Source organism: Astyanax mexicanus, chromosome 15, assembly GCF_023375975.1.
Source record: "Astyanax mexicanus isolate ESR-SI-001 chromosome 15, AstMex3_surface, whole genome shotgun sequence".
NCBI classification, from domain to species: Eukaryota; Metazoa; Chordata; class Actinopteri; order Characiformes; family Acestrorhamphidae; genus Astyanax; species Astyanax mexicanus.
The window spans coordinates 25,854,721-25,926,809 of NC_064422.1; the positions used below are offsets into that span (position 1 = coordinate 25,854,721).

The following is a 72,089-nucleotide window of genomic DNA, read 5'->3' on the forward strand; positions in this document are numbered from 1 at the left end:
CTTAAGTTGACACAACTGCCGCTCGACTGCAACTCGACTCTAAAAAGACTATACAGATTTCATCCAGACTCTGGAAATGTGTCTGCTACAGTGAAATTGCTTGAAAATCGTTATGTGTAAGGGCTTTTTTAATCTTGTCCCCACACCTTAATAAGTTGTTGCCACGCATTTGTTTTCATGTGATGTCACTTTAGGGGCTCACACACACACACATACACACGCACAGGCCAGCCCACACTGTTAGAAGCAGCCCAGAAGCCCCATCCTCTTAAACCAATATGGCGCCAGCGTACAGCTGCTCCACTCTCTCTTCTCTCACTCGCAGGGCAGCGCTTCACTAAACCGCTGAAGTGAGGGGAAATTTCGCCTGCCTCCACCTCGCTGCTTCTCTCCTCGTTTACTTTTCCTTCTCCGAATTTAAGTTCCGTCTCTAGATATCTAAAAATATCTCAGTTTTTCTTGTGTAAACTGCAGAAACTCACCTGCTGATCCAGACTCTGCTCCCTCTGTTTACTGCGCTGCTGAGAGAGAGAGAGAGTGTGAGGGCGCTTCTCACAAAACTGAAGAAACTGAAGACCGAGCTTTCAGCTGGACATTATTAACTCTACTAACACCTTTAACACGGAGTTTTCCCTCAAACAACCCGCCGAGCCATGTGAAGGAGTGAGTTTACTGAGTTTACTGAGTTTGGGAACAGAAGAAGAGAAGAGGTCTTCTCCCTCACAGCCAGGAGGACATGCGTCTGAAGATGAGTGAGAACAACTATCAGCTTGAAGAGAGGGACAGAGACAGGCTTCCTCCCATCATAAACCATGTAAGACATTCTTGAATTCCTTTCCCTTCTTAAAACTGTGTTTATCTTTCACTTCAGATGTTGTTGTTACTCATTTCAGTGTGCTGCACTAGATATTAACCTGTACAGCTCTGGAAAAAAATTAAGAGGCCACTCTCTTCTCTAATTTTGCTATTTGTAGGTATATGTTTGAGTAAAGTGAACATTGTTGTTTTATTCTATAAACAACGGACAGCATTTCTCCCAAATTCCAAGTCATTTAGAGCATTTATTTGCAGAAATTGAGAAATGGTTGAAATAACAAAAAAAAATCAGAGCTTTCACACCTCAAATAACAGAAAAAATAGTTCATATTCATCTAGTTTTAAGAGTTCAGAAATCAATGTTTGGTGAAAAAACCCTGTTTTTTTAAATCACAGTTTTCATGCATCTTGGCATGTTCTCCACCAGTCTTACACACTGCTTTTGGATAACTTTTTAAGCAGTTCAGCCTGGTTTGGTGGCTTGTGATCATCCATCTTCCTATTAATTATATTCCAGAGGTTTTCAATTTGATAAAGTCTTATTTTTTTTTCCAAAGCTGTAATTCCGTCACTTCTGCACTCTACAATACAAATGTACCTTCATTTCTTGCTTCTCTTAATGTGTTTGAGAGCATCAGTTGTGGTGTAAAGAAATAGAGCTGGTATACAGTGAATAGCCCTATTTGAGTAATGTTTTAATCCATATTATGGCAAGAACTACTCATCTAATAGACAAATAAATACTTTAATAAATGAGGGTCAATGTATTCAAGATATTTCAAGAACTTTTAAGGCCTATAAATACCACAGTAGAACCTATTTTAGTGCATAGATATTTTTTAAAACTCAACTCAACTTCTTATATTAAACTTTATATTATTTTCAGACAATTGCTTCAGAAAAACCTGGTTTGGTATCTTTATTTCTGACTATGTGAAGTTGGTGGTCAGTAACATAAGATTTAAGCAGCAAAAGCAATAGTTGGATGGGTGATGTATTACAAACACTGCTCAAATAGTGAATTCAGAACATTTATAGATATTAGATCCAAAGAAAAATACATGTGTATGTACTGCTAAGCATCTTAACTACTAGCAACAATCAGTCAGTGCAGTACACTGCAACAGGTCTGCACTCCTAGAACAAATTGTTCCATATAGTACAGACAAAAATGACCTAATTATTTGACTATCCACAATACTGGACCTAGTGGTGGGGAATAGTTCTGGCCACTTAGACCTGGTTCTCCACATAAGCAGAAGCTAACTTAGAAGCTAACTTAGATTTGTTAGCTAATCTAGCAGTAAACAGCTCAATAATGTACAAAATGCCTTATTATTTATACATTTTCCACATTTTAAACCCAAATAGGCAAAATATCTTTATCTTTCTCTTTCTGTGTTTTTATTATTGTTACTTTCATTAGTGTACGTTTAGTATACTTATTTCGTACTATGTATAGTTGAATGTAGATGTAGACATTGATGGTGGATCTCCCACAGACTGGGTTCTTCTCTACATAAGCAGTAGCTATGTTTCTCAACTTAGCTAGAAACACATTTTGTTTAACGCACAAGAAATGGGTTTTCCATCGTTTAAACAGTTAAATTTTCTTTATTGTTCACCGGAGATATTGATGCTCATGTCAGTGTGGAAGCCCTATATGTCAGCACCATCTGTACTTTGCAATACAGAAATACCACAGAAGAACCTCTTTTAGCTCCTTGGAGACCCTGTCGATGGATAGGTATTTCCAAAAACTCTAAAAGCTAAACTGACACAACCATTGCTCCAGTGCACATTTATTTTGGTGCACTCTTTAATGAAATCTGCCAAAATTAATACAAATAGCTGAATTGTGAGAATTGTGGAACCCATTTTGATGCTATATGGATCAGATATTGTTGTCCTTGTCAGTGACCAATACAAAAAATAGAACAGAGTAACCTATTTTTGCTCCCTGAAGATCTTTCAGTGGATAGTTATTTCCAAAAAACATAAACCTCTCTGTTTAAAAGTTCTTCTATTTTATTGTTTTATTATATGATATTTAAGACATATTTATATTTATATTTGAGACACCCAGAAGTGCTTCTTTTCTACCGCTGGTTCAGGGAACCTGGTTTGATATTCTTATTACTGAAAAAGTAAAGTTGAATTTGGTGGCCCCTCTGACATGGTCCTTCATATAAGATGTTTAAATGTTAATTTCACCCTAAACTTAGTACCTGAAAGGATCAATTCAATTGGGTTGTAAGAATTGTGGAACCTATACCTGGACAGGGGGTAGACCTTTTTGCTGTTATAAAATTTGCAATGGTTTTATGTACAAACATAGCATTGTATGAATTTATAAGATCTACCTTTGGTTCTAAAAAAAAAAAGAACCTTTAAAAAGGAGATGTGTGATTATGAAAGGAAAATATTATTAAATAACTGTAAAGTGATCCTTAAATGGCATTGTGCAAAGAAACCCTTTGATACGTCAATATTTTAAAGATTTATGATCTTAAAAATGTTTTTTCAAGAGTTCTTTAGTAAAGAAAATTATTTTATATAGATGCCAAGAACCAGTTCATTGCTGAATGTGCCACTGCTGATGGATGTTTCTGAAATATTGTGACATAATTTAGTGTATATTGAATATTGTGTATAGCAAAAATATTGTTAGATATTATGATATAAAATGTTTACCATATCGTCCCTCCACTAGTTCCACTCTCTTGCCACAAGTCAAGTAATCGAGTAATTCATTTGTCAGTACTATATAGAACACTTTGTTCTAAGAGTGTAGACCTGTTGCAGTGTACTGCACTGACTCACTGATTGTTGCTTGTAATTAAGATGCTTAGCAGTACATATGCATGCATTTTGCTTTAGATCTAACATCTATAAATGTTCTAAATTCACTATTTATGCAGTGTTTGTGATACATCACCCATCCAACTGTTGTTTTTGCTGCTTAAACCTTATGTTACTGATTAAACCAAAGGGTGGGACCATCTGGCTAACTCTTGATTTATTCGGTTATGTAAGGCAGCATCCAGAATATCTGCTTCTGATGAGGGCAAACGAGAGCAAAAGGTTGGAGTTTTTTTTCTGTTCCACTGTGCTCACCTCAGGCATTGCTTTTGTTTATCAGCCTCCGTGGTGATGCTGAGATTAGAGGCCTTTGAATTGATTAAACCACTGCTGGTCACGCTCTACATCCTACTCACAGCGCTACACCGGTTGCAGACTTTGAGGTGGTCCTCTGTGCTGCTCTTTACAGAGTAAATTAGAGTTTTCCACTCAGTCACTGAGTTTAAAGTTTGAATTTAAACATGCAATTTACAGGATGAATTTATTTATATTTATATGTTTATATCGTTTTCTATATGTGTATGGACAAAAAAGGGTTTAAAGAAAGATTTTATCCTGCTTCTGTTGGAGTTTTCTTCTAAAAACCTTTTAAAGATTTTGGAGCATTGCTGTGAGAATTTGATTGCATTTAAGATCACAACCCCACTCTCCAGCCAATCATCGTTCCAGAGAACACAGTACCACTGCTCCACAGCTCAGTGCTGGGGCTTTATATCCCCTTAGCATATGCTTGGCGTTAGGTGTGTTACCAATGGGTTCATGTTTACCTGCTCTAGAGAGTCCTCTTCTATTGCCAGCACCTCCCAACAGGGATTAGACAACTGTGTGTGTGTGTGTGTGCGCATTTCCACATGTGTGTCAGCAATTACTGCAACTTGAAGTAGCCAAATGCATTCATTAGAAAGAGCGGTGGGCGATATCACAATATTACTGAATAAAAAATATTTAAAGAATACACTACTGCAACAAAATGAAAAATACATTTTATTATTGCACACGATATGATCTGGCACACCCCTAACTGAGATATTAAAAAAATAGAAGTTTTTTTTTTTTCAGATTTGTAATAGAAGTCAATGATCCAGAATATCATGATACTAATAATGCACTCCATATATCTACATATATCCAGGATTAAATAAAAAATAAATGATACTGGACAGATATAATTTCACCCCTAATTAGAAATAGACTGTATTTTGCTTGTTTGAATGTGTGTACAAAAAATAAGAGTTTCTTGGATTTTACCAAATTGAAAACCTCTGGAATATAATTAAGAGGAAGATGGATGATAACAAGCCATCAAACCAAACTGAACTGCTTGAATTTTTGCACCAGGAGTGACATAAAGGTATCCAAAAGCAGTGTGTAAGACTGGTGGAGCAAAACATGCCAACATGCACGAAAACTGTGATTTAAAAAACAGGGTTATTCCACCAAATATTGATTTCTGAACTCTTAAAACTTTATGAATATGAACTTGTTTTCTTTGCCAGGGCTCCAGACTGCGACTAAAATGGTCGCAAATGCGACCAAAAATATTTTTTTGCTATTTATAAAATTAATTAAGTCGCCAGTGGCGACAGGTGGCAAAGTAGGGTTTTTTGCGTTTATTTATTTATTTATTTTTTTGCTTTTTTTTGGTCGTGTTTATCGGCGTAACTATACTACGGCGCCCAATCATATGGACGTTTTTGCCTACATCAAAAAAAGCCTTGCTTTACCTAAAACCTAACTACCACAGCAGCGTAGCTAAGCTGAGCTTTTATCCATTGGCGCGCAGTTTGCACTGGAAAATGCAGACGAAGATGAACATCCAAAAAAAGTACAACCACAGACATTTCAAAACTTCTTGGCTGCAGGAGTTTGCGTGGCTCAGGTATGACAACATAAAGCAGACAATGTACTGCGAATTCAGTTCGAAAGTAAGCAAAGATATCGCTGGAAACACGGATTTTTAACCAGGAACGCATCGTTTAAAAAAAAGAAAAAACACGGAGAGAGTCGAAAGCATAAAAATGCATGCGACTGTTTTTTAGTGTGCTCCGACAAAACCTCCCTTAGCTCGCGCATGTGATAAAACTGAAAAATGAAATTTAATAGAGCCTACATGCACGTGAGAAACTACCCCGTCTTGTTAATAAGAAAAAAATGGACTGGATGTGTCGAAAACGTATGATAATGACTCAGCTTGTGCCGAGTTTGTAGGATGTAACGTTATAGCAGACAACGTCAAAGCGCAGATCGTGACAGAAGCCCAGAAAGCTAAGTATATCTCTGTAATCACTGACTGTGGGACTGATGTGCCCGGCAGTTTTACGTAATCGCTTATTGAAGACACGTTTCTGGTGGTCTACCGGTGTACCGGTGTTTTGTCAAGTTATGCTACCCATCAATACGTGCTTCCTAAAGGCACTGCGCAAGTGCAAACCTACACGTTTTGATAATTTCTCGTGTTTTTTTTATAATAAATCTATTTTTTTGTGCATAAAACAACCTGGACTCACTGTCATTGCACAAAAGTGTAAATACAAATTTATAATAATAATAATAAATACAATAATTTATTAATTATAATTTAAATACAAAAAAGCAAAAGCAGTTTGTAACGAACTCTCATTGCCTTAAATTTACCATGATACAGTGATTTATGTTATAAAAATATACTAACACTACATCTACTGGGGACTTCTACTGCAAACATGCTCTAACATTGAGCTTCTTTTGAGTTTTTATCGTTAAATATACACTAGGGTAGCACGGTTTGACAAGGTAGCACAACTCGACAGAACAAGGGGCACTCTTTAGAAGTGAGATAGGAAAACATATTCTCTCATTTCATTGTTTGCCTCAAAGACTGGAACTGGCAATCCTGAACACTCAAAAATCCCTTCCAATTAGCCCCAAAAGCAAGCCTAAGCTGAAAGCAATTGGTGTGGAGTTGGGGTGTACCATAAGCACATGTGCACCTTCTGCAGTAAAGACTTTATTGGCATTATTGTTTGGCACTTGGAAAAAAATATTGGTGCCCAAATTATTTATTGTAGGAGCCACTGGCTCCTTAAACATTATTTTGTCTGGAGCCCTGTTTGCATGTTTTGAGGTCTGAAAGCTCTGTACCTTTTTTGTTATTTCAGCCATTTCTCATTTTCTGCAAATAAATGCTCTAAATGACAATATTTTATTTGAAATTTGGGAGAAATGCTGTTCGTAGTTTATAGAATAAAACAACAATGTTCATTTTACTCAAACATATACCTATAAATAGCAAAATCAGAGAAACTGATTCAGAAACTGAAGTGGTCTGTTGATTTTTTTTTTTTTCCAGAGCTGTATCTTTTGCTTAAACATGGGTCTCGTTTCTCCTGACAGAGTTTGGACCGTGGACCAAAACTGCCCTTCTCCTCATACGGAAGCTTCATCTCAACCCTGAACCACAAGAGAGATTCAGGCAGTCACAGCTTCTCCACTCATCTCCTCTTACCTGCAGTCAGACAAGGTCAGTCCATAGAGTACGGTACCTGCTGCTACCGCTGTTCACGGGTAGATACAGGTTGCTGGCCAACGCAGGGTAATAGATCAAGAAGGGACTGAGAAAAGTGTTAAAGTTAAGGGTTTTTTTCTATTGTGATTGTAAGGTGTGTTTATGTGAATAAGCTTTGTTCTAATTGGCTGCCCTGCTTTTTGCTTTCAAGAAGTTCCTTATAATTCCTAAACTTCAACAGAAATGGGTGGAGCTAAACTGCTGCAGACTAATGTTTATGCCATGTGTATATAAATTAATGGTCAGGTCTATTATATGAAAGACCTGAATGACTGCACAGGGGCATCTAGTGGCTATGGGCACCAAAATGCTGCTCAGAAAAAGAATCTTTATTTTGCGTGCATTATCGTTTTTAATTGGCAGATACATTTATTTGGGTAAAACCAGATTGAGTAACTTGTCACCTGAAGTCAAAGTCAAATTTATTTGTCACATGCATAGTAATACACAGTATGACCTGCAGTGAAATGCTTGAAACAACAGTCTGCTCACACAATATTATTAAGCTAAATTTTAAACTTTTAAACTACACAATTTAAAGTGCAAAAATGTGACATTACTAATACTGGCAAAACTGCTGATGCTCTCTTGTTTACATGCCGATAAAAAGTTTGCATGTGCCAAAGAGCCAACATTAAATCTGTGTATGTATTATAGGAATTGATCAGGCAAATATGGAACAGTTTTTGCTGAACTAAATTCATTTTTTATATTGTTTTTATACTGATATCTTGATTCTCTTTGCATCAAATTTATTTACCAGTAATAAATGATGCGCCATGTGCATTATTTCTTGATATGTTCTTGGCTATACATGGCTTAATGACACATTGAACCTTACACATTGATGATCTTATAACTGCAAAAAAAAATGATATTGTTAGTGTGATCTAGGGCTGCAACTGATGATTAATTTGGTAGTTGACTTATCTGACAGTTATTTATTTTTCAGATTAGTTTATCAACTATTTTTTCTACCATGCTCCCTGTGCTTCCCGGCTCCTGTTTCTATCTTTCTCTATTGCTTCAAAATGAAAGAAACAGCTAAGAAAATGGAATTAAAGGCTCTTTAAATATTCAGAAGACATTTAAATATGGTATTTTATGATATTTAGCGAGAAAATGCGTAATCAATTGTGTCTGTCACCCTTGAAGCCCTTAAAGGAGAACTCTGGTGTAAAATGGACTTTTGGTGTATTAAAACGTGAAAAAAAGTACTTACCTTTGTTGAATAGCCCACCTCCGCTCTCAAACAGCTTTCTGAGATGCAGTTTCCAGTATTTTGTGCACTTTGCCCAAACAGGCTTTTAGAATAAATGATATGGGGCATATTTTTCCCCTGCTGATAAATAGCTTTTTTCACCGTTATCCAGGCTCAAAGTAGCTCCACACTTCATTGGTAGAATCCAGAGAGCCCTGACATTTTAAAATGAGGTTTTTAGAACGTTAAAACTGCACAAGGAGTTCAATTTAGGTCACAATAAGTCAACCGTCGAGCACGAACAGTAAAAGTTTTTGAGCAATGTTTATGTAATTTGTTTGTTGTTTGTTCTTTGCATTCTAATATCGACAGTAACCAGATATTTTTTTTAGCAACAGCTGGAATTCATACAATCTGCTCAACTATCCTACCTATTCGTTCATGCTTGACAGTTAACTTATTGTGACTTAAAAGACTGGCCTCCCGGCCTGTGTAGTAAAACCACTCCAGATGATCCAGAACGCAGCAGCACGTCTGGTCTTCAACCAGCCAAAACGGGCACATGTCACCTCACTGCTCATTGAGCTCCACTGGCTACTAGTTGCTGCTCGTATCAAATTTAAAACTCTTACAATCTCCTACAAGGTGATGACAGAACAGGCTCCTTCCTACCTGAACTCACTCCTGAAGGCTTACGCTACCTCACGGATGCTGCGCTCCTCTAATGAACGCCGCCTCGCTTTACCAAACACTCACACAAAGCAATCCAGATTGTTCTCATACAGTGCTACAGGGACGTGCTGCTGCTGCCGGATGCTACGCTAGCTACGCTGTTGCTGGTGGGACGTGCTGCTGCTGCCGGAGTGCTACCCTAGCTACGCTGTTGCTGGTGGGATGTGCTGCTGCTGCCGGTTTGGGAAACAGATTATTAGTCAGCCAATCAACATATTTCTATTTTGCAACCAGCCAATAATTTCACACAACACTGTGATGTAAACTTCCTGCCATGGCTGTTTGTAAACATGGACCCACTTTGGTTTAAGTCCCTTTATGACTCTCTAAGTTGTAACAGTGCTGATGACATATTCAAAGAGTGTATTATGTCATCATTGATGTTTATAATAAAAACATCTCATCACTATTCCCACCTTTAGCTGATCTGGTTGTATGCCTTGTCTTGTCTCTGTGGAAGGGTAGCACGTCTCACTGATTCTCTGCGTCATCACCTAAAGGTCACCTCCACCTTTTTTAAATATTACTCTCATGCAGTTTTAAAGGTAAAGTTCAATACGTTCACGGACAACAAAAAGAAAAATCCTAATTGCATTTCAAAGAGATCTCTTCAGCTGCTTTGAATTAATGAGCAATCACGTACTTCAGGCAGATGTGTTTCGCTTTCTTTGTCTCTGAGATCAAAGATGCTGGAAGAGACTTGAGGATCAATGCATCACGTAGACAAGCTAGAGGGCTAATCAGGTCTAGCCTGCTTCTTCATTACTGAGTGAGGAAAGCGGCAGTATATAAGATAACAATGAGGGAAAGACTGAACAGCTAGTCTCACATTTTCCCACTTTTCTTTATCTCCTAAAGATTGTGGGTGATACTGATAAAATTCACAATAATGCATTCATTTTATTCAGTCTTCTCTTAAATTAAAATAAAGTAAATGTTACACAGTGTATTAAGTATTAATCTGATAGAAACACCATTTTGAATTCACCTTTATTTTGTTCCTAATATTGAGTAAAAGTTTAACCTCAGTCCTAAACTTAGCACAAAGCCAAACCCTTCAGCAGGTCAATATGCCAATATATAAGTACATGTAGCAATACAAATAACTACTGTTTTATTAAGCTGTTCTAATTATACATTACTGGTAATTTTCCCTATTTATAGACTACATTTTCTTTTCAGTGGAAAATCTTCATTTAAAATTCTGTCTAATCCAGGGTTAGGCTTAATCCCTATGTGGGAAACTGCTGCTATATATTATGCGCTAGCAGAAAGTTTCATTAAACTGTACATTCCTGAAAGAGTGATTTTGAGATTTTGTTTCAGTAATCAACAGATTTTGATGATCAGAAATTTAATTGGTTGTAGCCCTTTTATTAATACACTTTCAGTATTTACTTTCTATATAAAAAGGTTACAAAAATGTATATTAAAATGTTTTATTGTGTATTCTATTTGTGAATACAAAGTGCCTTTTAAAACTCTTTCTTTTACTTAAAAAATCACAGATTTTTACCAGAAGGAAAAATGTACCTGTAAATGTACTATTCTTTATTGTATTATTTTAAAACCTTTTGTGCTTATTCTATTGACTGGCATTATCTACACACAGTTTCTGTCAGACTCGTCTGTGTATCTCTGTTGGCAAAAAAAATACCAAAGCAAACGAGAGCACTTCCATCATGTGTAATTTTGTGCTCTGCTTTAATGACAACATCTTAAGCTGACATTTATTGGTGGCTGCTCCTGAGTGAAAAGGGGGGTTATTAGGGTTGCTTGGAAACACTGGATGGGACCATATGTTTCCATTTCTGAAGATCCTACTTTAAAATCCACTGATTTAAGAAATTCTTAGTTGTTTTTATTAGTAATAAAGATATAAAGTTGTACCAGGGTTCCTAGTATTTCTGTAAGTTATATATGTATATTTGCATGGACAAAAGCATATATACATCTCAAACAAATTAAGAGACTCCAGTTCTCTGATTTTGCTATTTACAGGTTAAAGTTTTAGTTTTTATGTTTAAGTAAATTGAACATTTTTGTTTTATTCTATAAACTATGGACAACATTTCTTCCAAATTCCAAATAAAAATATTGAGCAATTATTTGTAGAAAATGAGAAATGGCTGAAATAACCAAAAAGGTTAATATTCATACATTTGTAAGAGTTCAGAAATCAATATTTTCAATAAAAGCAGTATTACACACTGCTTTTGGATAACTTTATGCCACTACTGGTGCAAAAACACAAGCAGTTCAGCTTGTTTCATCCATCTTCCTCTTGATTATATTCCAGAGGTTTTCAATTTAAGAAAGAAAATTAAATAAACTCATAATTTTTAAGATGTGTGTGTATATATATATATATATATATATATATATATATATATATATATATATAGCTTAAAAATTATGAGGGGTGGGCAATATTATATCGTATACAATATATTGTGACACAGAAATATCATGATATTAAAAATCCATATCGTGATAATAGGGCTGTTCTGTCTTAAAATGAGTATTATTTACTGTGAAGCTTTAGGTGTATTTATTGTATAATTGTTTTAGTTTGCAGTTTATATGCATGCAGTAAATAGTCTGCAGTATTATTTGCTGCATTATATTATTTTATTCTACCTTATTTATTTTGCCACATTATGATAATACTGTTATACTATTATACTATATTCCTGAAATAAATGGATTATTTTAGTTTTCCTATATCGCCAAGTATATCGTTATTGCAAAAATACCCTGAAATATCGTGACATTATTTTAGAACCCACCCCTAATATATATATATGCTTGCTAAGAACTAAAATCCACTTGACAGCTTGTGCTATTTCCTATTGTTTGTTCGCTCATCAAATGTATTGATTAAAGTAAGATAAATTGGTTAAAATGGCCAATGCAAGCTTGTTTGGATCATTGATACATGCATGCTGTCTGTCTCATTATTCCACAAATCCATATAATGCGTGACATTATATATTGGTAATTGAGAAAATCAGAACTGGAACTCAAGCACAGGGATTTACTGATTTGCTTTGTTGGATAATATTTTAAGAAAAAAAAACATGAACAAGTATTTAAATATTCATATTAAACCTGAATCTGATTCAACTGACAAAATTCTGTGTCTAATTAATGAAATACCTGAATCAACATTTGGATCAATTCTCTTCAGTGCTTAAGTTATTTCATGGCTATTACACTGATGGAGAACTCCATCTGCACCTGACGGTGTTTGTGAGTTACTGGACTGCATCTCTGTAACTGTTTAGAATCAGATGATGTCTTTTGGCCCCTGGGCTTTCTGAAGAACTGCGAGTGTGTAATTTTCCCCTCACAGCTGAGTGTGGAGGAGGAGGAGGATCGTAAGCTGAAGCTTGATGAGCTTCTTCTGAGGTAGAGAGAATGTTTCAGTGCAACTGGGAAAACACTTAACCATCACCAGGAGACCACGATACGTAAAGCTTCCTTATAGAGGAACACAGCAGGTCCTGTAAACGGCAAACCGTAGAGCCACTTTCTCTTCACCCATTTGTCTTAATTCTTAATCAGTCGTTAAAGATGACAGATTTTTGTGTGCGTTATATATATATATATACAGTTTTTGGATTTCTTTAATGTGTGGAAAGATGGGGGGTGTGAGTTGATGATGGCTGGGGTGATTATGATTTATTTAGCTTGTAGCTGTTGAAAAGGGCCAGATGAGATCTGTTCAATTTTTTCCCCAAATTCCATTTTCGTTTCCTCCAGATTTCTTTTGTTCCATTTTTTTTTTTGTGTTTTTCCTTTTAAAAAAAACTGCACTATAAACTGCAGTTATGCAAATGGTTGCAAAACAGCACTTGTATTAATTACTAAAATAGAACTTAATACATTTGGATTGATGATAAACTCTAGAACATTCACATCAATGTATGTAGACATATAATTCATTTTAGATTAATTTACAACAGGTTCAACGCATCACTCAGCTTTGGTGCGCACCATTTCAAAATGAGTCAAATAAACCCGATCCATCTTTACAGTGTTTCAGTCTGAAAGGACATATCTTATTCATTTGTTGTGGTGATTTAGCATACGATGAAACTGGTTGTGTGTTGAACAGGGTTCGAAACATAAAAATATCCAGAAAGTTTAGTAAAAGTCATGGAAATTTGGTCTACAAATCTTTGTGTTTCAGTAATTTAGCTCTACACAGTGGAGCTCTCAGGATCTGACACACATTTTATTATTAAAGTTGTTGATTGTGTGTAAACATTTTTAGAAGACTTATTTTAGACCTACTATTATCAGTTTTAATTATAGTTTTAGTTATTTTTTGTTTTTGTTGTCCATGTCTGCACTGATGTTTTAAAAAGTCATGGAAAGTTCATGATAAAAAAAAAAATGTGATGCTCAATGCACAAAGAGAAAAGGAGCAGGTTCTCATGTATAGTAAGCTCAGGTGCTAAAAGAATACATTTGGTTTTGGACAATACAAAATGTAATTGATTTTAATTTAGCACTTTTCTGTTTTTTTTCTATTGTTTTTTTTTTATCTGAAATCTGTTTTATGCCTCAGTTTTGCTTTTCTGTCTGTGTTCTCTGCATCACATTTGGCCAATGCCAAGTGCTTTCTGATTTTTGAGTTTTCTAAAATAATACAGATGTGTTTTTAGGTAAGATTTGTGACCAGAATCCAACCCTCCTCCTGGAGAGCTACCTTCCTGCAGATTTCAACTTTGACCCAAATCTAGCACACCCTGTTCAGTCAGGCACAGACTTTCTGTGAGGAGGTTGCTCTTCATGAGCAAGGTTGGAGATCACTGCTTTAGATTTGTACTGTATTAAAGATTTATGGTAAAAACTGATCGAGAATCTTGATGATTTGCCATCAGGCAGTTAAATTGCTGCAGTGGAGGGTCTCTGAGTGGCCCAGTGGGCTAAGCGCTGCCACTAAGATCAGGAGATCACTGGTTCGAATCCTGTTCATGTAGCTTGCCATCATCTGCCGGAGCCTTGAGAGAGCACAACTGGCCTTGCTCTCTCTGGGTGGGTAGATGGGGCACTCTCCCCACATCACTCCAAAGGGTGATGTTGATCAGCACAAAACCCACTGGAAACCCACTGTCTCTGTGAAACACAGTATTTAATTGTATTATGTACTTTTTTTAATGTGATAGAAAATACTTTCTGGGCATATTATGAATATTGAAAGTGCTTCAAGAGGTCAGTAACTCAACTGCGCTTTTCAAAAGAGTGGTATTAGTCCTGTTTAATTGGATGAATTTAGAATAAATTTGAAATAAAATCACACTGTTCAGTATAGCCATTAATATTTAAATATAATATAATATATTTTACTACTTATTATTAAAATGTTTCTTCACAAGAGGGCAGAATGTCACTCAGATTTCAAAATGAGTGAAATACACCCGATCCATCTTTAGTTTTATTATGAAACTATAATTTTCATTTAAGTAATCAAGTAGAAAATAAAATATCTTCAAGACAGCAGAAGTATCGTATCATTAAACTGTCTTTAAATAAATTATATAATATTTATACCATTGTTTTGTTAGAACTAGGTGTGTTTGTTTACAGTGAAAAATGACACAAATGTATTATAATCTTGATTTTGAAGACTGAAAAACATACTGGAAGCACAGTAGCTCCTGCGCGCTCGTGTTTCACGTGCATGCATATAGACAAACCCTTAAGTCCCTTACTTAAATACAATAGAAGGGGCTAATTTTCATACCTGAAGAGCACTGACCTTCTGCAGATTATAGTAATGAGAGGTTGAGCCCGGGAGTCGTTTTCAGAGTTTACAGAGATTGACTGTGTTCAGTTGAATGCAGTGTTATGCAGTAGAATACTGTACATGGCAGTTTTTCACGACTGGGTTCTCATAGGATTTTTAATAGCATTTTAATGTGTTACATTTGTAATGTGTCACAACTGGTGCACTGTGTCTGTTTCTACTTACTAAACCTTGGTAATATTAAATATTTTGCTAGATATTGTGAAAATGTCTTTTCTGTCATATTGCCCACCAACGTGGATGCATGTGTGTGTGCCTGTGTGCTGTACGCCAGAGTGTTTATCTTTTTTTTTTCTTTTTTTTTTTTACAGTCAGAGAACTTCCCCCGATCTGTCCAGATGTTCGACAGAAGCAGCGAATCTCCATTGACGTTTTGCCTCCGGAGGTTAAGGCTCGCTTTGCCTCAGATCCCATCATCCCCATCCGCACCAAAACCGCCAAAGAGTTTCAGTACGGACCTTTCTTTTAATTCTCATTCAATATAACAATCTTCTACTCAGAATAAACTCTTTTTAACTGTATTTGTTTGTCTGAAACCAGGGAAGATGTTGAAAAGGCAACTATCTCAGGTGATTGGAAGCAAGTCCATGATTTCTACTTGACCACATTCGACTCCTTCTTGGAACTCAATGCTGCCTTTAAGGTATGTTTGACCCCAATTAATATGTATTCAAAGGTTTTTGTCAACTTTAACCATCAGCTTGTTTGTCAACTTTTAACTGTAATGTTTTAAGGGCAGTTTGATATTTGTTTAAAAATGTTTAACAACAAAAAAAATAGGAGATCAGGAGATTGCCGGTTCGAATCCTGTTCATGTAGCTTGCAATCAGCTGCCAGAGCCCTGAAAGAGCACAATTGACCTCTCTCTCTCTCTCTACATCACTCCAAAGGGTGATGTCACTTAGCACAAGGCGTCTGTGAGCTGATGTATCGGAACAGAGTAGCTGCGTTTTCCTCCGAGCGCGCTGTGGTGGTACTCTGTAATGCTGCATCAGCAACGGTTTAAAAAGAGGCGGTGGCTGTCTTTACATGTATCGGAGGAGGCATGTGTTAGTCTTTACCCTCCTAGTGTGTTGGGGCATTACAAGTGATGGGGGGGAGTCCTAATGAGTCCTAATGGGTTGGAAATAAATTAGAAATACAAAATTATATTTAAAAAAAAATACAGAAATAAATAAAAAGAGGATGTATTTTTCCTTCATAAAGGTAATCATAACACATTCCAAAAAAGTTGATACAGGGCAGTTTAGGACTAGTAGTGGGGAGAAAAACAATGATGTGATTCGATGTTTTTGATGAACGAAGATGGGCCAAAGATCTCCAGTTTCTCACCAAGGACATGAGAAAAATATTAAAAGCTTGTATAGGCGTTTACAGAAAAAATGGGACAAAATAACTTAAACACTTCATTGCTTGGTATCCTCTGTGCTAAAATGTCTTGAGAAGGAATGACAGCATTACAACGTGGTAAATGCTACTTTTTTTTGGAATGTGTCTGAAATGCAGGAATTGGTATATTATCACTTTGATTGTTTTCCTCCATATTGTCCTTATTTTTCTGGTATGGAGTTAAACACATTTGTATTAACTCAAATTGTCAGTGTATTATTCAATATTAAAATGTCTCTTTAAGCATAAAGTATATGAAGCTTTACTAGAGAGTAAAGCATTAAGTCTTTAGAGTAGGTGCGATGCCTGCCCTTTGAATTGCACTAATGTTTTTTTAATGAGAGCTGCTGGAATTTGGGCCCATGTGAAACAGTAACAGTGAAAATTGGGAAAAGGGGAAAACCAAACGTTACTTTTTGGTCTGCTGATGAATGAATGAGCTCATTCAGAGAGCGGTTTCTACAAAAAAAAGAAAAAAAAGAAAAGAAAAACGTATGGGTTCCTCTTATGAGTGGAGAAGTACTTAGCATCCACTTCATCATTTATTACAGCATTCATAACAACTGAACAAAATGTCTTGCTAGTAATCATGGTGGTTTTGCTCAGAGAAAGATGTTTATACTTGCATGGCAGTGAGGTTTTGCAGGTTGCATTGGAGGCTGAAATAACTTGTTGAGACTGACTGTGATTTTTTTTTGTTTGTTTTTTGTTATCAGAAAGAAGCAAACGCTCCATTTAATACTATTGAAGACTCAGGAATAAACACCAAATTTGTAAATGCTGTTTATGACGCCTTACTTCACACGGTAGGTAACACCTACACAACCTATAGAAACAGACAGCCTGACTTTAACAGACACGTCTCTTGTTATTGAGACACACAATGGACTATTTGTTGTTATTGTTGTTGTTGCAGTTATTTAGTTCATTGCCTTCTCAAGAATGTGGATCTGGACAGAATCTCATAATTGTGTTCCGTTTACAGCCCCCAGACACCCAGAAATCAGTCCTGAAGGGAATCATTAATAGCTTATTAAGGGAATGGAAAGGGTGAGTGCTGTGTTTTCACTCACTAAACCTTTAAAAGATTATGTGAAAGTTGCAGAAAGCAGAGATTTAATGATAGATGTTTAAGCTCAGAGTTTATGTCTTTTAGGCCACGGACAAAAGACGACCTGAGGGCATATTTCATTCTAGTTCAGGTAATGTGCCTTTTTTTTTTTTTTTTTTTTTTTCCCCCCCCCATACATGTTATTTTCTGGTGTAGTTCTGCCTGTGTTAGCTTATAAACTGTTAAAAGTAAAAGTTAATTCAGGAACTTTTAGGGGTTCTTCAATTTAAAACTGTCTTTAAGGTGCTTTAAGGGAAACTTTTAACAAAAGATTTTTAAATGAAAATGTTAATTGAAGCACCTTAAGCTTTACTGAAGGTTATTCCTCAGTTTCAAATTGAGAAAACCTCTAATAGTTCCTTAAAAAAAATAATCATTTTAAGAGTGTATGTGTTTTTGCTGAGTTTTTACTTTAAGACATTTGAATTTCAATCTGGCAGTGTATCTTTATATTGTGTTAGAATTTCATTGAAGAATGGACCAAAAGAAATGCTCCAAAATGATGTGGAACAAAATATATTTCCATTAAAATCGTCAAACTTTTTTTGTGTTTAACTATATGTTAGGGTTTATCGTAACAATCTGTTCCGATTGAGTGAATGACCTGAATGGCCAGAAGTTTGCCATGAATAGAAAACTGCCTGCATTTTATAACCCGAGAACATGTGGCAGTTTTCAGTAATAGCTGTAATTTCCTTCCCCTAAATCAAGGAGGTCATCTACGTGTGCTTATAGATGTGCATATGTGCAGCGCAATCGGCCTGATCTGTAAACGTGGCCTTTTTGTCAGAGCGCACGTCGAAAGCCGGCACAGACAGAGAGCGAGGCGAGGCGAGACGAGGCAGGAAACTCTTGATCTCCCCTCTCACCACATGGCCCATTGACTCCAGCCATAGCTGCGAGCTGCAGTCAGAGCGGCTGCAGATATATTATGAGCTAAGTGTTTACTTCACACATGACCAGCATAGACTGGTTCTGGCTTGTCCAAATAAGGCCAGAGCCACTGGGCTTCACGTCTGGGAAAGACTGGCATGGGAGAAAAAAAAGAGCCAGTGTCTTGAAGCAGTTGTTGATTTCCTCTGTCTTTCAGACGTTTGAGAACGGCTTTGTTTTGATTTTGCTCCCCGTTTGAAGTGGAGGGGAACTGAATGCCATGGTTATGAGAGTCGATCGTTTTCATATTCCGAGGTCGGCTCGTTCCAGAATTAGCTTCTGATGCCGGGCCGGCCGTCCGTCCTCGGGCTGCGGATGGGTGTCCTGACCTACATATCTCTTAAAGACAGGGCGAAATCTAAAGGCAGCAGCAATTATTGGGCTGATGTGTCTGCTGCTGCTGATGTGAGTCAGCCACTCGTATTATTATTTGCCTTTCTCCGAACTGAAGGAACCGATGAGGTCATGCTGGAGAGGGGATGGCTGGTTTCCGCTCAAATGCCACTCTTTATTAAAAGCCAGACTGCTTCCTCGGCTTCCCGAGGAACGAAAAGCTTGATTTCCTTTTTGAAGTTTGTTGAAAAAGGCTCCTCTTTGTTGCAGAACCCTCAGTACACCAGCACGGCCACATATGTCATCTATGCACACTTACTGAGGCAGATCGCGGCGCTGGCTGAAGCAGACCACCATTTCCTGATGCACTGGTTTAAGAAGTGAGTCTGAAACGTTCCCTTCTGTCGCCACCGTCTGCAGTCCAGCCTGCTTAAGGAAGCAATTCCCAAATTAAAACCATAACTACAAAACGACCATGATTATAAGGGGGATCTTTTATAGGACTGTTTATGTTTTCTTGCATAACCAACTCCAGTGGCTATTTCACCCTATTACAGATAATTACCTATAATAATGTTAATAATGAGAGAAAGTTTTCTATACTATGCTGTACTACACTGTATTTCAGATTTAAATGTAAATAAAGTTGTTTTTAGTTTATATATTTAGAGCCATTCTGGAGGTTTCTGCATATGCAGTTTCTTTTTTTTTTTACAATAAATGATTAAGAGCTTTGACTAATACAGGAAATATTTCTTGAGCTACACATACAGATGTAGTGTATAACGCAACATGCCAGACATCTGCAGATAATAGCATCCCACACATTTTTAATTGGGGATAGGTCTGGTGATGAGGCTGGCCACAGTCTTTATAAGGGCTCAATAATCTTTTAATTATTTTGTCGATATATTCGCTACTAATCATATAAAAGGGGGAAAAAAAGCAAAAAGGTTTCAGCATTTTATTTAATAAAACAAACTGTCTTTGTACTAATGTTGTAATTGTATAAGAAACATCACAACCTACCATTATTAAAAATATTAGTGTTTGGGGCTCTGAGTTGTCCAGCAGGCTGAGCGCTGCCACTATGATCGGGAGATTGTCGGTTCGAATCCTGTTCATGTAGCTTGCAATTGGCTACTGGAGCCCTGAGAGAGCACAATTGGCCTTGCTCTCTCTGGGTGGGTAGATGGCGCACTCTCTCCCAACATCCCTCCAAAGGGTGATGTCCGCAGTACAGGGCATCTGTGAGCTGATGTATCAGAAGCGAGTCGCTGCGCTTTCCTCCGAGTGCGCTGTGTTGCTACTCAGCAATGCTGCATCAGCAGCAGTTAGAAAAGAGGTGGTTGCTGACTTCACATGTATCGGAGGAGGCATGTGCTAGTCTTTACCTTCCTGGTGTTGGGGATCACTAGTAATAGGGAGTGTCCTAATAAGTGGGTTGGGTAATTGGCCATGTAAATTGGGGAGAAAATAGGAAAAAAAAAGTAAATAAATTTAAAAACATTATTAAAAAAAATTATATTAGTTTTAATCAATTATATTATTACATTAAGCATTAACCAAAGAGTTTCAATAATTGTATAATCATTATAACCATGTATGTAATGTAAATATACAATTGGCTGTGATTCTGTAACACTTCCACGCAGCATCAGAGTCAGAAAAGAATAGTTAGACCCACTGATTGCAGGACCTTATTAACGTAACATTAGGCTTCTGTGTGCAGTTATATTTTTGATGATGAGTGTATGTAGGTATGTTTTGTTGTTCTGATGTTCAGTGAAGGAATTGTGGGACACCTACAGGTCCTCAGGGTGTGTGAAGTTAACGCTAGAGACATGTCCTCTCTCAGACTATCTCAGAAGCGGTTCAAGCAGCTGGTGGAACGCCTACAGCTCTTCATCACCACACGGCTGTTCCCTGCCAAACCAGAGGAGCTGCCGCCCATGGCCAAGTGCTCATGGTGGATCCCGTCTGCCACTAAAGTTCTCTCGCTCCTCAGTGAGTACTGACGATGCATGATGTTGAGTAGCTTCAGTTAGTGGTGGGTATTTTAAGAAAACAGGGTTTTGCAAAATAATACAATCAAATTCATTGTTTGAGATAAAAAAAACGAATATTTAAACTTTTTACATAGTTTGCGCCATCTTTTTTCACCCAATGTTTTCACCTTTGACCTATCACCTTTCTCTTTTTCATATTTTTCACTTGTAAAATGTCTTTTGACTAGGTTAAAATAATGACCTAATAATGATAATTAATTTGACATATTACCTCAAAAGTTTGAAAACATTAGTAGTACTGTGAAATATAGAAAATATAATCTTAAAAGCAAGATTCGACTTCAGTTTCTATATCACTATAGACCTCGAATAATGCAAAAAAAAAAAAATGATATTCATAAAGTTTAGAGTTCACAAATCAATATTTGGTGGAATAACCCTGGTTTATAATCACAGTTTTCATGCATCTTGGCATGTTCTCCTCCACCAGTCTTACACACTGCTTTTGGATAACTTTATGCCACTCCTGGTGCAAAAATTGAAGCAGTTCAGTTTGGTTTGATGGCTTGTGATCATCCATCTTCCTCTTGATTATATTCCAGAGGTTTTCAATTTGGTAAAATCAAAGAAACTCATCATTTTTAAGAGGTCTCTTATTTGTTTTTTTTTCCAGAGCTGTGTATTCTAATGCTTGTTTTCCCTATTAAAAATTAAAAATACATTTGTCAGTTTTTACAATGTATCTTAGTAAATTGAGTTGCTGCTTTGTTATACAAATCTCCCCAATCCATCAGCAACTGCCTATTTGATTTTATGAGCCCTAAAAGATTTTTTTTTTATATGGAGTCCATTTTTATTGCCAAAATAGGATTTACTATGGGGCAACACTCATAAGATATCTCTTACGTTTGAGTGCATTGTATTTTATTTCATTATTGGTACTTGACATCATAAATACTATCATGGCCACATGTCAGCAAACCCTCACATCAGTGTTCCATAATCTAGTGTTGGGCGTTTGTAGGAGAGTAGCATCTGTTACTACAGCAACACAACCTCCCTTATGGTACGTTTGATTTCAAAAGCAAGTGTAGAGAGTAGGTGTCTAAAAGCACAGGTACATATAGTGTATACCTTTTTATATTAGCTTCATCAGTCAAGTCTTGTTTAGATATTCATTTAAAGTGCTTGGTTTGCTTTGTAGGCAGCTGCTTAAAGGTGCTGATGACTTAACTACTGATTATTGGGACGAGATGAGAGGAGTCCGAGTATTTATTCAATTTTGATATTTTCATGACCTTGCCTGATCTAATGTTCTGATTGTGCAACAACAAGCTAATTAATAGCTTATTAGTTAAAAGTTTAAGACTTTTATAAATGTTTTCCGAGAGCTCAGCTCTCTTGGGGCGCCCAAAGTTTTAATTGGTGCTCCTGTCCTTTGTTGTGTTTTGTCCTCTTTTAACTTCATACCTGTTTTCCCTCTCTTCTCTTCTCAGATGCTGCAAACAGCATTTCTTCTCCTCCCATCATTCCTTTCTCCGATTTTTATAATCTCACACTGGACCACATTGACTTCATGGAAGACTACCAGACGTGGCAAGCGCATGGAAATTCCAACAGGTGTGGCACGAAAATATCATTCTTACCCCGCGCCATTCTGCACAATTTTCTCTCTGCCCACACGCACCCGAGCACTTTCCGCTCGAGATGTTTTCTTTAGTCTTTAGAAACTTGTGGAAAATAACGAGCATAGCAGCTCCCTCTTGTGTTTACCTTCAGCACCTGTGGAGACAGAATAAGACCTGCACACAGTCGTTAGCATAGACAAACTAAAGCTGAATCCAAACTTCTGGAGAGACATTTTCAGCAAATTGTTTCTTATAAGGTTAAGCACCATCAGGACTATAGCACTGGATTCTTCTGTGTTTAGACCGCACATCACTCTTAACAGTGATAAAGTTTAGGGGTGTGTCGTACCATAAGATTTGCACTAATATCAGTGTAATTTTTAGTCATTTTATTTTTAAAAAATCAGTTTCACGATAATGAGAAATTCTACATTTGAAAGCAGGTTTGTTTTGCTATTTACTATGGAGTTTTAAAAGTATTGTTGTATTGTTGTTTGTTTACACTTTTTATGCATGCACTAAATATTTTGCACTATGGTAAATTTAAGTTTCATTGCATTATGTTACTTTATTATTGTTTTGGTAAGTAACAATACATCTTGGTAAATAACTCATTTTACAAAATAGACAAATTCACAGATTGTTTTTGTTTCTCCTGAATGTTTAACAGTAAATCCTAAATAGTAAAATAAATTTATGTTTAAAATAGAAGCAAGGCTAAAATTACTTTATTGTGCTTTTTGTTCACTTGTCTGCTAGAAGGTTAAAATGTTCTCCATTTAATAAATATTTTTTGTAGCTAAATGAACGAAGTTCAACATATATAGCACATTTCTAGAAATCCAAGGATGCTTTACAATGTACACGTATTACACACAACCATTAATACTCAGCACTCAACACACACCGCTGAGAAGCGGCATCCAGTAGCGCACAGCGTACTCTCAACCGGAAACCACCCTCTACTTGGAGGACTGCATCCAGCACTACAGCATTTATCCAGGAGCGCCAATCCATATCTGGGCACACAGTCATACATACACATTTACACACACATACATATCACACACATACACACCAGATCAATTTGGAGTATTCAATTTTTCTAAGCAAACTTTACCTGCTCTCCATGTTTTTGGACTGTGGGAGGAAACCTACACAGACACGGACACGGAACATGGAAACTCCACCCAGAAATGGGAATTGAACCCAAATGTTCTTTGTAAAGCAAGACCAAAAACAATCACATTTGGACTATGTAAATTATTAAATCGTGACAAAACAAAAGACAGATTTAACCTGTTTTGGCAAAAAAAAATTTTTTTTGGTGATTTCTAATATGTCCAATCCAAGAAACATTAAGGAACCAGTTTTTAGTGTGAATGTGAGAAACCTGATGGATTAAGCAACACTGCTTATTGCATTGCATTGGAGTTTAGTCCAGTCAAGTTTAGTCCAGACTAACGTGCTGCTGTCCATCTGTTCAGGTTTACCTTCTGCCAATTTCCCTTTATTCTGTCCACGGTGGTGAAGAAGGCCATCATCCAGCGAGACTCAGAGCAGCAGATGATCAGCATGGCCAGGGTGAGCCTTCTACATACAGTTCTTCTTCTACTGTTAGCTGGAGTGTGGAGCTGCCTGAAAGTGCAGGGCACATTAGAGTGGAAACTAAAGAGTAAGACTGTTTAGCTCATACGGCTCTCGTGGGATTTGATGCTCGTTCAGTGGCTGTCTATACGACTGTCCTGAGACTGTAGTATTTATCTAAGCCTTCTGTGCCTGGAGACTTTTCAGTGAAGTGCTGTGATTCTCAAAAAACACAAGTTTTCCTCTGCTCTAGAAAAAAAGTCTCTCGAGGCTCCTGGAAGCAGTGGTACAAATCCATTAATCACACCGGAGATAACCCAATTTAAGTTAAGCAGGACTCACTATTACTCACTGTGAGAAAAAAAAAACACATTGACTTCTTTCACCAGTAATACAAATTGCAACCTAATGGGACATCATACATTTTACATATTTGAACTCACATGGAATCGATGTACATGTTTGAGTTATGCCTCACTCATTTTTCACTTTTGCTGCAGGGAAAGTCTTCTGATAACAGTCTTGTACAGGGTGGGGCTGCATAAGTGAGATGTTTCATTTTTTTTTTTTTTTTTTTTTTTTGGAGCTGTGAAATCCTCCCAGGCTCCCTCCCAAACATATGCGACCGGAGAGCATAGGCTAAGCAGACACGTGGCTGTCGGATGGAAGACAGTTCAGTCTGGCTGGAGTGTCCACAGTCATCTCCTTAAGAGCACCAGGGGAACAAACGTGCTCTCCTGTGTTCTCCTCATCAGCAGAACATAGTGACCTCACTGAAGCATTCAAAAACCATAGGAACTTAAGCTATACGTTACACCCAGTGCTGTAAAAGCAAGGCTACATTCACAGACAAGGAAAATATATTTACTACTCTGCATGGAGAGAGTAGCCTAAACACATACTCAAGTAAAAGTAGTGATGCAGCTCATTTAACCCCTTGAACACTATTATATATATATATTTTTTTTTTTAATTGTGAAATATTTTGTAACTCTTTGGTTTCATTTTAACTTGTGGTGTCCCACATGGTTCTATTTTAGGACCAATAATGTAGTTATGAAAGTAAGGAAATTCTCTTTTTAGGATACCTTTAATTTCACAGGTGCCAAAGAATGTATTTATCGAGTATTTAGAATTTTTTACTTTGGTTAAGCCAGAGAAAATATTCAGATGTTTTTTAACAATCCTATTTACAACTCTGTTAATTTGCTTCAGAGTGAAACTCGTATTCCTTTTTTAGAATGCTAGTAAAACAATCAAACAAAAAAACTTTAACTGGCTGTTTTATATATGTCACTGAGGTAAACCCACAGAACCCAAATATTATAATATTATATTATTGTAACACTAAGGCTGCAACTTGACTATTTTAGTAGTTGTTTAGTAGTTTTTTTTTCTGCCGATTATTAGTCGATTGTTTAAAATTGCTTTTGTCGTCGCCTCCATGTGTTCTTCCTATTGATACGATCATGTTCTACTGCACCTTTACAGTTAAACTTTTAGGGCCATAGGCTGATTTTGGCAGACATTTTGATAGTGGACATATATACTTATTTTCCCTATGTTATTTTAAGGAAATTCTTGGACATATAAATATGTCTTCAGTGAACATATTGAAGGTCTCATTCCATAATTTTTTCTTTCATTTTAAAATGTCTAGTTGTGGTCTCTAGTATGAATGAATGCCATTTGAGTAATTTGTTGTGACAAAAAGGGCTCCAGTGTTTTTCTATAACCCTGCTTTAGATCACTGGATTAGTAGTCTCTGAAGAAAGACAGGATTTTGGCTCTTACTTATGAATATTCATACATGCAAACATATATCCTCTGATTGGCTAACAGCATTGCAGAAGAGAACGCCTACCGGTCTTCCCTCAGTCAATTTTACAGCTTTAAAACTATAAAGATATAGCACTGAATGCTAGGTAAAGTTAAACCTTAAACTTCGCTTAACACCAAACTCTCAGCATTGCAGCCCTGCGGGCGAAAGTTATCAGTTATCAGTGCCACGGGGCGAGCAGAGGGTGCTCGCCGCACTGACGCTCTCCCTGCAGCCGAGCGTCTCTTGGCGTATTTAAAATCCTTTAATTTTCCCAAAAATCGACAGTGTGCCTTATAATCCGGTCAGGCTGTAAGGAGCAGTTAAGCCGCTTCTCTGAAGTACAGTATTGTACTGGGGTTTCAGTGAAGTTTCTCCTGCATCAGGGCTGGAGCAGTATTAGCATTAGCTGCTAACCGTGCTAAATGCTAGCTCTTTCCCTTTTCAGAGCTGAGTATATCAGCCTGTAGTCTGCGTGTATACGTGCAGCTAAAATAAGCTTTGTGGGATGAAATGCTACCTGATTGTGCCCTGGCTTACCGGAATACTCAGGGTTCCTCAGTGTGGCGCTATTGGGCGCAATTACAAGTGCTAAATGCTGCTAACTGTGGTTACCATTTCTGCTCTCAGTGTGATGTACAGTTAACACACTGAAGACATGTAGCTGGTTGGATTATAACCTTGCCCTATTCGCCTTAATGGGTTTTCTGGCTTTCTGGAGTCTGGTAAACAGGAAAAAAAAGCTGATAGTTTCCTCTCAGATCAATTTTACCATCAGTTTGGTTCAGATGAGGTACTTTAATGTGTTTTCAAGAGAGCATATGATTAAGAAGGAGAGAAAAAAGGTAAAAGTTAACATTGACAAGCAGTTGCTTTTAGCTCAGTGTGGATCCCTGGTTGCCTCTTTATAAATTTTCAGCTCATTCAATTTGTCTGATTATTTAAAAAAAAATGAAAATAGATTAATCATGACACCCTCGAAAATATATTAAAGAGTGTGTGCTTATATAGTTTGTGGGAAATGGAATTTAAAAGAAAACCTCTTAAAATGAGCTCAAACTCTACAAATGAGCACCGGGTGACAGAATGTGCCATGGTGTGGCGTTATGTAAACAGGATTACAGCATGTGAACACTGATTAACTAAACACTTGTCTTTCTATTTCGGCTGCAGCAAACCCTGGTGGACAAGGTCTCTCGCAGACAGAGGGTGGATATGAGTCTGCTCTTTCTCAACATTAAAGTGAGGCGTCTGCAGCTGGTCAGTGACTCACTGGATGAGGTAATAGCACTCACTCCAAGTATGTGAACACGGAAACATGGACAGCGCCTGTCTGTTCCTTTCAGTTGTTACCACTAAGCTCTGAAGCACAGAGAAATATTTACAGAACTATAAGAGTAATGTAGTGGTTCTTGTATGTGTCTTTTTTTTTTTTTTTTCTTCATCCAAAGCAGAGCCATAGTCAACATTTGATTTTCTGAGCCTGAAAGAGGGTACTTTTGGCCAAGAGCGAGTATAGTCTGGTCTGGAAAGTTCTATGTCTGGCTATGGCCTAATTTGGAAAAATGGCCCCGCCATAAACGTGTTCTTTTTTCCCTCTTTTTTTTAATAGCTTTCGAGAAAGAGAGCAGACCTAAAGAAAAAGTTAAAAGTGACGTTTGTTGGGGAAGCAGGCTTGGACATGGGCGGACTCACAAAGGAGTGGTTTCTTCTCCTGATTCGACAGATTTTTCACACTGACTACGGTAAGATGGGCAGCAGGGACTGTTTTGGTCCTTGTGGCCGTCTGCCAAAAGCATGCTCAATCAAAGGCCACGTGATTTGTGTTTGTTTAGAAAGCCAAGACAACTCTAGTTCACCCACAGAAGCATTACTCACTCGTTTCTTATACAGCGTAACAGACTGCCCTGCTATAAAACCACAGGGACTCCATTTCCTATACTTTTGCCACATTGTATTCCTGATGGTGAATGTCTACAGCAGAGATTCAAACCACACGCCTGACTCATCTTGGATCTGAACACTTATGACTCGTGACTGGATTCAGACTTGTGATGACAAGAAAAGTCTAAGCAGAAATCTTTTTTTTTTTTTTTCCCCTTTTCTCCAATAACTTTGATTCTGCAGTGGAAATCTTTAGCCCACTCGCTGAACAGAAGGGCTGGGAAAGTAATTATATGAATATTTAGTGAATGAATATTCCTGAACACTGAAAAAATGGAAATTTTCTAATTGCTAATTTTGCGCTCAGTTCTTTGCTGTTGCTATTGCCAATTAAACCTATTGAAGTAAAACATAGTTTCAGTACTATCCTTATTTTAACATTCTATCACTAGACAAAGCTATTGTTCTTGGCTTATTTGTAGTATGTTACACGTGGATCACATTTTTCAGTTTTATAAATAAGATGCTATTTTTTTTTTTTTTTTGATAGGCCAAATAAGTTTAGGCTCTGTCAGAAATATATCTGAATATTCTGAAATTTTATCCATTCACACCAAAAGCAAAATGTTAAAACAGCCCTATATGATGATATGATATACAGCTCTGGAAAAAACACTCAAAAATGATTAATTTCTGTTACCAAATTGAAAACCTCTGGAATATAATCAAGAGAAGATGGTTTATCACAAGCCATCAAATCAAGCTGAACTGCTTGAATTTTTGCACCAGGAGTGGCATAAAGTTATCCAAAAGCAGTGTGTAAGACTGGTGGAGGAGAACATGCCAAGATGCATGAAAACTGTGATTAAAAACCAGGTTAATTTCACCAAAAACTTTATGAATATGAACTTGTTTTCTTTGCATTATTTGAGGTCTGAAGGCTCTGCATCTTTTTTTGTTTTTTCAGCCATTTCTCATTTTCTGCAAATAAACTAAATGACTATTTTTATTTGGAATTTGGGAGAAATTGTACGTAGTTTATAGAATAAAACAACATTGTTCATTTTACTCAAACATAAACCTATAAATAGCAACTGATTCAGAAACTGAAGTGGTCTCTCATTTTTTTCCAGAGCTGTATATCAGTGTATCCACTGTTGCACTGAAAGTTCTAACGCAAAGTAAATAAAAAAAATCTTTATTATGAGGGTTTCCCAGTGGTTCTGTTATGTATTTGTGTGATGCATGCTGGGTATTGTACTGAGAAAACACTGATGGACAGAGGCCCACTGGCAGCTGCAGGCTGGGAACTAAAATTGTGACGTTGCACAATTTGCTCTATAATCAGTGGCTTTTTTGATTAGTGTGTTGTCAGAAAATGGTGTGTAGCAGTCCAACAACAGCCACTGCAGGAAAAGTCACTTTTTTTAATCCTTTTCAAGTATTTCTAATTTAGAAATCTTCATTTAGTTTGATCTTTTATGCAGCTTTGATGAAATGTTTTTTTTTCTCTGTGTATCAATTACAGGCATGTTCACATATGTAAAGGACTCCCAGTGTCACTGGTTCAGCAGCTGGAAATGTGACAACTGCTCAGAGTTTCGTCTGGTTGGAGCTGTATCCTTTCATTTTCTGCAGAGGCTGGCCGTGTGGCTACTGAGAGGCTTGAGTAACCCATAAACATACAGTGAGGTTCCACTTGGAGGAAACATGCACTTTTTATTTGTGGAGACTGTAAAGGAGATGTGCTTATTTTACAGTATCAGTCTGCTGCTTTGAGAGTCACTGCTGAGCACTTTTACTGTTCACAAGCTTGGAATGAATGCAAATCATGTGTGTCTTAGAAAATATTATGTACAAAATGCATGGTAATCACTAGTTTATTGTATTTTCATTCATTTTAAAATGTCCAGTTGTGGTCTCTAGTATGAATGAATGCCATGTGAGCCTTTTTTTTGTAAAAAAAATAAATAAATAAATAAATAATAATAAAAGTGATCCGGTATAACCGTGCTTTTAGTCCCATGGAGGAGTGCGGAGGGGAGGAATAGGATTTTAGCTCTTGCTCATGAATATTCAGACATATCCCCTCTGATTGGATAACAGCCGAAAAACAGTTTGAAACGTTTTTAAAAATAAAGACATTTTTACACTAATAACAGAATTTGCAATGTCATATGTTACTTACAAACATGTGTAATGCCCTACTAAGTGCAGTTCAGCGCCTGACCCAGCCTAAGAGTCTCCGTAAAACGCCAAATCCACCGGAGATCCTATATAAGAGAAGTAGAGAAGTACTTCCAATAGAATAGGACTACAGCAAATAAACATGAACTTTTTGGGATTTTGCCCACTGCCAGGTGTAGGCTAAAAACAGAGCTGTGGATCAGTGGTACTGTGTTATCATAAGAGATTGAGCTCAATTCAACAGTTTTAGAAAGAGTTGGAAATAAATGAGTAGGAATAGTGATCATCCAACAACTTGATCCTCGCTGAGGTCTTCTACGTTCACTGAACAGTAGAGACAGTTAGTCCAGAAAAGCAGAATAAACTCTACATTTTTAATACTTTTTATTTCAGAAGAAACCATGAATAAGCTGTCCCAGTACTTTTTTCCATATAGTGTAGCCTACATTGCAGATCTTGTCATGTGCTAATCAGCCTTCTTCATTTTTACTTTCTGCTATCAGAGGTTCTAATCATCATCAGTGTTTCCTTGTTTTCCCTGGCACTATAGAAAATCTAACAAATGATTAATAATGACAAATGATTCCCAGTCATTAAATGGAGATGGAGTGTACTTCAGTGCTGTAATGAACTGACTAGGTCTTAAGTGCCTAACTGCACACGCTCATGAGGAATGATTGGCTGTGTGGCCTTGGCAGCGCAGTGCGTGCAGCGCTCCGTCCGAGCTAGAGAAGGAGACACAGTGGCAGCCAAGCTCTGCCATGTCCTGCCATTACCCCTCTAATCGTCCCCTCTGGCTCCGGCAGTCCAGCTTAGCCCACTCTCGCCTGCCAGTGCAGCAGTGCTCCTCTACTCTAAACAGCTCCAAATGCCCGTTTTCCAGCAGCCCGGAAGTAGTTGTGTCACATGAGCCTGGCAAATCGAGAATAGTCTCTTTTGTTTTGTCTCAACCAGGGACTGGCCTTGCGTCGTCTCTGCACTCGAGCCATCGCAAAGATTTTCCCTCCAACCGCTTAAATCCAGCTTATCCCGCTTACTCTTTCTTTTTCCACTGCTCCCTAACTCTCTCTCTCTTTCTCTCTGAGCATGTGTAGAGCACATGGAACAGTGCTTTCAGCTGCAGCTGTAAGCACTTAAGGAGCAGCGTCTTCACATTCTCCTCTAAATGTATTATACACCTGTTGGGCGTTCTCTCCTCACATCAGAAAGTGCTGCTGCTTTACTGAAAAGCCATTGTAATTGTGTCCACTGAGCAGCCGATATGTACAACTCTGTGCAATCGAGTTATTAAGGTATAGTGAAATGTGGACAAAGTGGGTAAATAATAATGCAAAGAAAACAAGTCATGAAGTTTTAAGAGTTCAGAAATCAATATTTAGTGGAATAACCCTGTTTTTTAATCACAGTTTTCATGCATCTTGGCATGTTCTCCTCCACCAGTCTTACACACTGCTTTTGGATAACTTTATGCCACTCCTGGTGCAAAAATTCAACAGTTCAGCTTGGTTTGATGGCTTGTAATCATCCATCGTCCTCATGATTATATTCCAGAGGTTTTTAATTTGGTAAAATCAAAGAAACTCATACTTTTTCGGTGGTCTTTTTTTTTTTTTTTTTTTTTTTTTCCCTTCAGAGCTGAAGTTGTATTAAATTGCTCCACTACGTATAGCCTCTCATATATTTCAGCACATTTTAACAATATTTAATTTTCTTTTTACCTGTTGTAACAAAATTATTTTGCCATTTTATCCAAAAACAGGGCACTCAGTCAGAGTGGTGCTTTGCTTTAGGGTTACTGTGTTGTTGTTGTTTTCTACAGCATAATCAGTGAATAAAACAGTTTAATCAGAAACAGGTATATTATAGGTATATTATATTTAATCTACATAAGATCTAAAATAGTTTATTGTATAAACGAGCTGAGATTTTGTGTTTATATTATTTGTCAATTGTGTTTTCTTAACATTGTATATCAGCTGATGGGTCTGGCCGTGTATAACAGCATCACCCTGGACATCCGATTCCCACCCTGCGTTTACAAGAAGCTGCTGACCCCTCCCATCATACCGTGTGACCCTGACGCCCCTGTCGGCATGGCGACCCTCACCCTGGACGATCTGCAGCAGATCATGCCTGTATGTACACAAGCTGTGACACGCCGGTCTGCTTAACACTCTATACACTCTCATTAACAACAGTCTGCAGCACACACACACACACACACACACACACACACCATAATTCACACATCACTGACAGCCAGGCTCCTGAGACCCTCTCCCTCTCCGCAATACATCATCTTCCACAGCCATGCATTACATTTTTACATTACATTACACTTGACAGACGCTTTTATCCAAAGCGACGTACAAATAATGCAAATGTAGTTTAACTCATGTTTTTTTTTAGATTGCCTTAACTTATTAATTGGTTCTCATGTACCTTAATCATATTATTTATATATTTAACGGTCAGGAAATTATTTAAGTCTTTTGCCGAAAAGAAGGTATTTGTATCACAGAAAGTTGGTGTAGTCCATAACTATTATTACACCAAATAAATAAATTATAACATTTATTTATATGAAATTTAAGACGTAAAATCTAATCCTGTTGAAGTTCCAAACAAAATCACACCTGAAGTAGTCCTCGGCCAGTTATATCCACTGACGAGTGAAATCAGCTTCTGTTAGAGCTTCCCATTCACTGAGTTTACATGGATGTGCTCTCTTCTGATTGAGCCAGTAATCCGATTGTTATCGGATTATTAGGCTGTATGTAAACGTACCTGATATGAAAAAAAAAAATCTTGCCAACAGAGCAGTATAACTTGAAAAAGTGTCTAATTTGATGTTTTCCTATAATTCAAAAAAATACAGTCACCTTACATCATGTGACCTGGAGGATGCAATTGCTAGCCCTCTCCCTTTTAGTATTAATGGCATTGCGTAATTAGGGAGTCCTATTTAGTGGAAGAAAAAGTAATTTAATTAAATTTTCACAATACTGTTAAAGAAATGCATTATATGCACTGTATTCATGACGGCAAAACGAATTGTATTCTACTGAGAAAATAATACTTTGGTGTGTCTTATGTAGTTAATAAAAAAAAGATCATAATTAGATCATTAGATTTTTAGAGATCTTTCACATTTTGTCTACTCATCTCTAGATGTAGTCTAAATTTGTTTGCTGATAATTTATGTAAAACATATCTAGAAAAAGGGTCACATCTGAATAAATTAGTTTTATTTTCCTATAAAATACGAAACTTGCATTTTAAAAAATCAACTGCTGGTAGCAATAGACAATTTCTATACTGTATATAAAGTTACTTACAATAAGTAAAAACATATATATGTAATATTTAGAAATGCATTATCTACAGACATTATTTGATTCTATTGGCTGATTCTATCGGCGCACTCCATGTTATTAAATTATCTACAATTAGAATTGTAGACACACATTTAAATTGACTTGAAACAATTCAACATGTTGTAAATAATCATATCATTTTCCTACAACTATCCTCACCTGTTAGAATGTTAGATATAAGATGATATCTATTGCAGGAAAATCAATTGTTGCAATCAACATTTAAGCCAAACCTCAAAAACACAGGATAGTATTTTGTCAGTAAAGCAGTGCCAATAAATCTGCCTGAAAGAAAGAAAAAAAAACGCCACTGAGTCAAAAAGATTTAAAATAGCACCTGCAGTATTGTTTCAGCTCCCCCTGTGTGCCGGTGTCACTTGGCAGAGTGACACTGTGAGATTAATAAGCGTCGGCTCCAGATGGTGCATTGTTGCTGCAGCCCACAGATCGGCACAGAGAAACGTCTGCTCTTTAAAGCAGCATTGAGAGAGCTGGCAGTAAATCATTGCTTTAGCCTTTATCAGGTCAAAATTACATCCTATTAAACTGCAGCATTTTACAGCCAGAGTAATTAATTACTGTTAATGAGTCATTTAATGTAGGTTTATGTAATCAAACATCAAACATAGCATCAATTTTACTTAAAAATATTTAAATATTTGCTGTTTTTCACTTGTGGATACATCACAAGTGAATAATAAAGGAACCAATAGAAATGCTTAAATATGACTTTCAATAAAAGTTAGGATTTTTTTTTTAATGTAGCAGTGACCATACACACAAGTGTACAGTATAACAAAGTGGGTACAGAGCTCTATTTGCTAGTTATTATTGATCCAATGAAGAATAATATATCATCCATCCAGAAATTAATCTTTATTGTTTTCTTAAGTATGTTTAGTGCCATTATAATAAAATAAATATACAGCTCTGGAAAACAATAAGAGACCACATAATAATAATGATGAGTTTTTTTTTACTTTATCAAATTAAAAACCTCTGGAATATAATCTAGAGGAAGATGGATGATCACAAGCCATCAAACCAAACTGAACTGCTTGAATTTTTGCACCAGGAGTGGTATAAAGTTATCCAAAAGCAGTGTGTAAGACTGGTGGAGGGGAACATACCAAGATGCATGAAAACCCTGCATATTTTTTTGTTATTTCAGCCATTTCTCATTTTCTGCAAATAAATGCTCTAAATGACAATTATTTTATGTGGAATTTGGGAAAAATATTGTCTGTAGTTTATAGAATAAAACAACAATGTTCATTTTACGCAAACATATACCTATAAATAACAAAATCAGATAAACTGATTCAGAAACTGAAGTGGTCTTTTAACTTTTTCCAGAGCTGTATGTCTAAATAAGTTTATTTTATTGTATAAAAAAAGCACACTTAAAAAAGTATTACTAATTTCCCCCAAAAGATAGTGATTTTTATATTTTTTTTGGAAGGACTTAAAGATGATATAGTTTTATGTACAATAATTCATTATAATCAGTCTTGCTATATAAGCAGTAATGTTTAGACTTTGAGGCCCTGAAATGGGGAGCCGGAAATGTTTCTTTTTCAATCTGAGCCTCCCCCTCTTTTTATGTTATCCACTAGAGGGAGCCGTAACATTAAATATAACAATATAGCCTTGCTCTGTCAAACATCCTTTAAGCAACAAATGGTCATGAGAATACAGCATGCTGCTAATACACTTTCAGCCTGCTCCATATTTGCAAGAGCATAAAAGCTCAATTGAGCATTTTCCATCATTTCCAATCGTTTCTGCCGAGTCAGGCCTGAGTGCACCAGATGTTCCGTTTTAAAGGAGACTTCTGGCTTCCTCCGCACTTATATAACCCGCTGCCTCTGGGCGTTGTTTGCTCCCTTGTTTCAAACTTTTTCCACAAAGTAATGCGGAGCTGGAACCGCCAGAACTCCTAAAGGTTATTTAACGAGTGTGAGTGAAAAGAGAGAGAGAGAGAACACATAGTGGTGTGGCTTACGTCAAACGTCGCAGTTCACTTTTCACATTTTCCTTTCTTCGTTTTAGTCGTAAAGCCACTTTATTGGTAGCGCTGAGGTGTGGATTAAAATCACCGCTGTTCATTTCCATCAGTGTTGCCCTTCATCGTAAAACCAGTGAATCGGGGTATTATTATTCACAATTGCTATGTTTTAGCTTAACTGACGCATTTTCACTATATGCTGCATCCCTTGTGACCAGAATTAGGTTGCAGAATTGCACACATCTGATCTGCTGCCCTACTTTTAGCAGGAACAGATAATGCATTTTTTTCTTGGGACGATATATTTACACAGAAATATACACTCATTGTTATAAACATAGTTGCACCCAATAGGAATCAATCAACAGGAATAAAACTTTGTGGGTAGTCATGCCAGACTGTCTCATGAGCGCTATCTGGATGGGATTCGTTTCTCGGGGGCTCTGGGGTAATTTTCTCTTTTATGGGGGGGGTCCTCTGTGATTTTATTTTATTATATTACCTACTGTTTTTTACTGTTTCCCCCATCGGGAGAGACATCTCTGAGTTTCGTCTCCTTGTGTTTAATAAAATAGCTATTTATCCACCAACCGTAATTACACTTTGGGTGCGCGTTTCCAAGGAGATCCATGTAAAACACAGCAGTAAGTGGAAATGGAGGAGCTACTGAATGCAATGTCATGTGACTGAGAAACCCTAAAATCTCACTGGTCCTCCTGTTTTTTCAGTTGCAATCTAGATGCAGAAGTTTTATCACTGAGGAGAAGTGTGAACTATTTTTCACAGCCGCTTCCTGAGAAACTAATCCCTAACGGCTCTCACTTTTGTCTTAGTGGAGATGACAAACAAATCTTTGATTGTAAGGATTATGGTCATAATTAAGCCTGAATGCCTGATCTCAGAGTGTGGGCAACAATTGTGTAAAATTCCAGCCCTCCTTTGATTTTCACTCTTTATTACAGGTCCTGCAAACAGTGGCTTTAACTTTTCTAAACGTGCACTATTCCAGCAGGACAATGCTTGTCCTCATACTGCTGCTGTCCTCAATTAAAACTGTGTGGGGTGATATTGAATGCTATTAACACTCCATCCTTGAAAATAAATGAGTAAACGTAAATCTGCAGGAACTGTGTGAATAGTTGAGCTGAATGAGCTACAAGTTACACTACTTTTGTGTGTGTAGCTCAGCAAATATGTCCACATATTGTACAATAGTTCAATGATATATTGATCATTACAGGCCTAGTAAACAGTGTCTAGACTTTATAATCCACAGTTTATAATCTGCTTGCTTGGCAGAGGAACATTACCTGGCTGCTTTCACTGATAGATATGCTGTGTGTTGGATGCTACTCTTGCTTTTTAACCTTGGGTTGATATCAATGCTGCGATTGTATTGCAGGATCTCGCTCATGGCCTTGGGGAGCTACTCAGTTATGAGGGAAATGTTGAAGAGGACTTCTATACAACCTTTCAGGTGAGTAGCTCTCACACAGATGTGTCTCTGTGCAGCGCAGTAGGCTGAAGATATTTGCAGGTTTGTTTAAGGTGCCTTGGCCTGGCCTGTGCTGTGGTACTGATATTGATGAGCATTGATTCTGTGTTCTCTTTAAACAGAGTGATTTGGTGATTAGTAAAGGGAAGCTAAAGGTAAAGATTCATGATGCTGCTGGTTATCTTTCTAGGTTTTCCAGGAAGAACTTGGAGTAGTCAAGTCATATAACCTGAAACCAGGGGGGGATAAGATTCCGGTCACAAACCAGAACAGAAGAGGTGAGTGGGTGCATGTGCTCAATCATGCCTCCGTCAACACACTGCAGACACATGCAGAGTAGGTTTATAGATGTAGACTATATATAGGTATATTAGGAGAGTAGGGGTGCACCAAGTGGGTGTATTTTTGGGCGGGTTAGGAGGTACGATAGGAGACATGAGCTGTAATATAAATCATTCATAAAACAATGGGTAAATGGAACAAACTTTTGGGTATAGGAGTGTGTGCATGTACATGTTTTTCTTGGACACTCATTTAGAAGATTATCCCATAATCCAGTAATTCACTCAGTAACTCATTAGGGACTGACCATTGTATAGCTCTTTCTAAATAATTTATAGTAGGCAATAATTAATTAGGCAGTTACTGAATAATTCGCATTGGCTACTTAAATTTATAGTGGTTGCAAAAGAATTTATATTAGATGACTTACTGAATTATTAATAACATCACAAAAATATAGTATAGTATTTTTTTTAATTAGATTTTTATATATAACAACATCTGACAAAGCAAAATAAATGAGACAAAACAATAAAACAGACAAACAGTCTAACAAACAAAAAGCCCACCCCTCATAATATATATATATATTTAATATATTAATATAAAGTAATTAATAAATAAACAGCTCCCCCTTCCAAAATAAAATGTTAACCCACATCTCACAACCTGTCTATAATTATCTAAACTCTTCCTATAATTAAAAAAAGGATCCCCAAATTTTGTCAAATTCTTTATCCTCTATAACATTATACATGATTTTATTTACTGGAAGGCTCTACAACATTTGACACTTGCCTTTGCTGAATAATTCATAGTGGTTGTTAAATAATTTATAGTAGGCACTGAATATTTCATATAATTTCCTAAATAATTAATAGCGGTTGTTGAATAATTTATAGTAGGCACTGTGTTTCATAGTGGTTACCAAATAATTCATAGTGGTTATAAAATTGAAAGCCATAAGTGAAGCATTTATAGTGACCACTGAATAAATCAAAGCAAATACTGAATAATTTATAGCAGTGATAATCATTTATAGCAGTTGCTGAATAATTCATTGTGCCTACTAAATTATTTGTAGTATGTACTGAAGAATTCATAGCATTTGCTAAATGATTCATTGTGGGCGGTTACTGCGTGAGTTTTACTGGTAAAAATAATTCTGTTAAATTATTCATAGTAGTTGCTGAATAATGCATAACAGTTCCTGGTAAATCCATAGGGGTTACTAATAAATCATAGCTGCATAATTGTTATGACAATAAATGCCCAGGTCCAGTCCTCATGATGCTCAAAAGTTTACAAAGGCTTAACAATCTAAGACAAGTGTCTAAAAAAAGTTTTTTTTTTTTTTGTGGATGTAATTTAAATATGCACTTCAATGCAAAGCATTCCAATCCCCTTGAAATGTATTAGAAAAGATCAAATAAATAAATAAAAGCTTAAAACAACAGACAAAAAACATTTTAATCATAAAAATCATCTTTAATTACTCAAAGTGTTCAGTGTGACTGTGGTGTTATCCACTAGACTATCCATTTCTCCTAGATGACAAACCTCTCCAAACCTCTTTCTGGACCCCAACTCATACCAAACACATCCCATTCAGACAGTCCTGGACTTCTGTAGGCATTATCCCTGCCAGTGACTAATTGTGTACCCCTTATTGTTTTGTTCTATCTTGTATGAGTTCTTTGCTGAATGATGAATCTGTGTTCTTGTGCAGAATATGTCCAGCTGTACATTGATTTCCTGCTGAATAAGTCCATCTACAGGCAGTTTGCAGCCTTCTATCATGGCTTTCATAGCGTGTGTGCCTCCAATGCCCTGATGGTGAGTTTCTCTACCGTCTGCAAAGTTTGTTTCCATAGAATTGTACAACATTTAAAAGTTTAATTACATGAGAAGAGAAGCTTGGATGCACTGATGTGCGTGTGATTTCAGTCATAAATGCTGCTTACATGAACAGCGTTATTAATATTGGATACCAGCTTGCTAATTTGGAGTGTGGTAACTTTCATTAACTGTTAGCTACATTAGCATTAGCACGGTGAAGCTGTTTAAGTGGGTTTGGGAAGTTGTCTTCTATATATCCTGCAATTGAGAGCTGTGGAGGAAGGTTTAGTCTAGAAAGTTCCTGCACTGGTTGCTGTGAGACAGTTCTGGTGTTGATAGCAAAGCAAAGGGCAGTGTGTACGTGTGTGTGTGTAAGTGTGTGTGTGTGAAGGTTGGGACCAGTCTGCCCTCCCCGCCCCCTCTCTTGGCTGAGCTCCATGTGAAGGGGGTGTGTTGTGTGCTCAGCCTACATTCAGTATCCAGGCTTTTCAGCCAGCAGGAATGAATATGCAGCCGAGGCTTACAAAATTAAGACATGCAGACGCATGCAAAGAAAACGGCAACCCCCGAATCCTGCCTCGCATTTTAATTAGAGGTCTTACAAAAGAGGCTTTTTTTTAAATGCAGATCATGAGTTGTACATGTGCAGTCATCCTATCAGCTGGTAACGTTTTGGTTTGCTTTGGTTTAATGAACTGCCAGCAGGAACCACAGGAACTTTGTGTATTTAAGTACAGGTTGAGCATAGTGCTGAAAATTTCTGCTCTGGAAATCTGATCTTGCTGTGAGCTCCTGTTAAGGAATAGAGAGACCTGCACCTGCAATGTGTCACTGCCATGGACAAACTTTGTATCTGGTATCTTCATTGTATTTCACTATTTAATGTAAATGGCAGTTGTAACTAGGGGTGGGCGATATGGCCCTAAAATAATATCACGATATTTCATGGTATTTTTGCGATAACGATACTCTTGACGATATGACAAAACAAAATACTAATAATGCATTCCAAATATTTCCATATTTCCAGGATAAAAGTAAAATAAATGATACTGGACAGATATAATCTGTCTCTAGTAGATATATAATATGAAATGAGAACAGTGTGAATTTTTATTTTGCTAAAAACAGCAAAAAAAAAAAAAAGTAGAACCCTGATGTGATAGTTAGGGGTGGGAGATATTAAACCCATATTTCAGGGTTTAATATCGTTTACGATATGCAAAAAATGTTGGCGATATTATCGCATATGATATGATATGGAACACCCCTAGTTACAAAGTAAGCACTAGTAACAAATGTAAACATTTTGTAATTAATGAGCCAGTTGAAATGCTCCAAAATGGCATGTAATAACATTGCATTACACTGACTTCCATTGAAAATCAAGATATTTTTTTCCCCATGTAACGTTGTCATTTTGTTGATGCATCGTTTTTGCATGATATTAATGAAATTCTGGTGCTAATTTAACTGTATTGCGTCTCCTGATAATATAAAGGCTCATTTGTGCTCATTCCCACTAAACATGGATACAAACATGGATTTTGTCCATATTTGTGCACATATACTACTGCTTCTTAATAAATTAGAATATTATTAAAAAGTTACTTTATTTCAGTAATTCGGTTCAAATAAGAAACTCAGGGATCTATTAGATTATAAGACCAATCTATGAGACCAATTTGTACTTTTGGCAGTGAGGGGAGTGTGCCAAGTCCTGCTGGAAAATCCGCATCTCCATAAAAGTTGTCAGCAGAGGGAAGCATGAAGTGCTGTAAGATTTTGTGGGAAAACACTGCACTGACAATATTGTGACTTGATAAAAACACAGTGGATCAACACCAGCAGATGACATGACTCTCCAAACCATCACTGATCATCAGTAAATTTTACATTTCATTTGGAAATCAAGGGATCAGAGTCTGGAGGAAGAGTGGAGAGACACATAGTCCAAACAGTTTGAGGTCTAGTGTGAAGTTTCCACAGTGAAGGTTTGGAGAGTCATGTCATCTACTGGTGTTGGTCCACTGTGTTATATCAAGTCCAAAATCAGTGCAGTGTTTTCCCAGGAAATCTTACAGCACTTCATGCTTCTTCCCTCTGCTGACAACTTTTATGGAGATGCAGATTTCATTTTCCAGCAGGACTTGCTACACTGCCCACACTGCCAAAAGTACCATTTGGTCTTATATAATATTCTAGTTTTCTAAGGCACTGCTTAAAATGGATTACGATATGTGTAATACATCTATATAATACATGAGTTTCACATTTTGAACTGAATTACTGAAAGAAAGTAACTTTTCAATTATATTAAATTTTTTTAAGGTGCACTAGTATATTATCTTAAGGTTTACAGATACAAATGAAACTAAACACTACCACTAAAAATCACAGGGACAGTGTTGCCAAAAGGTTAAGTAAACAGAAAATGAACTTGGTTTAACTGCCATTTTAAACTTTTTATAATTACCTTATCACAACCTCCTATTGCCATGTTTGTTGTTGTCAGAAATGTTTGACTCTGAACTGCCCTCTAGTGGATGTAATTCATGACACGTATGCCATTGTGGCAAAGACACATAGAAGCTCGTACACAATATTGCAGAAAGTCACAAAGCCACTGGAGATGTATTCTTTGAATAAACGAATCATGCTCTGCCATCTGGCAATGGACGATGGATAAGCCTGGGTTTGGCGGTTGCCGGGGGAATGATAATTATCTGACTGCCAATTGTAATGTTTGTTGGAGGGAAGTCTATGGTGTGTGTGTGGTTGTTTTTCAAGAGTTGTGCTTAGCTTCTTAGTTCCAGTAAAAGGAATCCTTAATGCTGCAGAGTGAATTCACAGTGTAATTTTTTAATTTGGCTAAAAACAGCAAAAAGTAGTCCCCTGATGTAATAATTAGGGGTGGGTGATATGGCCCATATATTTAAGGGTATATTATTCACGATATTAAAAAATGTTGGCGATATTGCGCCTAGTTCACACTACACAACCTTTTGACACAGGGTGAAGAACTACATGATTTTTTTTACAGCTGTTTGTCATGAGAACATAATAAGGCACGTAAGAAATAGCAGTGCCATGTCACAGAATCTCAGGAGAACACCAACTTGAAGTGAGTTCAAAATTAAACAGTTCATAAAATCTGAGTTTTTATGTGTTTGATAATGTTTATATTGAAATATATAATATTGTATGTACGTCCTCAGCACAAAGCTAGATCAGATGTTTCAGTAGCACAGATATTATTTTAAAGGTTTAAACTCCAGTTCGAAGCCTTTTAAAGACTTATAACTAGTTTGATGCAGAAAATGTTTTAGTATTTTTTTTTTTTTGTAAAATACATTTTTATACTTCCTAAATTAAATGGAATAATCAGGGCAGGTAGTTAATGACTATTTTTGTTTTAAACGTTTTTAGCTTTCTCTAATATTTAGTTTTTAACATGTTTATGTTATGACATGGCTGTGGCTAGGTACTCTGCTGTAACATGGTTTATGACATGGTTATGTCTGTATTAATCCGTCATACATTTTTTTTTGTCAATATCACTAGCTCTGTCAAAATGTGTTTACAATAATTACGTCGATGAGAGAGGCAAAAAATACTAAACAACTAATTGTTTCTTATAACATTTTCTTATAACAATTATGATCTCTTCTTTACTGTGATATCACTTCTATTATGATGCCCAACTAACAATCAGGCATATCTATTTCCTGCAGTCCTACTCTGCTTAAACAGGTTGGAGAGAGGTTTGTAGTAAAGCTGCAGTTGCAGACGTGTTTGTCTTGGCAGCATCAGGCTGAAATTATGCTTCCCAATATGGTAGTGTTTCTGCTCAGGACTTGCTCTTCCAAACACGCAGCTAAAGCAGAAATAGGGGGAGATAGAGATGGAGCGCTGTGCAGTTTCTTGTCTATGCTGTGGAATTTCCTGGCCTGGCTGTGCTGCACTGTTCTGAGTCAGTGTTTATCTCTCAGTTCACTGAACTGCCGTATCACCAGTCGATACGTACTCGGCCGGGTGTGGAGGCCGGGTATTGGACAGCGGAGGCTCTCGTGCAGTATGTACACAGCTGTTCAGTCCATGCTGTGGTGCTGGTTAAAGTGAAACGTAAGCAGTCAGACTGTGTTTGGCCTACTTTTGGTGGAAGCAGTTGGGTTTCTAGCGCACCCCGTGCTCTGACCGTTATGCAACAGTTGTCTCCATCCCTGTTTGCTTATGTAAGAGGCTCTGGGATGGTAATAACCCTGGTGTTGGGAGGGTGTGAGGAGATGGGAGACGTGACTGACGGGATCACGCCATTCTGCTGTCTTTTGCAACACTCTGTGTCTGTCTCTGGGCCTTATCTTACTAGAACATTGGCTTCAAATCAGAGCTAAAGCACAGTCGACTGCAGACAAGCAGCACTGTGGGGTGTGGCAGTATTTCAGAAACACCTGATAAGATGAATGCACTAATATACAGGGTGGGTAAATTGGGCTGGTCAAGGAGCAACAAGGTCCAGAGTCTTAAAAAAAATCATAAACAATAAAAGACTGATCCACACATGACCAATATGAAGATATGAAGTAGGTGTAGAAGTGGAGTACTTAATAGAAGAACGAGAATTAGGGGTGTGCCGTATTGTATCAGTCATGATATCATTATAATGTTTATAATATCGCCTTAACCGCAGGATTCTGTCTTGAAATTAGGGATTGGGGATATAGCTGTGAAATAATAATACAGGATATATTTCATGTTTTAATATCCAATCATATATGTGAAACTCATATTATATAGATGTCACACACACACACCGTGACCTATTTTAAGTATTTACTTTATTAATGATTGTGGCTTACACCCAGCGACAATCCAAAAATCAGTGTCTCAGAAATTAAGAATATTATATAAGATAAATTGGTACTTTTGGCAGTGTGCCAAGTCCTGCTGGAAAATGAAATCCGCATCTCCAAAAAAATTGTCAGCAGAGGGAAGCATGAAGTGCTTTAAGATTTTCTGGGAAAACACTGCACTGACTTTAGACTTGATATAACACAGTGGATCAACACCAGCAGATGACATGTCTCTCCAAAACCATCACTGATCATCAGTAAATTTTACATTTCATTTGGAAATCAAGGGATCAGAGTCTGGAGGAAGAGACACAAAGTCCAAACTGCTTGAGGTCTAGTGTGACGTTTCCACAAATTAGTGATGGTTTGGAGAGACATGTCATCTGCTGGTAACTCTTCCAGCACTTCATGCTTCCCTCCGCTGACAACTTTTATAAAGATGTGGATTTCATTTTCCAGCAGGACTTGGCACACTGCGAAAAGTACCAATTGGTCTTATTCAATATTGCTTTTTTTTTTGACTGCTGGATGATTGAAACTGTTCTATGCGACTGCACTGTTACTTAATTTTAGTAAATTTTCTTAAAATAATAAAATACTTTACCACTAGGGGTGTCACGATTCTCTAAATCCTCGATTCGATTTCATTTTCGATTTGAGGGTCACGATTCGATTCGATTCTCGATTTTCTTGTTTTTTTTTTCTTGTTATTATTTTATGCCTCATAAAATTTAAATAATATATTTATTATTATTATTATTATTATTATAAATATTATAAATATTATTATTATTATTTATTAAGATATATATGGTAATGCCATCTAGTGACTTTTTTTGGTAGCAACAGTGTGCACTATTAAAACCAGCAGTTTATCAGAGCTGTGTGTGGATGGCTGGTGAAACTGCTCATTACATGAAGCTGCAGTTCTTCATCCAACCACTAGCAGCAGCAGCACAAGCCCCGCTCTCTTCACTCAGTCACTACTTCAGTACAGCCCAGCCACGGGCTACAGAGCTCAGCCAGTCCGTTTTTACTGTTTCTGTAAACAAATAAAGGTTTTAACCCCACTAACCGGATAATACAGCTCACTACAGTTCATCTTTCAGCCCAAGCAGCTAACAGCAGCAGGTTAGAACAGCCGACACGGAGGCACTGCTCGGATTACATTATAAACAGGTCAGTTAGCGCGCTGCTAACCTCAGGATGTTTAGAACTACGGAGTTTAGTGGACACACCACGGCCGCCAGGTAAGTCTTTTAAAGGCTACTGAAGACTATTAAAGGCTATTAGAGTGTAACCCCTGGCTCCCAGGGGTTACAAGAGGTTATTGAAAGCATTATTGGGGGGCAGAAATCAGTACAGGCTGGTTAGATAAGTGATGTGGGTATTGTCTTATAAATATTTACACATAACTTATATCTCTCCTGAAAAGCTTTTATTTTAGTCAGAAACACGCTTGTGTTTACTTTATCTGAGAGAAAGATGTTTTTTTAATTCAATGGAAAGCAACAGGTGTAGTCAATTATAAGTTTAAGATTTTTAATCCACCTCACTGTGATCTATAGTCAGTGTTCTCAAGTCACACTGACACACGCATTTCAGCGAGTTCACACGCTCTCACCTGCGCGCACCCACCCCTCCGTTAGATACAGATACAAAACCTGCGCGCCCAACCCCCGCCCCCCTCCCCCGTTGGACAGATAAAAACAGTGATCACACTCCCGCCGACTGCGCTCATGCAGTGGCTATCTCTATTTAAATGAATAGGATGCGCTGTGTTGGTGCCGCGCCATTTGCGTAGCGCGCTGCGCTATTTGCGTAGCGCGCGCGGGAGGGATCGTCGATCCTCTTTTTGACTTCGATACTCGAGATCGTGACCTCATTTCGATTCGATTTCGATAAAATATCGAGATCGTGACACCCCTATTTACCACAGTAAAGTACAGTACTTAATATTTGAAATATTAATATATTTGTAAACTCAAACCTTTTAAGACCTTGCTTTTCTTTGGTTTGCTAAAAATCTTGCTCATTACCTCATGACTCATGTTCTCTGTAGTTGTTGAGGCCGGAGGAGGTTGAGATCCTGGTCTGTGGGAATCCCAATCTGGACATGAGCTCTCTGCAGAGGGTGGCGCAGTACGAGGGCTACAGCAAGACAGATCCAACCATCCGGTAACTGCCCGATTCTCTGATGATAATGATATTAACAAAATAACATATTAATAGTTTTTTTTGTACAAACCAACTACATTTTTCTTTGCATTTTCTTTAAGCAAAGTCCTGTTTTGCCCATCCATTTTGAGCTAATTTCACTGAAATTAGTTGAATTAGAAAAATAATAATTAAAATAAAACTCATTTGGAAATGTACTGGATGCTTCCCTGCATTAACTCTTTGTATTACAGCAGCTTCCTCTGGAAGATCAATCCTAGCTCATTTTTCTTAAGTATCAATAAATCTGGGTTGTCCATCACTCTGTTGCTGTTCCACTAGACATGACATTTTGACCTATTCTAACCAACACAGTTTGGCTGTTATCAAAGTGGCACAGGTTCTTACACTAATGCATTTTTACTACTTTCACCAGACAACTCTGGTGTGAAATGCACTTTGGGTGTATTAAAATGTGATTAAAAAAAGTACTTACCTTTTGTTGAATAGCTCCCCTCCGTTCTCCTGCTGCTTTCTGAGATCCAGTATTTTGTGCACTTTGCCCAAACATGCTTTTAGAATGAGTGAGAGAGGGCATATTTTCCCCCTGCAAATAAATAACTTTTTCCACCGTTATTCAGACTCAAAGTAGCTCCACATCACAAATAAGGCATTTAGAACTTTAAAACTGCACAAAATGTTATTTTTTAAATCTCCCTTAACAGGTGCCAATGTAACCAGATAATCAATCTTTTTCATGTCAGGACAAATCAAAAGGTGAAAATTTTCAAAATGCATTGTTTTTAGTAAACCATTCCCTTGATGAGTGTTATTGGGTGTTGCAGTGCATTCTGGGATGTAGTCCTGGGCTTTCCTCTGGAGCTGCAGAAGAGGATGCTCCACTTCACCACAGGAAGTGACCGTGTTCCAGTGGGAGGGATGGCTGACCTCAACTTCAAAATCTCCAAGATTGACGTTTCCACGGACTGGTAATTAGCTTTGCTGAAGGGAGTGTACAGACTGTGCTTGTGAGTGTGAGTGTTAGTGTGAGTGGGGGGGTGGCGTGTGTGTGAGTGTGCAGTTCTAGAATAACTGTAAGCTTCACCTCATATTAACCCCTCATTTCCTCTGTGCAGGTTGCCTGTGTCGCATACATGCTTTAACCAGATCTGCCTACCTCCATACAAGAGCAAGAAAGAACTGAGGCAAAAGCTGACCATCGCCATTTCTAACGCTGAGGGCTTCGGCTTGGAGTAACGTGTGATGACACCATGGAGGAGGACAGGCCAGGGTGTCATCATTTGTGTCATTCCGTTGAATCAGAATCTTTCTAGCTACCAAGTGCCGGTACAGGGTGTGTCAGGAACTTCTGCTGGTGTGGGTGTCAATAATGTACCATTAACACATTAAATAAAAAAAATACATAAAATAACATGGATGTAGCTATTTAAACTGCAGTGGTATCTTGACAAAAGTGGCAAGTAAAATCATACTAGGATTAGTCTTGCGTAATCTATTTTTTTTGTTGTTGTTGTTTCAAGATGTTGTAATTTTATTATTATAATTATAATCTATTTATAGAGATTTTATGTATGTTTTATTCCATGGGCAGATTGTTTCAAGCAAAAAAAAAAAAACTAACTTTTAAACCTAAAGTAATTAATCTCAACATATTCCTACATCAAGCTCAAAATTAAATCTTTAATAATTTGACTACTACAGTGTAAAAAAAAAAAAAAAAAAAAGTTACATGCCATAATTAAACCTACAGTATATGAACATTTTCAAAAACTTATTACCAACAAGCAGGTGGAATTTTATTAGCATTGACTGGTGCAGATTTTATAGCCACAGAAGCTATTTAATAAGTAAATAAGCCTTTTCAAATGTTTATATAGGTTATATAGGTTTATGGAAGCTTATGCACAGTGTTGCATATCCTTAGAAATGCTGCCCATCAGTAAAGTTTTATTCATAATTATGGTTGCTTTAGTGATATGAGCTTCTATACAGCATTTTGATTGGCTGCATAATTTTTATATAAATGTTGTTAATTATTTTTTTTTTCTTTAAGAGTAAATGGGAGTAAAAGTGTATGCCCATCTACTGTGCTTCTGCTTAACTGATACGCGCCATTTAGGACATACTTTCTCAGGGCAGGCCTCCGAGAAGACATTTAATATCATTTTGACCCACATTATTCATTCCTTTTCATTTTCGTCCTAGAGTTTCATTTGCTTGACATCCACCAAATTGCATGCACTCCTTCAGGGCAGGCCTCTGACATCTAATGCACAGTTATACTGACTTGAAATTATCTTTTTGTTGTTTTTTCATCGCTCATTCCTTTTTTTTGACACCTTTTAATTTTCTCAAACACAAAAGCCATAGAGTTCCTGTCTCCTGAGAGTTTACAAACTTCTTGCACTCACCTTTTGTTTTTTTCTTCCCTCGTTCCTTTCATTTACTTTCATTTTTGTTCTATGTTCCTGCCTGGGTCAATGTTTAATGATATTAAATCAGATGAGCTGGAGGGCTTTGGGCAACCAGGAGAAATCTAAAAACAAGTTTTTTTTTTTGTTCTCTTTTCCTCTTTTTTTATTAGTTTTTTTAAATAATGTGCTTATGTGTCTAAAACCTCTGCAGAGTACTATATGTATATATTTTTTGTATTTTATTTTAACACTCATGTGACACCCATGCCAAGAGAAAGTCCTTGTTTGCTCTGTTCTTGGTGAATGACAAGATTCTGATTGAGGTACAGTAGCTAAAGAAAGCACATTAGGCAACATGAATTCCGCACTGTAGCTAGATTTGAAGTTTAACTAGAATTTAGCCGTTCCATATGACTGTGGTGTGGTGTGGTGTGGTTTGGTGTGGTGTGGTGTGGTGTGATGTGGTGTGTGTATGTATGCATGTATGTGCGTGTTAATAGTTGCGGTTTGTATTTGTAATGAACCAGGATTCCAGGAAGAATCTAGTTAAAGTGTACCGGGTTGCAGGTGTTTGGACTCAGGATATCGTCATCATTAAGACAAAAAAAACCTTGTATCAAAATCAGATGATGATGATGATGATTGGACCAGTAGATGGGCTCAGTTTTGGTCCATTTTACTTGGAGTAAACTTGGAGTAAAATCTTTTTTAAAAAACTGATTCCCATTGAGAGTTAAAGTTTTCTCCTTCTCCTTTAAAGTTGCAATTATGCAGATACAAGGTTTTTGTCCATTACTGAAGACATATTGGTTTGCCTTATGTACATTAACATACATCTAGGACCAAACCTAGATATGTTGCATTAAAATATTTTATTGTGTTGTGTTTTGTATGAATGACAGAATATCAGCATTCGATATGTTCAGGACTTCAGTATAGTGAAAGTTTATTTGTGGAGAACTATTTAAACGGTTAGCACTACTAAAGATTGACAGCTTTGATTTTGCTTGGCTAGCAGGGGGTTGGAGTCTAATGCAATCCCACAGTCCGGCAGTGGAGAGGCTGAAAATAGGCCAGAGAGAGGCTTGGTCTGTGTGAAAATAGCTTTGCTAACAGTCTGTCACTAGCGCTAGTGCTGCTCTGCTCTAAGTGCTTAAAGTGACAGTGTTCCGACTCCTTGGTTACAGGCTACAAAGCCTCTTTGTTAGAGTGTAATTGATTCCTGAGATTCTCCACTGTTTGGGAGGTTAAGCCTGTTAAAAATTCTAACGTTAAAAAGCTGAAACTGTTCTTTGTGCTCAGAAACGGATTTGTTCTGTATATAATTCTGAAAAGTCTTGACGACCCTTTTGTAACCTCTTTGAAGGGAAAGGAACAATGCTAACATGTCTTTTGACTTTTGTGTCGGTTAAAGTGATCCTTGTGATGACTAGCTATAGTGAGTGATGATAGCTTGTATCTCTGTGGTAGATATTGTGTGTGTGTTAGTACTCCCCTTTACTCCTAAAAATAATGGTGCTACAAAGGGTTCTTTAAAATGACAGTCCAGAAGTTTTTTGCAAGAATGTGTATTGCACTAAGCAAAGCAGAAGAGTACTTTGAAAACATGCATAGTGGTTCAGTATCATTTCAGAGTAGATGAATCAGGTGGGATTCTGCATTCTAGATTCTGTCCTGCTTTCTTTTATTTTGCCAGTTTGAATTCTGTGTTTGTTTAGTATAACAGTGTATGAATAAGCAGGTGAAGGTTAAGTTTGCTGCAGCGCAACAAAATCAAAAGCTTTCAGAAAGACATGGCAATAATAACTCACAGGAAAACCTACCAGACCCTTGTGTGTTTTTTTTATTTTTAGAATTAATAGATTGTGACCTTGCAGAAATGTCTACAATAATGCTATTTATGAAAATGTTCTGTCCCCTATCCACTCAGGAAGATTACTGCTTTCAGTTTTAAAGAAGAACATCTTATAGACTTTAACCAAAGCTGTAGAACAGTGGTTCTACGGTGTCTGTAATGTTCTATAAAATACAGGAGAAAACTTTATAGATCAGTCATTTATAATATTCTGCATGCAGCAATTTAGTTTTTTTATGTTATATTTGTTGTACCACTTTGGGATGCTTTGAATTTGATATTAGCACATTAACTGTCACATGATATCAGAAGAGTAAATAAGTGACACTGTTTTGCTGCCATTACTAAATACCAGTAAATTAATTTTTCTGTCCAGTCAGAAAAACAAATGGCTCTTTCTTTAAACCAATTTCTATAATACAGTGGTGCAACATACTGATGCCACTGTATTAAAAATAAAAGGAAAAATCTGAAATTTGCTGGTGGATAACTAATAATGAATTCTTAAATGTGATGCAGAGGACTTATTTATTCCTGTTCAGATGTTGGACCCCTGTTCTACAGCACTGATCAAAGAACCCTTGTAGAACTATTATTTTGAAGAGATTTGGGTACAGATTGGACGCTGAGGTTTGTGACATCAAACGATGTGGAGATTAATTTATTTTACAACTGTCTGTCTTAAAAACAGATTGGATGAGTACAGTTCTAGAAAATGAGAATCAAAGCTCTGCTGGTAGCTCTTTGATTGAATGGTCAGAAAGATCTGAGTGATCTTGCTAATAGAATAGCTCTTTCTTGCCTTGTCTTTGTAAATGGCTGAACTCTGGTAATGTTATACGAACTGTTCTTTTTTTCTTTTTCTTTTTTTCGTCTCTTGTCATCAGCCACAATCTTGCAACTGTTCACTTTATTGCTTCATGTCTTGTATGACTGAATACAAATGTATTTACTATATATTTATTTCAACTTTGCTCATTCTTAATGATTAAAGTTATACGGCAACACTGCTTGATGTTTGATATTTAATAAGACTAATCAATCTTTCATCACTAGTTGTGAAGGGGCTGTTTATGGACATGCTCATCACCTTCAGAGATTTTTTTTTTTTTTTTTTGCTGAAATTCTAGCTGGGAGCACACAGTGCTGTTGCATAAAGAATTTGAAGGTCAGTTGAGATCGGCCTATTGAAAGACGGTTTGCAGCTGAGGCTCCTGCCAATTTTTACTGTCTGTTGCTCATTGTCTGACTGAAAAATGAGAGCCCGGCCAGCAAAATTGTGTTTAAAATTCTGTGCACTTGAACTCTATATACTGCATGCAGCAACAACAAAATTATTTTTACTACAATGTCAGGTAAAACACACAGACGTGAATCCAGAAGGGACTAAATCAGATTAAAAACAGCCCATTGATTATAAAGCTCAGCCATGTTGGAAGCATTTACTCCACAAAACGGACAGTTCCTGCTGCAGTGAAAATTTTGATCTGCCTGCCTTCAGGTTCCTAATTTATTTTCAATCTTAATTCACGTAGTGCTTCCTCTAAATCCAATAAAACTGACACCACTTGAATGCAGCATCAATGTAAATTACTCAATAATTGGGCGATATGGTCCTAAAATAATAACACAATATTTTAGGGTATTTTTGCAATAATTATATTCTTGGTGAAATTACAAAATATTGAATTAAAAAATATATATTTTCAAAAATACAATACAAAAATCTTTAATTATATTACATTTTATTTTGCAATATTATGGCATTGATATTTAAAATGGCATGCCCTTAATTGAGATTTTCACCAGATTGTAACAGAAGTCAATGATCTAACATGTCATGATATTAATAATGCACTCCAGATATCCAGAACTGAAGTAAGATAAATGATACTGGACAGATCTAATATGTTTCTAGTAGATACAGGGTTCTTGCACAATTCAAAAAGTCAAATTTAATGCTTTTCAAGGCCTCAATAAATATAATTTAAGACCCGAAAATGTATAATTCTGCTTTGTAATGTTAGCTAACTCGTTGCTAATGTTAGCTAGCTCTTTGCTAACCTTATTTCTCTGCCCGGTAACGTTAGCTAACTAGCTGCTAAAGTTAATATATCGGCTATACTCACCGCTAATGTTAGCTAGCTAAAGTTAGAATGTTAGCTAGCTTGCCGCTAATGTTACCTAGCTTAAGTTAGCAAGCTAAAGTAGGAATGTTAGCTAGCTCACTGCTAATGCTTACTAGCTCTCCATTAATCTTAGTTCTCTTCCTGCTAATGTTAGCTAGCTCTCCGCTAAAGTTAGTGTTTAATGAAATTAAGAATATTGTGAATTTCCTTTTTGCTACAAACAACAAACTAGCTGTACCCTGATGCCCTGATATGGCCCTAAATAATAGCGCAATATTTGCACAGTATTTTTATGATATTAATGGGTATGATAAAATAGGGCACACCCTAACTTTCAAGCATTATTTCTCTATCTGTATGAAAGCAAATTCATCTGCATGAGCCAAGAACAGAAGGCTGAGGCTGCAGTTGTAGGTTCTCTCTAAAACTGAACTGAAGACTGTAAAAATGTTGTCTAGTCTGATCAAACTCTATTTCTGCTGAAGAAAACAGACAGGGTTAAAACTTTTCTGTACTGACAGGTGTGCTGCAGTCCTCATAACAACCACAGCACAGATATCATGGATAGACTTCCAGCAGTATCTGGTACTCAGGACTTGTGTTGACTCACTGACTTTGCTTATGTAAAGCTGTATCACCTCTTCTGAGTTAACTGATTCATACACAGCTGTTATTTATCCTATTCTAGCCTATTCTTGTGTAGAGGCTTGTGATGAGGCACAGTGCTGTAACACAGTCTGTGGAAGTGATGATCCCGCTACAGGGTCTCCAAAGCCCCGTCTATATTTACATGAGGCCTGGAGCCATTTTTGGGAAATGACTCAGATTCTGAGTGGCAGTTCAGTGGACCAGGCCTCACTGTAACCACACTGACCTTCACAGCAATCCGGCAGCACTGCAGCCATGTGGCCCCCCTTATCACACATCCCTGTCCACAGCTGAAGGGTGAAACAGGGTCAAGAAAAAAACTTAACACTGCCAGACGTAATAGCCCGGTACTCTGTGGAGTTTATTTTGGGCTGAAAGCTGTACATAACCTAATAAAATCCACAATCAAAAATGTGTTATTAAATATGTTACAAATCGATGTAAAAATATCACCAAAAATTCACAAATAACAAAGGGCAGGGGCAGAGCCAAACCCAAGAGGTGGCCAATTTAAATCCAGAAAGTAAACAGCAGCTCGGACCAGCTGCACAGGGTGCTTTCACACCTTCCTTGCTTGGTTCAAGCCTTTTTTTTCAGGTTTGCTACCAACCAAAATAGCAGGTGTGAGAGGTACTGTAAATACAGTGCATGCAGCTACGGTCATCCAATAAACAACAGAAGAAGAAAAAGAACCAGTGTTGCGCTGTGGTCTGTAGTTGTTCTGCTGTATCTACTGTAACTGTAGATTAACACTTATTTTAAGCAGAAATCTGTTACTTCCATTCCGCTGCGTGCCACACATGCGTGCAAATGGAGTCTGGCAGGGGGGCAGAATTCAGCACGACATGGAAAGACAACTTGCTAGATTGACAACATTCTAGAAACTGAGCAGTATATCAGTATAGAGACGTATCCCCCGTAGATGATTATGATGACAGGGTGTGAACTGCAGTGTAAAACCAAAACTAACCAGAATAAATGTGCCCTTACAGCGAATAACCTTTTTGAATATATCAAATATTTACTTTTTTTTATTTTTTACTTTATTTTATTTATTTTTTTAAATTAGCTTTTATAAAATATACTTCTTCATTCATATCCACCTTTAAAATAGAACAATAACTTAATAATAATAATAATAATAATAAAACCCACTGACCCCTAACACACCACAGCCTCAGTCCAGCACTGCTGACCAAAGTCCAATCAGAGTCCACCCAATCATCAAACAGACCAAATCAGTCTACAACACTGGGACAACCACACCAGAACCCAGTCCAAATTACAATGCTATCAGGCCCTAAACAGACCGTATGAATTAGCAGAGTATCTCTACACCATCAGAGATCCACAGCAGAGACAGATCCTGACCAAGTACCGGCTCAGTGACCACAGCCTGGCCGTAGAGACCGGCAGGTATAAACTGTCCTGGCTGCCCAGAGAGGAACGAGTGTGTGGTCACTGTGAGAGCGGTGAGGTCGAGACAGAACTGCACTTCCTCCTGCACTGTACAAAATATAACCTTATTAGAAATAATTTCACCCAAAAACTTAGAAATACCCACCCAAACCTAAAAACCCTGAGCGAATGTGAATTGGCAAAAATATTTCTTGGTGAAGGAAAAACAGCACCTCTTGCGGCTAAATATGTGGCAACTTGTCACCGCCTGAAGGACAGTGAGTAACTCCCCTAATAAACAACTGTTAATATTATTATACTTGATCATTATAATCACTATATTTTTTTATTATTACCATTGTTATTATTATTGTTGTTTTTACTATTATCATCATTGTTATTATTATTATTATTGTGATTTTTTTATTATTATTATTATTATTATTATTTCTTTAATTAATTGATGTTTATGTTTCATCGTTGTTTCACTATAGGTTCGGTTTTGATATTTGTGTGCTTTGGCAACATTGTTTTTTTTTAAACAGTCATGCTAATAAAGCCAATTTGAATTGAATTGAATTGAATTAATAAAGAAAATAACTGGTTTGTCCCAAAAGGGAGGACTGGTTGATATAATATGGTTATTTGTTTAAAAGGGTTCAACTATATAAAAACTAACAGAAATATGAAATCCACAACAGGCAAATTTGATTGGCATTCTTTTGGGACCTCTAATGATTAACCTATGAAGGTTTACTGACACAGCTAGCTATGGAATTTAAACTACAACCCCTGGCAAAAAGTATGGAATCACCAGTCTTGGATGAGCACTCCTTCAGACATTTCATTCTGTAAAACAAACTCTGATCAAAAACATGATACAATAATAAGGTCATTCCAAAGTGCAACTTGTTGGCTTTCAGGAACACTCAAAGAAATGAAGAAAAAACATTGTGGAAGTCAGTGAATGTTACTTTTATTGACCAACCACAGGGAAAAAAATATGGAATCACTCAATTCTGAGGAAAAAAGTATGGAATCATGAAAAACAGATAAACAAAAGATGATTCAAAATACATCAATAGTATTTAGTTGCACCACCTTTGGCTTTTATAACGGCTTTCAGTCTCTGAGGCATGGACTTGATGAGTGACAAACAGTATTCTGCATCAATTTGGTGCCAACTCTCTTTGATAGCAGTTGCCAGATCAGCTTTGCAGGTCGGAGCCTTCTTGTGGACCATTTTTTTCAATTTCCACCACAGGTTTTCAATTGGGTTGAGATCTGGACTATTTGCAGTCCATGACATCGACTGAATGTGTCTTTCTCCAAGGAATGCCTTCACTGTTTTTGCCCTATGGCACGATGCATTGTCATCTTGGAAAATTATTTCATCACCTCCAAACATCTGTTCGATTGAAGGGATGAGAAAACTGTCCAAAATGTCAATGTAAACTTGTGCATTGATAGAAGAATTAACCACAGTCATCTCCCCAGTGCCTTTGCCTGACATGCAGCCCCATGTCATCAAGGACTGTGGAAATTTGGTTGTTTTCTTCAGGCAGGCCTCTTCATAAATCTCACTGGAACGGCACCAAACAAAAGTTCCAGCATCATCACCTTGTCCAATGCAGATTCTTGACTCATCACTGAAGATAGCTTTCATCCAGTCATCCACAGTCCATGATTGCCTCTCCTTAGCCCACTGCAGTCTTGTTCTTTTATGTTTAGGTGTCAATGATGGTTTTCTTTTAGCTTTCCTGTATTGAAATCCCATTTCCTTTAGGCGATTTCTTACGGTTCGGTCACATACATTGGCTCCAGCTTCTTCCCATTTATGCTTCATCTGTTTAGTTGTACTTTTTCGGTTTTCAAGACAAATGGCCTTAAGTTGCTTGTCTTGACGCTTTGATGTCTTTCTCGGTCTACCAGTACGCTTGGCTTTAACAACCATTCCATGCTGTTTGTATTTGGTCCATATCTTAGATACAGCTGACTGTGAACAGCCCACATCTTTAGCAACCATGCGTGAAGAGTTACCTTCTTCAAGAAGTTTCACAATCCTCTCTTTTGTTTCAAGAGACATTTCTCTTGTTGGAGCCATGGTTCTTGCCACTCTAATTCGTCCAGCAGCCCTCCAAGGTGTCATGACTGCAGGTGTTTTTAACTGCAGACTAACGAGCAGATCTAATCTGAGGCAGGTGTCCATTTAGGGAAAGGAAATTGAGTGGGTGTGTCCTTATTTTCTACCTTCAATTTGAGTGATTCCATACTTTTTTCCTCAGAATTGAGTGATTCCATATTTTTTTCCCTGTGGTTGGTCAATAAAAGTAACATTCACTGACTTCCACAATGTTTTTTCTTCATTTCGTTGAGTGTTCCTGAGTGTTCTCTTCAGGACTTGGTTAAAGGTCATGCTTTTGACCTAATACAGTTTAAACCCCCAAAAACCCAATAAATGATCATAAAAATCTACTGAATATGGAGGAAAAATGCTTGTATTCCTTGTATGCTTAGGATGAGGTGAAAACAAATATGGAGTGGTACACTCTGCAAACTGGCTAAAGTAAAATTTAAAATTTTAACTATGTATAATTTATCTTAATCTGCTGGGTAAAGGTATTAGAGTGATCATTTACATTAAATATGGCGAAGCTCAATAAAAAAAAGCCTCAATAAGGAAATGTACACTAGTCTTAGCCCGGGACATTTTCTTATGATCAAGTTGCGAACTACTTTTATAGAATACAAACCAAACAAATGTATGTAAGTAAAAAAAAAATGTAAATTAAACATACATATGCATGCAAAGTTAATTTAAAAGCAAATTTGTTAAGAAACTGTGGAGGAACATGACTACATGTATAAATGTTGCTACTATGAAATAAAATATCAAAATAGCACATAATAAATAAGGCCACAAAATTAGATATTTTCCTTTCTTTGCATATCTCTGAATTCAGAATGCATAAATAAGAAACTATTAAACACTACCTTTAACAAATAAACAGGTGGGAGAAGTTATAGTTAGGTAAATTCATATTTCAACAGTAAGTAAATTTCAAAAAGTAATCTACCTCCTTAACTCAGCTGTATTGATGCCATATTTACATCACTTAACAATAGTGCTAAAACATCACTAGGTTAAGTAAAAGTAAAAGTGTGAATTAATGGGTCCAAAATGGTAAATAAATAAATTAATAAATATAAATATAAATAAATAGAAAAAAATGCATTTACAGAACTAATTGTTATATTAGATAAAAAGCACACATTCTTGTATAAGGAAAGCTTTACTCTTTTTTTATATAATTATATATTTTCTGGCTCAATCACAAGAGGCCTGTCAGATTACGAGTTTTCCATTGTATTGTTCTGTTCTGTGAGTCTGCCATCACCTCTGAAATCAGCTAAGCTAAATCTGGATAACAGTCAGCTGCGATACACAGCCGCTATAATAATAAAGTCATTTCCAGTCATTTCTCCTTATCATAGGATGAATGGTGTTAGTCTATAATAAGCAGCCTGGCCTTTTCCATCTCCTGTTTCTCCTGCTTCCAAATATGACTTAATGCACCAAGTGTGAGCAGAGAACAGTTTCAATGCTTCATAAATGAATCACACTCACATTCTATACAGTATCAGTCAAACGTTTGGACACACCTTAGATTCAGTGTTTTCTCATTATTTAACTTTTTCTGTATTGTAGTTTAATAAATGATCCAGTCATCCAGTCTATGAAGAAAAAGAAGAAAACTGCACTGTCCACTGTGGGTGATGATGCCTTCTATGGTGCATTCCCAGTAAACAAACACACACTTGACACTGTTGACTGAGGATTGTTAAAGTTTGGAAATGGAATATCCTACTCATCTGCTCACCATCAGACCTCACCCAAACTTTTATTCATTCACAGCACCTTACCATGAGCACACTGGCCAATACAGTAATCTTACATGTAGTCAATGTAGTTCAAATTTCCCATTATAAAATTGTTTATTGAATTAAGTATCCAAATTATCCAATGCTTGTCCAAGACTTGTCCAAAAGTATCTAAATAGACTTTCTATTTATTAACTGTAACTAAATGATATGAGGTACACTAGAGAAGCCACACATAACTCTAAGGTCACTATGCCCAATTCCAAGCATTGTGTTCTGGAAAATAAGCTCCCCACCCCCTAGCACTGAGCTAACTGCATTCTCTGGAGTGATGGAACCCCATCCAACACACTGGAGATGAGCTGGAGTGGAGTGAATCAATCATGAGAACAACCTCACAGCAATGTTACAGTATGTAATGTAAATGTGCACTCTTAAAAATAAAGGTGATATTCTGTTAGAGTTTTTTTCCACCGTCATGGAACTGGCAACGTTTTGGTTCGCAAACCTAATTTTGAACCGGTTCGTTACGTTTCCACCAGTAAAAGTAGGTTCCGAAATCAGCAACGTACATTTGTACATAAGCCCGAACATAGCTGGTTCAAAAACAATTTTCTTTTGTTGGAATAGTGCTAAGAGTGATGCCACAGAAGAACCGATTTTGCTTTTCATGAAGCCAATGGGCCACATTTTTCTATGTGTCAGAGAAAAAGTGATACGATCCAAGATCACCTCTCATCAGCTGTCTAATAGAATTCACAAAACTTTAACTGAACCTGGATCAGCATTTAATGAATATGGACTAGTGTCTGTAATAGGTAAGTCAGTTCTCCACTTTCACACATCTCTAATACATGTTTTTTTGTGTTTTCGAGTCAATAGTGGTTTCATTGTAGCACTTTTATTTTTACGGCAGTGTAGGAGTGTTCAACCTTCTTGCATATGACTGGAGAATTCATACCTGAAACAAGCAAACTTTCAAACAAGCATACTTAAGAGATAATGGATTTGATATTTAACTTCAAAGCTTTTTTATTTTTGTTGAGGCGTATCAGCTTATTTTTAAACAGGCAGGCCATTAGTAAAGACTAATGAATGGAAACAGTTCTTGTGTCAGTGCTCCCACTTACTCAGTTAAGGCCGGACTTCTGATAGATTTTTCCCATTTCGATTTTGCAGAGGCTACAGAGATTACGTAATTAATCAAAACACAGTCGATACGTAAACAATTACCAGGCAAATAGTCTTTATCATGTTTGCTGGCCGGCCTTTATTTGGAGTTGCTGGAGTCCTCTGGCCATTTAATGGCTCGGTCAGTTTACACAGAGTTAATCCTCAGTGCACTGTGCCAGAACTCGTTGCTGGGATTCCTGCTCCAAATATTCAGCACCTCTTTGCTGAAATAGGGTCTCGTTAGGCATTCCAGCGTGCTGCACGGCCTGGTTCTGTCTACCCCGTACAGCTGGACAAGAGCGAGCGAGAGAGAGAGACAGAATGAGAGAGAGAGAGCTGACTTCAGTGTGCTGCTGCTCTGTGATTCACTGAGCTAGGGGGGTAGCAGCTCGGCTTTTTCAAAGCGCAGATTAGATGTAGTTCATTACCACAGAAGGTTGCCCTATCTTTTATCTCTAAAAGTAGCTGGCAAGCTGAAAGGGATTTCATTAAAAGCCTTCCGTTATTTGGAGAAAAAAGCTGCCCCTGGTTCACATATTTAGCAGGGTTTCTAGCTGTGGTTTCTGCTCAGGCCTGGCTTTGAGGAGGTAAGCTCGCTCCTGTACTCAAAATAAGCACAGCAGAGCTTCTACATGCTGACTCAGCAACATGCTGCCAGAGAGTCCTGTAAGGAATGGCCTAAAACACACAGTGCGAAAAATCTCTAAATTAAAGGTTACTGCTGAGCTTGGGATCTTTTTAGATGCAGTGGTTTTCATACTCATAAATCATCAATCAGGAAATTGCTATAAAGGGAGAGTGGAGCCGACAGCTATGTATCTATCTATGAACCTATAGACTACAGCCATACTTCATCCCCAAAAAAATTAAAAGCAGAAGTATTTTATAAGTTGATAACTGCCCGAGGAGTGACATTAACATAGCACTTCAAGATTTCACTGTGATTACAACATCCAGAAAATGTTGCATATGCTCCAATCAGACCCAATTGTCCAATATACTATTTTAATTTGAGCTAAAAGACTGTTCAGGTGCAACAATAGCCTGTTTTATTAGCTACATAATTAATACAGCTATTGTCTCTGCTGCTGCTGCTCCATGCTTTATTGTTTTCCCATTGAACATCAAGTGTGCAGCATTCACTGCTCTTAACCAGACAACTCCATTTTCCATTGATTTTTTTTATGCATTGAGGTGCATCAAACCAAACCAAGGGAAGAAAATGTTAACAAAAAGTTAAACAAAAGTTAACAAACTCATCAACTGATCCAGACCAAATAAATCTACTACAAGTGTTTATTTAAAGAATTATTCAAATTATCCAACATTACTTAATTATCTTCTAATTTTATTGAATTTGACTGCTTTACACAACTCAAATGATATCTGGTCATTTAGAGTAGCACACATAACTCTAAGGTCACCTGAGCTTTGGAGCAGTTGCGCTAACTGCATTCTCGGCAGTGATGAAAATCCATCCAACACATTTGAGATGAGCTGGAGTGGAGTGAATCACACACCAGTAAACACCAACAGTGCTGAATTAACACTGAAAATGCTCATTTAAAGGAACAATAAGAGATTTATTATTAGTACCGTATTTTTCGGATTATAAGGCGCACTTTAATTCTCCCAAAAATCGACAGTGCGCCTTATAATCCGGTGCACCTCATGTATGAATGCTACCAGTCTGTATTACGGAGTAGTAAAGCCACAGTGTTATATGAGTGAGATTCAGTGAAGTTTCTTCAGCACTAATTACAGTTTTGTTTACTTAAACATGGCAACACCCTTGCTCACTTCGATGTAGGTATCCTTACTAGACATCACTTAATGTGCCTTGTTATCCAGTGCAGCTCAAAACTACCCTACTACTACCCTAGTGTTTGTTATAAATTACCTATCTATTCTTAAAAAAACTTTCGCTGAAACTGAGTGTTTACTTGCTGAGGAGAAAATAAGGGTCTAAGCTCTTGAGCTCTAAGTTCTCTCCAACCTAATCATGTTATGAGTTACTACAAAAAAATATAATTATTCTTAATGGTCCTTTAACACAATTTCATGCACAGATTTCTTAAATCCAGACATCCATGAGAGATGGCAGTCTTCAAGTGTATTGACTTATCTCTTGTAGGTGGCATCTCCCACACATTAGATAAGTTTACATCACAGAGGGGAAGAAATGTCCGCTATGACATTTTCCGTAGTGAACGGCAGATCTCCTCATATTTTCTCTGGCCTATATTTAGGGGGATCTTGATCACCCTGTACAGCATGTGAGCAGAGCTGCTGCTGCTGCTGCTGGAAAGGTCAGCATGGCCTGGAGCACGTGAACATGTGAGGCCCTAAAAGGTAAGCGAGGCACATGACTGCAGTGCAGTGGCTTTTCATTAAAATTAATTCATTAAATAGTTCCTTTAATAAACAAATTAATAGCATATGAACTGAAGGAGTAAGCATTTAGCTTAAAGGTGACAAATGCATTTCTGGAGAACGACTGTTGATATTCGAACTTAACAGCAAAATAAAATACACCCTCCCTTCAGCCCTCTATTAGAGGCTCTACTCCTAAATACTTGATAGTGTCAAAACGTGAAATTTTATTTAAGTGACATCCCATTCTTAATCCATAGAGTTTAATAATGTATACTATTGGTTTGAGGTTTAGGACTCTGTACAGGACAGTCAGGTTCTTCCATACCAGACTTGATCATAAAGCACAAAGCAACGTTTGTCTAAAATCTATTGGTACTCTATAGCATTAATAGTTCTTTTTACTGGATCTAAGAGGCAGAACCCAATTCCTAAAAAAAACCCAACACCATAATAATCCCCCCTCCACCAAACTTTATGCTTAGCACAATGCAGCCAGACAAGTGTCGTTCTCCTGGAAACTGCCAAACACAGTCTCATCCATGAGCTGGTTTGACCATGGAAACCCATTCATTGAAGCAGTTTGTAGCAATTAAGTCAATATTGCACAAAATTTTTTTTTTTTTTTTGACTTTCTGGCTTGTTATGACTACCAAACCTGCACAGATCTCTACATACAGAAAGATTTGTCTACCCTTCTTTTACATCCAGAAAGCTGATTGGCTCTTTTTGTTAGCTTTGGCCAGGTTAGCTAGGTTAGCTTTATTATACTGTTGCTACAATTGCTGCTGCTAAGCAAACCAGTTGTGATTATTAAAAACCCTTACAAACAGGACAAAACAACACGACCATGCATCCTACTCCTTTTTTGCTGTTTCTCAGAGATACTATATACAATAAAACTGTATCTATCTCACCAAAATTCTAGCAATTCTGCTGACATAAACAGCAGTGACAGAGACCTCAGTTAAGGTAGTCTGTGTGTTGTTTTTAGAACTTCTGGGGTTTTCCTGTCTATGGCCACAGGAATATTGCAACATCTCTCAACAATTCATTTCCTCTGTTTAAGTCACGGTTTGTTTGTGTGCATACACACACAGACACACACACAGACACACACACAGACACACACACAGACACACACACAGACACACACACAGACACACACACAGACACACACACAGACACCAAGCAGATTACACATATGATTATTATACAGACTTAAAAATGTGGTCTGTGCTTTTATCTATTTTATGCAGTAGAAACACTTTTCTGTGGCATCCTTTGTGGTGTTTTTACTCCCAATATTAGTTAAAAATATTAGATATTCTACAGACACATCAGCAGGCTTCTTTTAAGAACAATATGTTGTTCTGAACATGTTTGGTGTTAAACAGGACTGCAGTCATCAAGCACTCTCATTCAGAAATATTTTTATTATGTTGTTCATATTGAACCAATGCAGGCCATGTAAAGTGTTGCTTCTCCTTATTTCATCTTTTATACTTCTGTTAGTAAATAGTTTCAGATCCTTATATAAAAACACAATGCAAAAAATAGACCTATGGAACATAACAGGTTCAAATGATTGACCATTTCATGCATTGTATAATAAAAATACTGTAACAATTTTTTCACGTGTGCAAAAACAAATAGCCAGTTAATCTCTCAGATCCTAGATTTATCATTCAGTTATTAATCCAGATACTATAGTGAATTATTTGGCAATAACTTGGTTTCATATATCTAGTGGCATCCCACAAGTTTCTATTTTTGAGCATATGAAACTGATGTTATTTATGACAGTAATGTTATAAGTCTAGTTATGAGAATGAGTAAGTGTGGGCTTATATTGGATTTAATGAGATAACCCTCCTGTTATGTTACAGGTCAAATTGGCCCATTTTAGGGTTTAAAGATCTAGGGAAAAAAAAAAAAAAGATAAAAAGTTTTTCTTTTAGCAAACTTCTTCTGCTTGCCTTAATTAGTGTAATCAACATATACTATTAAAATAGTTCATCTCCCATATTTGCAAATACCCCCTGCAAAAACTATAACTAAAACTAATTTGCAATGTTATGTTTTAATGTTAGGTAAAACTACTGTGTTTAATATATTAGGTTTTTTTAAGGAAAAATGAGTGAATGATCCTGAATTGAACCATTAACTGTTAGAGGTAAGGAACACAGTTGCACTAAATATAAATAGATTAATTTGCAAAGGAGTTAGTAATAAAATATTCACACCTCTTGTTAGTTTTTTAACACATGAACATAAATAAAAGGAACATAACAGGAGAAATGAACATAGGTTTAAATAAGCAACTTGTGCTCAAAAGCACTGGAAATAAAGAGTGGCCAAAATTTCTCCCCAGCAATTTGAAAGACAGGCATCTAACTAAAGTGTTAAATGCAGAAAGGTGAAACACAATCAGTTATCAAGTTGTCAAGATAATGCCAAAGCATCTCCATCTTTACAGAATGCAAGAAAATGACTTTATTAGGCCAAAATGAAAACACTTTCTTTGTTTCCTCTTTATATGTGGACTTTTGTGTTTTGGATCATCGTCTTGCTACATAACCCAACTGCACTTAAAGTTCAGCCCAGGGACTCGTTACCTGATTACTTTCGGTCTTCATTTAAATGATCTGTTAGAGGGCAGAACTCTGGAGCAGCAAATGTTAGCAACATGCTCCCGAGTCTCTCCTCTGGCTCTGCAGCTGTGGATCACTTTGGATCATGCTGCCATACAACGAAATGGCAAGGTTAAATCAAGAGGTGGACCGTCCTCCATTTCTACTGCTTTCTCCATCAGGTGTCCATGATGATTAAGATCAGCTAAGGCTGATTAGCCAGAGGCATCACTGGCTCCTTACAAATGGAGCAGAGACAAAGTAGACAAGACAGGTCTACAGACAGACAAAATTCTGAAGGTGGACCTAGGTAACGAGTCAGCAAGAAGAAAAGCTGTGGTTGTGTTTTTTGAGCAGATAGTTTGTGTTTTAAACAGTAAAACGTCTGCTTCTTGTGTTACCAACATGCCTCACATCCCCACCTCATCCCCACACTACCACCACCATGTTTGACTGTTGGTATAACGTTCTTAAAGTAGAATGCTGTGCTAGCTTTATTCCAAGATTCACCATCACAGAACATTATTCCAAAAGGTTAACAATGGCGGGTGAGAATTATAATAGTATCTCACGATACGATATCACAATATGTTGCCAAAGATAACAATGAAGATATGATACTGTGATCCTGCGATACTGGACATATTGCAAGACATCCCTTTACCAGGAGTTATGGATTCATTGGTGTCAGTTTCACAGAATTTGGCAACTAAAGTTCTTAACCTCAGGTTTACTCCATTCATTTGATTAGTGCTTTATTAAGACAGATTGGTGGACAAGCTTTTACAGCGCCTATAGCCTATAGGATGGGTTTAGTTTCTCAGGGAGACATCAGGGTATAGGACTTATTTTTCAATAAAAATAAAGATTTTTGGTGCCACATTATTAATATTGTATCGAAAACGAAAACAATACAATATATCACAGTATTGATATTTTGACCCGTCCCTGGTTGTGCTTGCAGTGGTTTTTACCATTAATTCTTCATCAGATACCATTATTTTTCAGGTCCTTCCTAATGATGATGAATGAAGATACATTATGCATTATGAAGTCTAATCTTACCTAAGATGAGCAGGGCCTACAGTTCCTTAGATGATTATACAGGTTCTTTTAAGTTTTGTTGGATGATTCATGGCTGCACTTTTAGAGAAAATTCAGTGGGCCAGTCACTTGCGGGAATATTCACTACTGTAACGCGTTTTCTCTCCACAGTGTTTTTGTAACCCTTTGTACACTGATAGCTTTTTAAAATTTATTGATATTTGGTTCTTAATCACAGTATAGTCACTTAGCAAAGACAGTATGTCACTGTGAACAGTACTGACATGACTATGCTCCACCTAAAATGAATTTACCATGAAAAAGAATGCGTTCCTGCAAAGCAACATCCTGTGCAGCCTTAAAAATGTCTGCTATCTGCCTGTGGCTAGGTGGAGATCAGGAGCAGATTTCTACCAGGTTATATAAAAGTATGAAAGTCTATTTGTACATCTTCTTCATACCTTTGAAGGGATGAGCAGTGCAGTACAATTCTGCTCTGTGTAGTTTGTGGTACAAGACTTGTACCATGTGATGTGATGACTATTAAACAAACTTTTAATCATTAGTTTTATTGCTCCTAAAAAAGAATGCTATTGATTTCATACAAGGAAACTCTAGTAATTAAATGAGTTTGTGCTAATGCTAAGCAGTCTGTTTCTAACAATCCTCTCATTAATATCCCAGTGCTCTAACCACTGAGCCACTACTAAACACACGTATTTAATTAGTACAGCAGACAGGCTTGCCCTCGACTAGATTGTTAGGCCCACCCTAAAACTAGTGGGCAGATATTTTCAATCTCACACACCATCATGTTGCCATGCTAGTGGTAAACCTCACTCACATGATAACACCTCACAGCTTATACAGGTGTTAGCATTCCAAATATATCCCCTTAAAATAACACTTTATTATCAGTTTAATTTTGACTTTTGGTATTTCAGTGTATTTTGGCTGAATAGCCTCCAATCCCTGTACTTCAACCTAGAAATAGAAAATGTTTAATAAATGGTGATATGAGAATAATTCAGTATCACTCAGAAGCTAGCTTGTTACATGTTGCTAATCAGAGCTATTTATAACTGAAGACTAGATATATCATGTACAGACATAATACAGTACATATTATAACACACAACAAGACTCTATCTAACCTGTGAAGTATCATCAATGTGTAATTTATCATAAACTACAAGCCAATAATCCAGTTTAGAAAAAAAAAAACACAGAAACACACAGGGTTCCTCAGAGTAGCGCTGTCGGGTGGCATAAGCGCTAGCAGTTAGTTGCTAATGCTAATGCTGCTGAACCAAGCCTTAGAAGTCTTGACAATCTAAGCTTACTGTTAATAAACAGAAGCACTTTACTCAGCCAAATAAACAGTTTTCAGAAGAGAAATCTGTGTGGATTAACATCCAGTGTTTGTTTAACTTTGAAAGAAAATGTTTTTTTAGCAACTAGAAGGAAAACATGGCGACACATCTGTTCCTTACTAGTGTCACATGAAGTGCCTTATAATCTGGTATAATATAATATAATATAAAATAGACCAGAAAATAGATGTTTATTGATATATACCATATAATCCGCTGCACCTTATAGTGCGGTACTTATAGTGTTACCTGAATAAAAACTATTAATTAATAAACATGATATAGTTTTTTGACATATTGTCCAGACATAGCTATGATGATTACATACTACAAAGTCCTTTTTTGGGCGCTCACACCTTTACTTTAATTAGGAATGTCATTAGGAACTAACCGTACAATGTGAGCCTGCGATGTGCCAGAAAACACCTGTGGGAAAGGAGGAAAGATTTGCCTGTGCAATCATGTATACATAACTGTTCTGTTTGATTAAAACATTCCTGGAAGCTCTTCTCTGAGTGAAATACTTCAGAAATATTTCAGAATTTTTCTAGTCTTGATAAAGCCTTTTTTACTGTTTGTGTCTCTTCATTAATCTGTAAACTGTTAAAAACAGACAGCAATGAGGACTTGTGAACTAAATTTGGAGCGTCCATTTTTTTTTAAAAGGTGGAATCTCTGCAAATTGCTGTGTCATCCCTCATTCATCAGTGAGTTTGGGTGTGATCCAGCCTCAGTGAGTGTTTGTGGGCTGCAGTCGGAGCTGATTATGTGCTGTTGCTCGCTGGAGCAGCAGAGCTGAGGAACAAAACCGGCTCGTGGCCGCGGGCAGAGTGGCTATGTTCACTTACAATGGCCTTAAGATGGAGGGCTGGGCTGCCTGTCAAAGTGAATCTGCCAGCAGTGTGTATCTGCCATCAAGCATAGAGTCATGCCATCCTGTTGGTTGTTTTTTTTAGGCAAAAGAGACAAATTACAGGTGCTGCTAACATGAAAGAACCAGTACAGAACAGGGTCCAAAAATAATATTTTATACATAACTAAATAGATTATAAAAAAAGCTAGTTGGCAGATGTATTCAACCTCACACACCATCTTGTCATTTTTTAGTGTTGTCCCATGAAAATATACACTTAAATATCTGAAGAAATGTAAGGGGGGGCTGTAGTTTTGTGATACACTGTTTGAATTTAAAAGCATTTAAATAGTAAAAAGTGTCTCTGTTAAAATGTATATATCCTATGAATCCTGTCCTATGAAAAACACTTCTCCATTTGTCTCGATTTTTAGTTTACTACATAATTTGAACAGACAAACTGTCCCTTACACTGTGCCAAAATATCTTGATGAACGAACCAATAGAAACACTTCAAAATATCCTGAAATAAACTCTTTTTACACTGACTTCCATTGAAAGTTTACAAAAAGTTTTTTCTCTCTCCTCTAAAGTTGCTGTTTTGGAGATAAGTGTTTTTTATTGGACAGTGAAGATATGGTATGGTATGTGTGTGTTAGACTACTTCTATAGTTCATTTCACATAAAAAAAAATAAAAAAATAAAAAATAAAAAAATAAAACTGTGGAAAAGCATTACACTCTGTTCGCCATGCTTTAAATGGGGTGTTTTAATAGGTTCGAAAATGTAATAAGACCTTTCTGAGCTTGGTAAGAAATTAAAATTTACACTAGTTCTAAATTTATCTGTGGTAAAGTCTGTGTGTGTGAGAGAGTGAGACAGAGTGTAGCCCAAGCAGCCAAAGTTGTTCAAACTTTGCACAAAGGCCTTTGTTTGGTTAAATTACATCCTGAGGAAGAAGCCAAAACTGGCACTACACCGAACTGCTGCCTGCATTTTATTAACAGGAAATTAAGAGCTGAAGTTTTAGCAAGAGCCTGTAGTGAGTCTGTTTAAGACTGAGGCATGTGTTTAACATGTCTGTAAAGTGTGCTGTATTTTTAGTCACATTCCTAGATAAGATTAGTTCAGACCCTTGTGACTGAGACACAAATACACTATAGGATACACATTAAAGGAATAGATCAACCAGCTAAGCATGCTGACATTAAGACATTAAGAACAATGGATGGAAAGTATGCTTCTCTTTTTTTGGCACCATGCCATAGAAGAATGTTTTTTTCTGCTAGAGAAGAAATTTGTGGTACATGAGATATGCAAGTGTTGCCTTTAATAACTCCAGCATTATGGTTCTTCAGCACTAAAAGTCTTGGCCTTTTACACTCAAATACAATCATCACCAACTGCCTTTTTTTACTATTAATATCTTAAGGAATATTTTTTATGGTTTATATGGTTTTAGTTTTAACAGTTTGGTTTACATCACCATGATGGATTACAGTTGACATGTAGCGTAGCACAGTTTAGCATAGTCTAATGTATCACTGTAACAAGAAAAATAAATAATATGCTGCTGGAAGACTAGGTTAGCTTTAAGCCTAGCATGTCATGGTATGTCTTATTTATGTACCAAACTCCTATTATTTACTCAACTGTGCCAATTACACTAACATGGCAAATTTCATAGGACAGAAAGCTAAAGAATGAATTAAGGGATGTACCTGTGAGATATATGTGCTGGGTCTCCTGCATAACATTTTTAACGGACAGTTCCAGCCAGACGTCAATGGTCACAAGCATTACCACCGTCTGCGTTGTCCACTGCGGGTGATACTGCTATCTGTAATGTATTGACACTGTGGACTTACCATATTGTTCGCACTATAAGGGGCACTACCAAAAAACTTCTATTTTCTGGTCTGATTTCATACATAAGGCGCATTTCAGGATATTACTGGATATTAATCTACACAGATTTCTCTCCTGAGAACTGTTTATGTGGGCAAGTAAAGCATTTCTGTTTATTTACAGTAAGCTTAGATCTACAGATTTACTCTAAAGCCAGAACAATAGCATTAGCAGCTAACCGCCAGCATCAAGTGGTGGAGGCTAATGCCACCCGACAGCACTACACTGAGGAACCCCTGAATGTTCTAGTAAGTCAGGGCAATATTAGCCAGCTGTTCTCCCTACGTAGCTTGTTTTAAAATGGTTAACGCACAGACTATAGTCAGATATACTTGTCTCTAAAGAGCAAAAGAGCTAGCGCTGTGGTTAGCAGCTAATGCTGCTCCAGCAGTGATATCTGGGGTTAGCAGCAGGGTACAGACCGATAATACACAGACTGAGTTCTGAGATAAGAGTTAATGATTCATTTAAATACAGCTGTTACAGCTGAAAAATCCATATGTGGGTCAGGGTATTGGTGGACCACTTTCCTTGTTCTGTACATCCAACCCTTCATTTGTGCTTATGTGTTCTGTGGCAGGTCTATTGACACACTGACTGGTGGAGCTCTTAGCATGATATGGTTGGTGATGATTGGTAGTTGTTTCTTAACAGTCATTATTAGAAACATGATCTTTTAACTCAGCTATGCCTTTAATATTACATGAATGTTATTTAGATAACCTTGTCAACACAGAAGCATGTTTCATGTCACATATAGCATGGGTCAACAGTGACGCAGCCTGCATTTCTCCATGACCATAAGTGGCAGATATCCGTGTAGGAGAGCGACTGCTTTTGGCTTTTTGCTAACCCAGTGAACAACAAAAAGCCTGCATAAACTGACTTTATTTATGACCCACAGGGACAAGTTCTTCCCGTCCGGTTTCAGCACAGTTCAGCTGCTTCCACTGCTTGCTCCTCTATCTGCCATCCTGGCTTGGATTTGAGCAGTTGAGTCCTTGTATATGCTAGCAGAACTCCCACATACTGTCAGAGCGAGGGAAGGTCTAGTGAATTCTCTTCTCTGTGTGCAGAAATAAAACCTTCTATAAAATCCTCAGATGCAATAAAACACTGGGTAACCTCTCTGCCTTTGATGGTATCGGGCCTGTGGACAGGTGCCCCCCCATCACAGCCATAGAGCCTTAGTCGTTGTTAGTTTTGGCATGGCGTTTTGATATCGCCTCTATGCCTAAGGTTAGCTTGGTGCAGAGAGATTCTTGCACCCTCATATTTTCATAACCGTAAAATCCAGCAAGGCTTTGCGAGGCCTGAGAGGAGTGTGCCACTACAAAGAGGAGGAATAAGGAAAGACTTTTCCCGTAGAGCCTTTCAATTTCCGTCTCGTCTTCTGAAGATTACCTCTGGCTCGCTCGTGCTTTTGTTTCTGCTTGAAAGATGACTCCAGCTCAAGCAGTCGAATCTTCAAGCCGTGCTACTGCTCTTAATTCTGCTCGAGCGCTACAGCAACCTTTTCACCCCTAGTCGCAGGATGAACCTATATTAGCATCTCGGGTGGATCTCAGAGAGCAATGGTGCAAAAGTGCATTCCATCAGTTTTTCATTACGGCCGAATATAGCGAATTCAATTTCATGAGGGTTTGACGGAGCTTCTCTATGAGAGAAGAGCTTACGTAGGTTACAGTTTGGGGTTCTGAACTTACCACTGATCTGTAACTTTTGCTGTAAGCACTGGCAGTTCATTTGTCCTCTAATCTAAATAAACAGACTTGCCACCTCTGGAGCGAAACCTTGTTTTAGCTTTAGCTTGTCTTGCATCAGTTCTAACAGCAATACTGAATGAATACTGAATCTTATGGCTTACGGTACCAAACCTTGTACACTGGGAAAAACCATAGGGACACCTATTGATTTACTGTTGCTCCTTAAATTTTGTACATTTTGGCAAATAGTGTCTCTAGTATCCAGAGAAGGCTTTGTGAGCATTGTGAGAATTTTATTACATTCAGCAAGAGGAGCATTTTTGCAGTTGCAGTTGTCTCTAAGCCTTGGTCCAAAGAAGATGGCAGCAAGTTTGGGTGGCTTTGACATATGGCTTCTCCTTTGCATGATACAGCTTTAACCTGCCCATTCTGGAATTGTTTCTGAGCACATGCTGTGATTTCTAATACAGAATCATTCCTGTTTTTAATGCATTGCCACGTGAGGGCCTGAAGATCACGAGCATTTCATTACTCATTGTCAGCATTGTCCCTTGTGTACAGGAATGTAAATGGTGAGATATCCAACATTATGGCAATATTACACAGAGAAACATCTTTGCCAATTTTGTTTCTGAAACTCTGGCTCTCTAAAAATTGCAGTCAGTTATTTCTACCACTTACTATTTAAGATTTTTATAGCCTTGTTCCATCTTTTTCTGAGATGTGTTGCTGCCATCAATGGCGCTCTTTCAACATCTGATATATGCTCTATGTTCCATTGTTAAAAAAAAAAGTGTCTATAAGATTTACAAATT

General features: G+C 37.2%; 1 protein-coding gene across 1 annotated transcript; it reads left to right on the top strand.

The window, feature by feature from the left end:
* Nucleotides 1–231: 231 nt before the first annotated feature.
* hectd2 (HECT domain containing 2) lies at nucleotides 232–51,164 on the top strand. Its single transcript, XM_022668844.2, has 21 exons — nucleotides 232–814; nucleotides 7,051–7,177; nucleotides 15,285–15,423; nucleotides 15,514–15,616; nucleotides 17,079–17,168; nucleotides 17,348–17,412; nucleotides 17,519–17,564; nucleotides 19,010–19,119; nucleotides 20,598–20,746; nucleotides 22,245–22,368; nucleotides 23,864–23,960; nucleotides 26,956–27,063; nucleotides 27,395–27,527; nucleotides 29,195–29,283; nucleotides 31,830–31,988; nucleotides 36,641–36,715; nucleotides 36,924–37,011; nucleotides 38,745–38,851; nucleotides 45,770–45,885; nucleotides 46,710–46,853; nucleotides 47,001–51,164. Exons 1-21 carry the CDS (start codon nucleotides 737–739, stop codon nucleotides 47,119–47,121), a joined length of 2,268 nt encoding a protein of 755 aa, XP_022524565.2. The 5' UTR covers nucleotides 232–736; the 3' UTR covers nucleotides 47,122–51,164.
* Nucleotides 51,165–72,089: the final 20,925 nt, after the last annotated feature.

What these genes read in the sequence shown, in the direction of transcription:
- hectd2 (XM_022668844.2), top strand. Translation starts at nt 737, where the DNA reads ATGCGTCTGAAGATGAGTGAGAACAACTATCAGCTTGAAGAGAGGGAC. An exon ending in TTCCTCCCATCATAAACCAT is followed by an intron (nt 815 to 7,050) that starts GTAAGACATTCT and finishes TTCTCCTGACAG; the next exon opens with AGTTTGGACCGTGGACCAAA. An exon ending in CACAAACCAGAACAGAAGAG is followed by an intron (nt 37,012 to 38,744) that starts GTGAGTGGGTGC and finishes GTTCTTGTGCAG; the next exon opens with AATATGTCCAGCTGTACATT.